Source organism: Achroia grisella, unplaced genomic scaffold, assembly GCF_030625045.1.
Source record: "Achroia grisella isolate CSIRO2021 unplaced genomic scaffold, CSIRO_AGI_Agris_v1 utg1062, whole genome shotgun sequence".
In the NCBI taxonomy this organism is placed as follows: domain Eukaryota; kingdom Metazoa; phylum Arthropoda; class Insecta; order Lepidoptera; family Pyralidae; genus Achroia; species Achroia grisella.
This window is the reverse complement of record NW_026712566.1, coordinates 169-61116: the sequence shown is the minus strand read 5'-3', so window position 1 is coordinate 61116 and position 60948 is coordinate 169. Positions and strand designations below refer to the sequence as shown.

Here is a 60948-nt window from a genome sequence, read left to right as displayed (position 1 = left end):
ACCCCAGGTTGGAGGATGGTTAGGCCTATTCAAAGCTCACCAGGATGCATTAGGGTTATTTAAAAATAAAAGTCTGCATAGTTTCACATATTTAATTTAAATACTCTATAAGTAGGTATAATAATTACATTAATATATTATACGCTTATACAATACTGAACAAAACAATAAAATTTACATAATCATAAACTTCGGTACATACGAAATTTTAATAAATTACTAAAATTCTCTTTCCCTCTCGTCACGGTAACAAATTTTGGCAAATTAAAATTATATTTACAAAAATAAAATAACTTCATGTATCACTTCGTAAAATATTTAAAAGTAATAATAATAGTAATGAGAACTCATTAGAGAAAGTCAGTTACAATGTAAATTTATCGAAAATTTTATCTACTTGTTATTACAAATGTTATAAAAAAATTCAATATCCACTTGTTGGTAGCCCGTCGTGTCAATTCCTATATATAGTGATTATTGTTTGAATATAATAAAAATTTGTCAATTCATAACATTTTACAAAAGTTCTTGTAGTGCTTTGTGTGACAAGACATTTGAAGATATGTAAAAAGTTTGCACTGATTGAAATATACTTAAATTGGACCGTCGTTACATTACATTTTTGACACAATTATCATTATTATCATTCCTTAAATTCCGGCACCTTTAGAGGTATTATTGAAACTAATCTTAAACTTAAAAAAAAATTAAAATATCAACTGTAAGGACGGTCAAACAAATTCTACTGATTACAATAACTCTAATGAAAAATCAGTAACTACTCTATGGTTACTCAAATCACACATCGCTTATCAGTACATTCTATATCATTAGGTCTATGGAATAATATGCCAGTCTTTGACTTCATCAGTCGATAGCCAAAGGCCAAATTGTCAAAAATTAAAAATAATCCGAAAATCTTACATATTTAGGCACCAGATTTGTGTTTTTTTTTAAGAATATGTTGTATAGTTAAAGGAACAGGTACCTAAATAATGGCCGCGGATATTCGTTGTTGTCTTAATTCAATTTTATGACACAATATTATTGGTGTTGAAAATTTTTGTAAACTAGTCACCATGCTTACTACATGTAAAACTATGGCTCATATAAACCATTTTAAATATCTACAATATAATTACTAATTTCTTTCGAGTAATATTTATTTCCTATTTTTATTAAAGATATATTATCATCAACAAACTAGTGACTGGTTTGAAACTAGAACCCACTCATTATAGTCGATATGAGCTGAGAATTTTATTTGATTTATAAAAGTTTTATTTTTGACAAATAAAACAACATGTATCTCTTATTTTACTTTCTGTGTTCTGTTTTATCTTAGTCATGGCTCATCGTAGCAACCCAGTCGTCAGTTCCCTTACGGTGGTCAATAGATATCGATAACGTGTGGTATCCTTACAGAATAGCCATATAAATTGCCATACATTGTTCCACAAGATTCCTACTCACACAATACTCGTATATAATCTCAATATTTGTGACTCAAAAGTCTTATCACGTTCAAAAATTCAAAATGTCAAAAAACGAAATATATCACGTATTGAAATTACTCTACGGCTGTAGGCTTACAGTTTAATTAAATATAATATTCAAGTGTTGATTGCACAACCTTTCGCTTAAGCCGAATCTTCAATTCTTTTGTCTTTCTCTAGAGTCCTCCCTGCAGACCCCTCGCGGTGGCGAATCCCGTCCTTTATGATTGGCTTTGGAAGTTTTTCGAGATCTTTTGAACTTAGCTACGTCGTCTCCAAACACGTCCCCGGTTCTTAAGGCCGAGATGAGGTCATCGAACTCACCTTTCTGACCATTTGTGAGGGTGCCGTCGCGAGATGTGTCTCCGTTGGCATGGCCGTTACAGTCTGCAGATCCATTTGATTTGCCTAGCGACTTTCCCACAGAACTAAGCAGGCTTGAGGCTTGTTTGCGTTCTAAAGTGCGTTTTTTAAGCTGTAATAAAAAATTAAAATATAATGAAATATATCTATAATAGCTTTAAGGACTAATATGAATAGGTATACTTTTAAGGCATGTAGGTATATTTCTATCGATTGGCAATATATTTTTCATTCATTCATTAACTCTCATTTCTTCATTCTATATTCAACATATTTAATTGTAACAAAATCTTTGCTAAGCATAACCATAACTTTCCAATTCTAAATTAAAGTATAAATGTATTAATAAATAAATAATAAATTAATAAATTTCACTATGTGTATATGTTTTCGGTAATTTATAGATACAATACTTAGATCATCAACAGGGATGATATCGTAGATCAGATTATTTTTATACCGTGTATATATGCGTACCAAGTACATATAAAAAATGCAATATTTTCAATTAATTGCGTTTAAAAGGATCAACGTCTATCTAATAGTGGTCATTATATAAGGCAATTGTACTGAAATTATAGGACAAGTCACACTTTAGTCCTTCGGAATGGCAACGCATGAGTGGTATCGCGGTAATCATGAAAATAAGGACGGTTACTACTTACCATAAGGTGGCTTGTTTACCATACTTAGAGAACAAAAATACGAATTCAAACGAGAGAGGGAGAGACAGAGAAAGAGAGAATGAGAGAGAGAGAGAGAGTCACCTCCTGCTCGTGCCGCGTGCGTCGCTGCTCTTCGTCGCGGCGTCGCCTGGCCGCATCACACTCTGCGCGTGCGTCGGCCAGCTGCTGCAGGAAGGCGTCCAGTGCACCGAACAGCTGCTCGGGCGACGCGCTTGCTTCCTCGCCGAACGTGTGTGCGCACTTCTCCAATCGACTTTTCATGTCCTAATAATAGTAATAATAATAGGTAATAATATTAGCCGATAGAACCAATTCATTAAATCGCAATATAAGAGTCGGTGGAGCTCTTGTTACTTTCCACGGTCTTCCATCATGTACTTTTAATGTTAATACGACACTCCAATTTTGTCCTTAAGATAAACCTACACTTGTTCGGTCGGTAGCTGTAAATAAACAAAATTAAATAAGACAATGGTGACCTGGAAGAGATCCTCGAGTTGCGTGAAGGTGCAGACGGCGTGCGCGTGGAAGTCTCGCATGACTGGCAGGAAGGCGTCGTGGTCGGTGGGCGCGGGCAGCGCGGCGTGGTAGTCGAGCTCGCGCGCCACCTCGCGCAGCCCGCCGCGCAGCGCGCCCACGTCCTTCTCGAGCTGCTCCACGCACACCTTGGCGGCCGCGCGCACGTGCGGCACGTCCTCCTCCAGCAGCAGGATGTCCTTGAACTTAACACGAAACACACTGTGATATACCATACACGTGTATTTACGTAAAGAGTAAATTGATTTGACTATATTTGTCAAATTTTCTCTACCTGTTAGTGAGAAATATTTGAGGCAATAAGATTTCTGTTGTTCTAAAGACGACATTATGATATGACTATGTTTCGATATTTTAAACATCATATGTTATACATATTTAGACGAGTCACCTGTGTGTCAAGCATTTCTACGAGGTAATGTAGCAAGGTAGTATTCCGCGAGACGCTGGACTTCGTATCAGCAAGTTTATTGAGCGACGTCAATCGGAACCCGGAAGCGTTGCCGCGAGCACCCCTAGTAAAAAATAAAGTATATTAATACAAGTAAAACGTATTTTTCACATTATATTGCATCTATCACAATTGAGCTAAGCCAGATTTTACTTAATTACATTACTCGGCTATTTAAAAAGGTGTACAGACCTGTTCATGTAGTTGCCGAGCGCGAGCACGACCTCGAGCAGCGCTCGCAGGCGGCGCGAGCGCGTCATCTCGCGGGCGGCGCGCAGCACGGTGGAGGGTGGGGGAGGTGTACAGACCTGTTCATGTAGTTGCCGAGCGCGAGCACGACCTCGAGCAGCGCTCGCAGGCGGCGCGAGCGCGTCATCTCGCGGGCGGCGCGCAGCACGGTGGAGGGTGGGGGAGGTGTACAGACCTGTTCATGTAGTTGCCGAGCGCGAGCACGACCTCGAGCAGCGCTCGCAGGCGGCGCGAGCGCGTCATCTCGCGGGCGGCGCGCAGCACGGTGGAGGGTGGGGGAGGTGTACAGACCTGTTCATGTAGTTGCCGAGCGCGAGCACGACCTCGAGCAGCGCTCGCAGGCGGCGCGAGCGCGTCATCTCGCGGGCGGCGCGCAGCACGGTGGAGGGTGGGGGAGGTGTACAGACCTGTTCATGTAGTTGCCGAGCGCGAGCACGACCTCGAGCAGCGCTCGCAGGCGGCGCGAGCGCGTCATCTCGCGGGCGGCGCGCAGCACGGTGGAAGCGCGCGCCTGCGCTTCAGCAGCCGCTACTGAGAATTTCTTCTTAAACAGCAGCGTGCGTACGCGCTGCGAGTAGTGCGGGATTCTAGACCGACAAAACAATATTGTATAGAATTCGCACCTTACATTAGTCCTGTAGAACGAACTAAATTAAAAAGCTAGTTTAGACTGGAACTCTATATTTATTAATGCCCAAACTTTATTAATTTTGCATTAATGCACTTAAAATAAACACTCACATATTATTTGAGTGTAACCTACAAAAATCGGTAATTAATATTAATTTTCGATTGTGCCACAACGCTATCGATAGAACGATAAAATCGAAAAAAGCTGGTAATATAAGTACTTAATGTCAATTGTTGTTTCAGAAAAAACAGACTATAGTGTATCATCATTCTCGGATACTCACTTAGAGATCTCGTATAGGAACCGATCAGCTCTCGCCATGCTGTCAAGCTCGTCCTGGTGTTCTTCTAGCAATGCAGCTTCCTCGGCACTGGGTGTGAACTTGAGCAACTGTTCCACCATGTCGATGGGTAGTTGTTCATTGCTATCCATCCGTAATATCGCTCTGATAAATAACATCAATTAATAATTAGTTTAATAACCATACGAATAAAACAAATATGAAGGTATGTAGTTCAATGGTCATGGTAAGTTTGATGAAATTACATATTTAGGAATGAAAATTTCAGGACATGCGAAAAGCAGTCAGATGATAGAATTACAATAAAAAATATGCGGAAGATGCAAGCTTCTAAATCTTTTCTTCTAGAGCATTCTAGATCTGTTCTCATATAAAAATATTCATCATAATTAAATGATGAAGGTCTAGATAGACCTATAACGATCAAATAGTTAATATGCTATCCATAACCGTCCAGTGTCGTATATGATACAGGACTTAAAGGTATCAGAGTGTATACATGAAAAGAATGAGAACGAAAAGAGAAGTATATGAAGAGTGTGAGACGTACAACGTATAAAACTCAATATATATATATATATTCCTATGCCTATTCCATCTATTTTATTATAATAAGAGGAAATCGAACTAAAAATATATTAATATTTTGATATCCAAAATACATACCGACATATTTCTTCGTCCGACATCTTAAGCTTGGAAAGCAAGATAGTACAGTTCTGTGCACGACGTCCGTCTATGACAGACAAGATTTTAGTTCGAGGCTTAGATCCCAACTGCCGTAAGTCTTCCACGGAACCCTCATTCTGAAATAGGTTTTATTTTTTCTTCTCAATAAAATTCGATAAAAATTATACTTGATTGGTATACAACGAAGGCATTCCTTAAAAATATGGTACATACATTTATTTTTACTTATGTGACGGTAATTTCAAACTCTCTTTGAGCTCATAAAAATAATAAATATATGGTAATTCCTCAGCTAAACAAGTTCAAGTTTGGAAATTAATTTCACAAAAATATAGTTTACCGACCTGCACACCATTCTTCTGATACGCGCAAAACATTTTATCGATAGTATGCAGATCCATAGCGTTGTACAACTTGGTGTCATCGAGCTCCTGCCAGATGGTGCCGTGGAGCTTGGCGTCGGGCAGCTTGCTCCAGTTGAAGCTCTTGAGCGGGTTCCCGGGGGTGGGCACGTTCTTCTTGGGCTTGGGGAGGGAGGGCGCGGGCGGCGCAAGCGGCGCGGGGGGCGGCGCGGCGGGCGGCGCGCCCGGCGCCAGCGGCGGCTGCGGCGCCGGCGGCGGCGGCGGCGGCGGCGCCGCGCAGCTCTCTATCACTGCGCTCTTCAGGTTGCTCACCTGCGTTTCCGATAATCTTGTTTAGATTTTGTCGTTTGAGTCCTTATCTTACTAATATAGTCCTTATCTTCAACACTCACAAACCTTCACGTTTAATATAGTCGTATCTTACTAATATATTAAACGTGGCGGTTTGAGAGTGTTGAAGATAGGACGGATGGATGTTTCTTACTCTCACGCAAGAACAACTGATTCTGAATCACATAGGCTATAAATTGCCCTCGGTTTAACGGGCACAGTTATTAGACGTATTGTTCTTGGATAAACATCATAATGCTCCAGATACCGCCCTGCGCCCTAGACACATTTTTTATGGACAAATTTCAGTAATCACTCTCTGGTCCTAAATGTATCTCAGGTCATTTATTTGAAGTAGGTCAATTAGTTGGTAACTCGCAACCCATCAGACTAAATATTTGTGTTTTCAATAAATTAACAAAATTTTAAAGAAAGTCCAGTCTAAAACGTTTGGTAGGTGGGATGAAACGCATGATGTACAAGTTTGTGTATCTCAAACATAAAATATATTTGCAAATGGACCAAACCAAGTGTTTTCTCTCGTAGTGCAATAATAGCACTTTAACTATTTGGGCTTCATAAGAAACAATTAGTGGAAATATAAATTACCTTGGCGTCATCAGGTATACTTCCTTCACTGACTAGTTTCTCGAATCTGACTCTTTCAGATCGTTCTTGATTTAACTGAAATGCAAAAAGATATATTCAATTTTTACAAGTAAATAAATACACACAAAAATGTATCAATTAAGTCAAAATAATTACTGCTGCTACCCGTGATTGCTAGTCCAGCTGTAGCCCTTTAAGTACTCGTTGCTCAAGCTATAGCTATATCGTTTCCCACCCCACACACCTCTATATTGCTCAATCTTTAATCATCTTTTTCTCTATACCATACCAACTGTTTTTAATACAGTTAACCGTTTCCCCCGCTAAGTACCCGTTAATCGTTAGTAGTAACACCTCGTTACTCCAATAAGAACCCGTTACTCGAGCTGTAACACCCCGTTTCCCCACTAAGTACCCGTTACTCGAGCTGTAGCACTCCGTACTCCCACTAAGTACCCGTAACTCCAGCTGTATCACCCCGTTCCCCAGCCAAGTACCCGCTCCTCGAACGGTAGTATCCTGTTCCCCACTAAGTACCCGTTCCTCGAGCTGTAGCATCCTTTTCCCCCCAAACCTGCTGTTCGAGCTGCAGCGCCCTGGTGGCAGCAGCACGTGCCCTCTCGCCACTCTCCATGTGCGCAGCGGTCTCGCGCTCAAGTCGCTCCTTGAGTCTTGACACCACATCCTCCAGTTCTTCGCGCTCCTGGGACTGCTGGTCAACTTGCTTCTCCTGTTAGTGCGTTAGCGAGGGTTAGCATGCGGTGCTGGTGACCATTAATACTTTTCACCTTAATAGCTAAATTATTCATGAATATAATACCTACATTGTGATCATTTCATTAGAAATCGCTTACCATGCATATTGAAGCAACCGATTAAAGTTACTATTAGTTTATTATCTCTTATAGCACAACGTTAACCTTTTTTTTATAAATAAAATTGATGATTATGTGTCCATATTGAATTAGTATAATCATGTATTGTACCTAGATTATGAAAATTAATCTTTCCACATGGCTATTCTTGTCATAAAAAGAATGTAACCATAATCTAATAAAATACTGACTTTTGACAAATTCGACCAGCATGTTTTTGTAATTTCCTCAAAGATACAGATATAGACAGAATACAGACGAGGTTGATAAAGATATTTTACTATTTATACTATAAAGCGTAACACAACATTTTAGTGTAATTACAGTTTGAATTGATGATCATGTTGTATCGTATCATATATGGTCGATAAGACAATTTAACATCGTTTCATTGAATTTCGATGCGATCTCGTTCAAAAATCAGCTTGATTAATGCAAATCGTAAGTACCAAAACCTAATAGATCCTTCACATTTTTAAAAATTAATAATCTTTTACACCAATGTCAGAATTTAACATTCAATGTTTTCGTTTAGTTACGATTATGATTTCCATCACCGTTTTTAAAATTTAGAAAAGTATACCTTTTTGGCAAGTTCCGTAGCCAAATCGATATTTTCTCGTTCTAAATTCTCGGCTTTTGATCTGGCAGCAACGAGTTCTTCTTCTTTGGCTAAAAGGTGCACTATTTCTCCTACATTAATTTCAAGGGGAGCGACGTCAGGGTCATAGATCTGAAAATTAAATGGACCATTAAATTATTTTTAACAAATATGTACTTTTACTAAACTACATATATATATTTCCAAACAAAGCACAGCTTATGTTATGGGTACCAGACAAATCATAGAATAATAATTAATATACTGTTTTTTTTTAAATACATACATAATATACATAGAAGACACACAGATCAATACAATCATTCATATTCGTAGATACAAAGTTTTGCCAGGAAGTCGGATTGTATCTATTAGGCGGGGCCCAAGGCTAACTGCCTTCAGTCGCTCCAGGCCTGAAGGCAAAAGCCAACAGCAGCCAATAGTATTACAGTAGTCCAATAAAAAAAATCGTGCGAGAAATCGAAACTGCAACCATCAGAAGTAAGACACCTTGCTAAAGCCGTAAATATTAACCAAATTATTTTATCTATGTAAAATTTGTTCACACCGAAAGATAATATCAAAAATTCTGATACATTAATTTCTTCGTTCAACGTTTAAAATGATCACCTTGGCCGGGTCTGTGTTGACATCTGGCAGGCTGCCCTGCTCGCTGTTGGCGCGGCTGCCGGCGCCGGGCTGCTGCAGCACCACCTGCTGCACCACGCGGTCCACCAGCAACCAGTGCTGCGAGTGAGGATTGTATTCCACTGGAAACACACACAAAACAACAACAATTAAAAACGACAAACAAATTTTAAATATTACACTAAATAGTTTCTTATTTACAACTAAAAAAAATATATCAAAAGAAAAAGACAAAACAGTTAGCAAGAAGCTAAAATTATTAAAATAAATTTATTATAGGTTTAGTTAGCATTCATATAAATAGAGGGCTGTAAAAGCAATAATGTTGATAAGTTGAACTTAACAAAATATAATGAAAAGTATAATTCCAAGTGACTGGCTCGGTGGTCTAGCAGTATACCACACCGCTTTACTTCCGATGGTCGCGGGTTCGATTCCTCGTATGGTGTAAACATTTGTATTCATGATTATATTGTTTGTATTAGGTGTTTTTTGTATATTATATATGTATTTAAAATATATATCTAAGTATTTATATCAGTTTTCTAGTACCCATAACACAAAGTTTGCTTACTAGACGCGCTATGTTAATTGTCCAGGGTTATTTATTATTATTATTATTAGGTGCATTAAGCATTTGAGTAGAAAATGTTATATTCATTTAATGATAATATACTTTTAAAGTTTTAATGTAAAATTTATATTATATACCTACATAATATAAATATCACAACTTACATGGCAACAGAAGTAGATGTTTCAACAATGACAACATGTGTGGATAGGCAGCGGTGTGACTAAGCTTCCTTCTCAGGATCTCGAACATCGACGCCGCACTCTTGGTGTCCACGTGCTCTTTGTCAAATCTCCTGGCAAGTTCTTTTTCGTCTTCGTTCCGAACCATCTCGAAAAACTCGATGTGTCGGTCCAAAGTTTCGTTCTCATATTTCCTTAGTTTTTCGATTACTGCGAAAAGAAAGCGTCGCGATTACCGAAAGGATTCTTATGAAAAAATAGTGTATTTGCAATGCAAAATTTGTTTTTATACCGTTATATTTACCGTAGAGATTTACGTACGAAATTATCAGTAAAAAAACTTCACAGGAATTTCGCAGAGCAGATAAGTTACATAGTATCTTTTTCTACGGCTGGTAGCTATGTACCTATATATTTGTTAGAATTTCTTAAAGAGTCCTTTAATTTTCTAGTTCCGATATCTTTGGCAAGCTTTGCTATATACAAAATGAAGTAAGATAAATTTGAAATTATAATATTTAATTTTGAGTTTTGAGAAATATTTGAGCAAAAATTTACTAAAATTACATATTAGATGGAATTCTTTGATACCTGGTTGTATCCCCAACATGAGCAACTCATATCTCAGATGCAGTCTGAACTCCAGACTGTCCTCTCCAGGTCCGTAATTTAAGACGGCATTGATGAATGACATGATGGCAGTCTTCACCCCGAGGTCATCACGGTAAGCCCCCGTACTGCGGTCAAGTTCGTTCACTATCCCTTGAAACCGGGCTCGCTCGCCGGCATACTTTTGATAGTGAATCATGGCCTCTAGTACCTAAGAATTATTTTAGTACATTAGAAGCCATTCTATTCTTATGATAAGGGTACATACCTCAAAACTTATGTAGGTAGATAATTATATGAAGGTTTGTATTTATTGGTATTTATTTGGAGGAAGACTATTTCAATATTAACAATTATCTTTTATGAAAAAAAAAAGAATAATATTTCGTTGTAATTTACCAAAAAAGGATGTAATTAAAGTATATAAAATATAATTGATGTATACAGAACATATATAGTCTATGAACATCAACATTTTAATCAAAATTCCTGTTGTCCAGTTTGGCCATCCAGTAATTTTTTTTTATTTCTAATTTTTATTAATATTATCAACCTCAATAGTAAAGGAAAGGTTACCTTCTTGTGTCCTCCCGGCACCAAACATACAGCACCGAGTATTTCCAATGCGGCTACTTTTGTCTTCACATTCTCTGTATCTAGCGACTGTGCAATCAGGTCTATACTGGTGGGATGCGCTAAAACATGGGCACGGCCAGTCTGTAAAAAATATATATTACCTACAATATATACAAAGGACGAGAATATATAGAAGTAGTAATGGGTATAACCCGTATGCCACAAATATGCAATATCATCCATATTTTGATTCCCGACTAGACGCTACTTAAAGCTAGGTAAAATACTGCAACGCTTTCTTCAAGAAACGACTAGGATAATAGAAAAAAAATACATACTATAGGTATATTAACATTAATTATTAACTTTCTATTTATAACTCTCTATTTTATTCTTATTCTTATTGAATAATTTTTAAAGCTATTATTTTCTGAAAGTTCTTCAGTTTAGATTATGGATTAAATTTGAATAATTGAAATCAAATTGTATATAATCCATACACGATACCTAAATCATGGTACATAAAACACTACAGTCAATTTTAAACAAACAAGCAGATGTCACGATTTTATATTAAAAGAAAATATGTAAAGAAAAGGTTTCAAAGTATCTCCAATGTCAGTCTGATGATTTTCTTTAACAGGCCATGTTTGGAAAATGAAATAAATTCATACGTCTTTAGTATGTAGGAATGTGACCCAGGACATTAGTCCAATGACTAATGTCCATCGGCTCATTGATTGTTTACTTTGAATCCCAATGGATTCAAAGTAAAAAATCAATGAGCCGGATATATCATAAAGTGTTGGCATTCAACCAAATACATACGAGTAGTTATCGAATGCGGACATTAACCAATATTGTTTGCTTGAATGATCACAAATGCTACTGTATTACTAATAAAAAGAACGTCACGGTCTAGCGGTCTACCACCAGCACATATAAGACCTCAATGGAATTATGACTGTTGTAAAAAAGACTGTAAACGTTAATTTCCGACAATCTCTTCGGAGATAGAAAATATAGTTATATTAAAATATATGTGTACAATACTATTATTAATCGGGCGTTGTGGTTATTTGATTATGAATTTAGAACGACGGGTTGAATGGTCTGTCTTTATTTCCTTTCCTCCTCCTTCTCAACCACAGCAAAATATATACTCTCAAGTCTCACTATGTTTTTGTCAAAAATATTTACTTGGAAGCTTTAACTGTCATTTAATTTAATAATTGAAGTAGATTCTAAAGCCAAAATTTTAAATTATGAAAAAGGATATAACATACGATCCTCACAGCGTCGTCATAAGTCTGCCTTTTTTAATTCAGAAGAAAGCAAAGACGCTGACAGCGGATCAAATGCTAAGTGGCAATCAATACATACATGAACAGCACTGCGGACATTATAACGTCATCATATACCCTTATCTGTTGTGATTCCAGAGGACTAGAGTATCCTGTAATTTATAGGTGAGGTATCCACCTATACCTATATACCTACTCTTTAACAGAAGTTACTTACCAAACCAAATGGATTGCGTCAGAAATATACGACTATTTTATAATTATAAATAACTTACCGAGTTATTCATCAAAGCCTTTATGGCTGCGATGAGATTATGTCTAGTGAGTGCATCGTCCCTTGATGCACGTTGCAACACGCTCAGAAGGGCCCCAAGCCGCCTTGCTTGACAAAGTGAAGTACGAAGCTATGTGCTCGGGTTCGAAGTGCAGTTTTTAATCCATCTACTAAGGCGCAAGCTTCCGGTGGTGGTACACCTTCCGATGAAATAAAGGCCTGAAAATTATTATTATTAATGTTGTCTTATATAAGTGAAATGACAAACAAGTCATCAGCGCACCTAATGGAAAGTAGTAATCGTCATATATGTGATCCTTCAAATAGGAATACAGCTTATAAACTAAGGTCAGCAGCAAACATTGAGGTGCATTGAGACATTGACGCAGATGTCGAGGAATAGACATGTATACTAGAGGTACACGCAAACGAGTGTATAAAGTCGAAGTCAGTAAATTTGAAAATTACGAGTAATGAAAAAATCCTTTGATATGTATACCTCCTGACATAACATATTCTGTAGATTCAAGAATGTAAATTATAGCGTAAAAATAACGTTTGACTTTTATCAATTACCTTGTTATACAAAATATTAATATGACTCTAGTCTGTAAAGATGACGTCTAGTAAGTTATTTATAACTTAAGTAAATGTACACCGTAGTGCAATAAAAATTAATTATTTTTTAAATTGTGTAGCGAGTGCATTTCCTTTGCGTAACCACGCAACTGATACATCCAAAACGTGTAAAGATTATTCAAAAGTTATTTATTATCCCAATATCTTTTAACACGTATGCACATGTAATTATTACCACACAATATGATTAATAAGACTCAAGATTACCACTACTTTCTTTAATAATAAATCATGTTATCATCATTGCCTTGCCTTCATAATACTATAATACTGGTGTCTGGGTAATCTGTCATCTTCTTTCATTGATCCCTATCGTAAGTCATATCTGAGCTCCTTTTATTCATAATCATCTTCCACAGAATCCATCCATCTTTTCCTCGTCTTCTTCCTTTACATCCATCCGCATCATATAAAGTACTATCTTTAAGACATCGTCCTCGCTCCTCGTTTATTAGATGCCCATACCTAGAAAATCTCTTTCCTCGCAACAACAGTGGACCTTATATTATTTCAAACTTGAAATATAAAAATTTTAACTTCTGCATAAGTCATATTAAACTCACATCAGAGATTTCATTCAGTGCCTTGATGTACTCCTCAACTTGAGGTGCGGTAGCCAGAGGTGGGGCTTGACCTGGAGGCGGTCGTCGGCTGCAGTATATTTGCCATTTCTTTGCAGCGGGTAACTCCATCATTGCTGCTTTATTGACTGCTGTTAAGTCCAGCTCCTCCTGCAAAGAAAACGACATTGATTATTGGAAATTTTGATCATATATACTTATTGATCTTATTCCCGTACATTATCACCCATCGCTTCCGCTGTCTATTCGCTTAGATTTTTTAAACTACGCCACGAGTGTTAATACAGATTTTAGCAGTAAATAGAGGTAATTCAATAGGAAAGTTTATATGTATAATACATGTACACCTGTGCGAAGCCGGGGCATTCTAATTCTAGAAATGAAGATCACATACAAAACAACACCAAAAGTAAATTTTGGAAATTTTATAACATCTGTGCCTTAGGTCATTATATTTATTATCTACCGCTAACTAAACCCAGCTAATTTAGCGGTAAAATTTCCAAAATTTACTTTTGGTATTGTTTTCAATGTGATCTTCATTTCTAGAATTTCTGTTTTATTTAATTTATTAAGTTAACGTCAAAATAGGTTGTTAAAAAAGAATTTGCTCGATGTTATGAATTAAGAAAACTATTTTTTAAACTATATAGTCATTTTTTAATTATTCTATACATCGCAAGGACCATAAATTTTAAATAACTAAGCAGGTATCTAAGTTAAGTGTGCAAGTTAAATACAATTCCTAAATAGCGTTGCAAATTTGATGGATATCCTTGACGACATTCACATGAAATTTTACGACTGCATTTTTATAGCAACTAAACGCTCAAAATTAAGCACACTTGCGACATAAATAAACAAGCCCATGTGTCTAATTGCATTCCATAACCGAACGAAAAACTGGACTTCCTAAAATGTACAAGACTGTGAATCTTGTCTATTACTGGTACGCGGTAGGAAATGTGATCAAGTAATAGATTATTTACTATAATTGAAACTTCGGGTTGAAAAAATCTAGCCAAGACCGAAAGAATATTGTGAGTCAAATTATATTTGACATTTTTGTAATTGAAACGCCGATAATAAATCAAATTAATCCGAAAGGCGTGGTAGGCTCGATCTTTGATATATTAGATAGTACCTATACCCAGCGAAATGTGCGCATTTAAAGTGCTACATCGACGGCTAATAACGTGTCTGATGCCTTAATAACATTTCATACATGATAGTATCCATGATTAAAATAACTAGATTACATAAAAAACGACAATTTTATTCAAACAATTGCAACCATTTCACTGTAGATATGTATGTAAATGGTACAAAACTTCATTATTCACTAAACATTAAAGATGTCTGCAAAATAAACGCTACAGTTACTTCGCAATAGGTCTAGACAAATTAGGCATATATAATTGCTCTCAGGTATTTGTATCGCCTCGAGTAAGGCTAACGACTAACTAGACACGCCTTACTGTGTTGTTACCGCGGAAGTAGCCGTTACGTATGTAGGTTCCGAGATTGTAATTATCCTCATAGAATAGCAACGTCATTTGAAATCTCACTTATTGTCATCTTGTATGGATCACGAAGTATATATAAATTATAAGAGAAACCTTTTATATAGATATATTTTACTGTACAAAAGTAATTTGGTGACGGCATGTGGCTCACTTTCATAATAATTAGTTTTAAAAACGAGTCATCGGTAGTAGTATTTACCACAACATACCACACAGCTGTACTACTGACATAGGTCAAATTTTCCAAATTATTGGAGTTAAAAACTTTAAAGCTAAAATGCTGCATAAGAGTACATTAACAGATGACAATTATCATATGATGCTCGTGTTGTAATATCTTCTTGTAATCAAAATATTAATACGTGCCGTAAAATCTTTGTACTCCTTTTTACTAAAAGTGCCAGAGGTGTATGATAATTCGCACACTTATAGTTTATATAGAGTAGCAGTGCAGAATGCTAACATTTTTTTAAACTTATGAACTAAAATCAAATGGATTTTTGTACGTTTAAAAAAAATGTTAGCAATAAAATAAACTTTACACCACCTTGTATGACACACGTAAGTTATAATCTTTGTCAATAGAACCATAATGTTCAAACTTATAATTTAAATGAATTATGGTATATTTTCGACCAATGGGCGTCCACTAGTCTCAATAATAATGCCATATCCACCCTACAAACGAGTCACAGTTTCACACACAAGCACGACTCAAAAAAGAAACTAATTTGTAGAAAATCTACTCAGTATATTGTATTTTTATAATAATAAAATGTAACCAAATTTGTGTACCTAAAAGAAAGCGGGCTGACAGCTCAATCAGTCAACACTTTAACAGCTTGATGAGCTATTAACGACGAGACGGTCGGGGTTTTATTATAGGAAACAACTCGTGTGATGTGTTGACATTTTAAGTCATTACTATATATATATATATATGTCACATATTTTTATTTAGTTATATGCGGTGTACACCACGCATGGCCCGAGCGGCAAGCACCGCGATTTTTTCAAGTCAAATATTAACTTATTAAGCAATTTGTTTTTTAAATAATAAAACAAAATTAATGAATAAATAATCTTCAATTAATAATATCTCCTAATCATTTTGACGACCTTGATGATCTCGCGTAGTTTAAACACCGACTTACTTCCGATTATATTATACGGTAGGTACCAACATTTATCTTCATATGAGTATGATTGTTATTAGTATTGTGTATTTACTATGAATATTATGTATGTATTTAAAAAAAAAGTATTTATATCAATAGTGTAGTACCCATAACACAAACTCTGCTAAGCTTGGGACTACATGACGCCATGTGAATTGTCCTCAGGTTATTATTATTATAATTAATAAATAGTGGGGGACGGCGATTTCGGTAACCCTCAGGCGGGGAAATAGCACGTTACCTCATTATACATTATGTGCTTTAATTTTGTTAATTTGAGGAAACGTGTGTCATATATGTTTAAGTATTTGACATCTATGTCATCTATATATATATATATAAATATATATGTCATATATATATATATATATAATATATATGTCGGCAAGTTCTAGTTCCGGGTCAATACATTTCTATTTCAATCATTTGACGGGTAGGGCATGATAAGTATTCGCCACTTGTCCTACATGACGTCACAGTTTTGACCGCAATATGTTCTACTTATTGAATATACATAAGTGGGTACTTACAAAGAATAAATACAATATATACCTACAAATTACATTAATTATTGCTACGACTTTATCCGTCAGATTTAGAAAGGTATAAAGAGCCACAGAATTTCTGTGGCTTGTCATACCTTTCATATAACAAAATCGAAATATCTTTATTCGTGTAGGTCTATTACAGACTCTTATGATATGTCAAATCTACCATCAGTTCGGATGAGAAGAACTGACAATAAACTCAGCTCGTATTCTTTTCAAATATCGTTTACAATAATATAGATTCATTATTAAATTCTTCTTCTTCAAATATGAGAGAACAGAGCGACCATCAGCATATGCTACTGCAGTTTGTCAAAAGCATTATGATTGAAATTAAATGGATTATACACATTGAAATCCTTCATCCAATCATCTTCACAAATATTGAGTAAGCAAGCGAGTGATAAACACACAAACATGTAGACAAACTGTTCGACTACGGCGAAGCAAAAAGGAGTGTTATGAAAATAAAATACGGCTAATGATACTCGCTAATAATATAGCTTTTTAAGTGTGAAATATTTTTTTAAATATTCAATATATTTTTACCTGTAGGTATTCATTACAAACAAAAAATGAACTTTCTCCTCTTTCTAACACTAGTTTGGATAAAACAATATGACACAATGTATAATATAATAGATGTTTCCTCATTATCCCCCATTTATGGTATACCACCGCTCTCATGAACTTTTTCAGAGTCAATTGAAACCAAGATCAAACAATGGTATGTAAACAAGTGCACTGCTGTAATTATTAACTTAACGCGACATAGTTCACAAGCAAATAAGTAATCCAAATTACACACATTTTATGCCAAGGAGGCGAGGGTTATTTAAAGTAATTGCTGGAGTAATGTGTGGAATATTTATAATACTTTAGACATTGTCGTCTCCGCTTTCCAGTAGGTAATCGGTCCTACATAGAATCGAGAGAATAATCCGCATTTCTGTGCAATGCTTGGAGCAATTGGCGTAATTAGCTGCCAGGTATCAAGGCATAATTAGCATGCTCTCAGGTCGGCGGCCTTTGTTCAACATTGTATTTTTGTGGACCATTATGTAGCAGTGTCTGATAATTGAATAGTTAGAATGTAAGTAAAAATAAATATTCAGATTATTCCTTAATTTTAAAATTATTTATAAATTAGTAATTATTTTATTATGGTTTATCACCAAAGAGTACTACTATTAGTTACTACATAAAAAAAATTATGATGACCAACAATCCATCACTATACAGAAATGGCGGAATGGATTTTTTTAAAATATCTACCTTTTATAGCCTCTAGAATGACACTACCATGAAGGAATCGCCAATAGCAAACTAAAACTTAATCCGAAAGACGACGATAGGCTCGCCACGTTGGATTCCAAACATACCGAGCTGCATTAAATTATATTTAATTTATGACTTGTCCAAATGTGGGTTTGTTATAAATTAAATACCTTCGATTTAATTTTAAATTAATTAAATTATTTGCATTATCTACTCTACACATTTATAATTTGCATAACCTTCTTCTATGGTCCTCATTTACATATATAAATAACAACACACTGAAACTCCAGACTTTTAAGTTCTAAAAAATAATTTAACATACTGTGATCAAAATCGATTGGAAATTTAACATAATCTTTACATAGTAGAAAATTATGTCGCCGCCACTGTGTGCACGCTTAGATCTTTTAAATTGCTTTTTTTTAATAAAACTGTTTTCAGCAATACATTATAATAGTTATTCAAAAGAAGTTTTATAAGTATTATTAGAAGGATAGAGGCTATGTTAAATTATGTTTCATTTGTAGAAAGTTCTCATATGTCCAACAAGGATACTAAATTTGATAGTCCTTTAAACTTTCACCAAACGAGTTTAGATAACGAAATAACCTTACGGCGAGACAACTAACGAGCCGATAACACAGAAACGACAAGTTTAAGTAACTGCATATGTACAAGATACATCTTAGGGCTTATACCATCTAAATGAATACCATCAGCCTTATATGTATAGCAATAGGGTAATTTTATATTATAAACGCGAAAGTGTGTCTGTCTGCTACCTTTTAACGAATAAACGGCTAGACCAATCATAATAAAATCCGTCATGAAAATAGACTGAAGTATGAGGACAGATACAACACTATCTTTAAGCACAAAAATAATACATAATAAAGAGAAGTAAGTGATGAAACTTTGTGCAGACATAGACGCGTGTAAGATATGTTTTATGTACTTATACTGGATATAGTTAAAGACACTAGGGTATACATACTTGTATTACTATTACAAAAGCGTGTCTAGAGGTATAACTTTTTGTGATAGAGCAAATAAACGTAAATACAAATGTAGTAGAGAAAGGTACTCGAAATCCGGTAGATAATTAATTAAACTTTACCGTTATCTCTTTGTAAATACAGACTAAACAACATAAGGGAGGCTTTATAAACCGGTCACAATAATAAACGTAATTAAGTACAGGGTCAATGACGATTAATCAACAACTTAATTCAATTCAATTAATGAATGCAGAATTCATGAGAATGTTGGGTTTAGGTCGGCACGTGACCTTTGTTGCGTCCTACTGCTCTTTAGATAGTTACGATGGATTTAAATTCTACCATTTTAATAATCTATCTTCAACTGATTATACCACTAAGTATTATTAATGTAAATGTGTTTGAATATTTATTGATCAACACCTGAATACAGACTGATGGTGTACTAGATACGCGTAGATACTTAAAGAGACAGTTGACCTTATCTTAATACATAGATCTTTAAAAAACTCTATTTTAAATACATGTTATTAATAAGGGCACTAAACTTTTATATTTGTATTTTCTTTTACTAGAAATGTAACAGTCAACAGTATGCCTAAGTAACACTACGAATGTCAAGAACTGCATTGTGACTGCCCTATTATCTCCTATTATCCATTATCCATTCCTCAGGTCTAAGCCCTTATTAAGAGTATATCGTATTCTGTAATATCACTGCCATATCTCATCATTTAACCAGAACACAGCTTGCAAATCAAGTTGCTAGCAACATAGCATAATATAGAAAATGTCAAAATATACACATTAATAGCAAAATTATATTAAGGAAATACTCAAATAGCTGGTCTCAAGTATATAAGTTGATATGCAAATCTTGTTTAACAGTAGGAATTAACACGGCAATATTTTAGACTACAACTAATAAGGAACTTCAAGTGGTTTCATTTATGTTATTTTATCTGTTATTTTACTAGAAAACTCTTAAAAACACGTTTACATGCAAATAGTAAATTGACCCGTCACTGTAGCGTAGGACCAATAAATAAGACAGCTTGAACCTGCTGCATAAATAATGCACCCAATTGACTTTCTGACTAAACATGCAACTTAGGGCAACTAGAAAGTTCTGCCAGGTATACACATTAATGAAACTCTCAGATGTTAATACCACATTGAGCATGAACTTAGCTTTCAAACAAACTAGAAATTATTTCACACCAACGGTATATTTACTACTACACAAACAGAAATCAATCTTACACGAATTGTAATAATACAGAACGATGTATAATTTATATAACATCTTAATAATAAATGTATATAAACATACATATAATATATACATAGACGGTCAAAGCAAACCAAAACGACTTATTGACAAGAAGATAATGAGGCGCATCGGTGTCAAACGTCTTAATAGGTAAGTAAATAGCATCACATCGTCTTCGATCTATCGTTAGACGATAATTTAGTAATTAGAATCATTTAAACAAGAACGGTAAGATTCCTGACTTCTATTAAATTATGAAATATGTATTAATATAGTATAACAGTTTGTAGGTAGAATATTAAAATATGCATTTATTTGCTTACCGCTTTTTTCTTCTGCGGTAAAGATTCCATAATAGTACTATATATACGCTGAATTGTTTTGCGTCATTACTACAGGACGAATTTGTAATTATAATATCCTTTTACATACTTTTGGATGTACACTAGATTTTGTTTATACACTAGACTATATATTTAATTACTCTATAAAATAGATAATTACCAATATTGATATTCTTGATATTTTAAGAATGCTGTGAATGCATAATCTCCAAAAGATTAATATTTTGGGTTAAAAGGAAGAAGTTCATTAAGAATAACAAAGAAAACAGTCTAACAAATCAAAGTTAAAAAATTAAATAAAAAACATGTAACAATATATATTAATATTTCATTAACAGTTGTTTATTGTTGTGTCTTTAATTTGCACGGTACAATAATTATAAAAGTTGATTCTAAGCCGGCCACCTTTATATGAAATAGGGCTTCTCGTGACTACCTGAAGGTTAATGAATAAATTAATTCATTAACCACTGCTCAATGATCTGGAAAATACAACTACTTCTCTAATGAGATCACTATTGAAAGGCAAATGTGTATTATGCTAAGAATTATTTTTATAATATGTAAATAGAATCTGTCTAGCTATCAAACCTTATAGTATTGCCTGTATCTAAAAGAAAATCTGATTGTTTTGCCTTTTTATGTATTAGAAACGTCTTATCGTCCGCTAGAGACTGGTAGTTGTTACCTATGAACATTAATAGCAGCATCATATTACAAATTGATGTCATTATGACCTTTATTCATTACTCAAAGCCTCTTAATAACAGAAAATTTATAAGATAAAAGAAACTGTATTTTGCTCTTTCTTACAGACAACAAAAGACGGGTTAATATTAGTAGGGCAATAATTAAATCGAAACATAATAATTACAGTGAAGGTAATAATAAATAGAAAAATGCAAGACGATGGTACAGATCCAGGCGAGTCACACAAAATTCTAGAAATTACTGCAATTACTCGCTCAATACTGTCAGTAAAGTGACGACCACTACAACTATCTTGAGGTATTACTGTAGCCAATGGGTTATACAATTATTATACAAACTTCTCAGTTTATACAAAGTTGCAATTCACGCCGCAGGCGCAGGAAGTAAATTTGAAATCTTAAAATTACATCATAGTTACCTGCATAAACAAATATCGTAAACTGCGCATATTAAACATTGCCATAATATATTTATGTGCCAAAATTTAATGTTTATTTCTTGGTAAACAAACAAAAAAATATATAAGAAACAGTAAAGCCTAATCAGCAGAGAAACGTCTTCACAACGTTTGATGGCAGTGTGAAAATCGTTACGTATTGACGTTTATCGACACGCAGACGATAATGATTACACTGTTCATTTGGCAGATAAGTTTGTAACACTCGTGCCAATCATGACACCAGCACTCAACGATCACAGTTGGGGGGCTGGAGAAAGTGCAAACAATGGTCATTTTTGTGTAACGTCAAATCGTTTAAAAAGAAAAATCATGATCGATGACCACGCATTACGATACAAGATAATTGATATGTAGTTCTTCCTTTTATTTATTTTGCTCATTTACATACGTTCTATCTATTGCTGTGACAACTTAACGCTTATGGTATCCAATAAGTTACTGACATCAAACTTTTGACATTACTGTTGAAAGACCTACAAACTGTGAAATTTTATGAATCATTACAATTATGAATTTATATTCAATTACGTAATGTATTAAACCAATAGTTATGCAAATTGTCTAAAGCTCAGTATTGAAACTACGGAAGAAGCGAAGTCGTTGACCTATCAAAATCCACAAGTAGAAACCAATTCGTAATCTTATCAGACGGCCGTTCGTCACGGCAATAATAGTGGACACTATAACACTATGGTCATTGACATTCGACAGTCGTCTACTGCATCATTACCAGTCTGGAGATCGTATAGTCCACTAATCTGTCATTGAGTCGTCATTTAAGTGAAAGTCTAGCGATTGTTACATCATGAAGCACCATGCGGGGTAATTGTTGTGTCTGTTGTTTTATTTCTTCGTCTACTTCAGTTGAATCAGCTTTACATTCAAGACTGGTGATTATGACACCATTTGCGTGATGTCATTGCATATCCTATCAAGATAGTATTATCTCACTCCCCTCTGACAGTCTAGTGGATTCGCAAGACATAAAGTCTCTCTACTTAGACTTTATTAATTTCAACAATGTGGTATCAAAAATAGTAACTAATAGGAGAATATCAGATAATGAGGTTACACATAATTATTTGGTACTCTAATTGTAACTGTAGTGAAAATATTTTTTTTACTAAGTAAATAACCATGAATATATAGTGTTTTGTTTATAGTTGGACGTTAAAATTACGTTAAAGATATGCACCATGCCGTCACTATTATTCTTCTGTGTATTATAATATCTATATACATAACCCCTACGCATAAAAGATTCCCCACAATAAAAACATGTATAGAAATACGAGCTTGAAAATATTATGAATATGATCTTTGGATCTATTATTCTGCCAATTTTCACCCATCATACAAATTGTATAAGGAACATAGTTCACGTAATGCTCTGTGGTTAGTACAGGCAATGGATTAAGTTCCGCATTATTAGGTATACGAGTAAGATGATTAGAAGTTATTACTTAGGTGGGCGGTTGACCGCAACCAGAACTAGTTTCAATGCAAGTGAAATTTCCTTTTATCTCAAAGTTTATCACCATTAACTTTTGATTGGCCGGTTAATTAAATACTGTTGGGCTATATAAACCTTTTATGAGTTGATAAGTTAATATCTTAATCAAGTAAAATGAAAATTAATAAAGTCGAACCATTGCTACTAGAAATCTTGTTAATACTACGAAATAACAGTAAAAATCCTATTTATTAGATGCATAAAGCATTTATTTATAATGCAGTATATAGTAGACTAAGTAGCACGGCCTAATCGGTGACCCTTACGTAACAATGACTATCTCATGAAAAAATAGGAAGGTAATTCAAGAGTACAGATTCGATAGCTGAAAAAACTTATTACAGACAGGCACGAAATTTCAGAGACTATTTTGCCTTAGTACGAGTATCTTATTGTAAATAAAAAAATGCTAGTTTATAACTAAAATAGGTGAGATGATAATTATTACCCAGTAATGGATATAAGTAGAGACAGTTACAAACTTTATTAGTATTAAAATGATAATGACAGGTAATAGTAATTTACTTTGCACTTAATGACCAATTTGTAAACTATTTGATTAATGATAACAGAAGTTAATCGATTTTGTCTTTTAATAATACGTTACAAGTCATAATCTAATCTATAATTATAATGAAGCTTGTAATCAATAAACGTGAAAGTGAATGTCTCATCGTTGGTCCTGTTCTAGATAATATTTGACAAAGAAAATCCTAAAAGTTAAAGCCTCAGAACATTCAGTTGTAACGTCCTTATATGGTTCATGTAGATAAAATATCAGGCATCAACTAGTTACATTACAAAAATAATAACGATATATAAGATATCTTTAAAATTATAGTATTTATAGATTGTCCATTTATGATTACAAACCATAAATACGATGAAATTACTTATATACATTTCGAAGTAACGAGAATGTAATTTCAGAGCCAGCGGCGAGTACTAAATCAAATTAAACGTCACTTGCCAATTGTATTCGATACTTGTTATCTGGTACTCACCTCAGGTAAGATTACAAGTCTGACGAAATTTAACAAAACTAATTGTTCACAAAAATAATACAAATAACAGTATTATTTCTGTATATTTTACTACTTCAACAACAAATTCTAAAAACAAAAAATAATTAACTGTAAACGAAATAAATTCACTGTATCATAATCTGCTTCTTTCTTGTTCATTCATTTGGGGTCAGCGTAACATGTTCATATTACGAGAGTGAAATACTCTCGTAATATGAACTCTTTGTTGTGACTTCTCTGGTTTTTGAACGAATTAATGAATTCACTATTAATATAAATATTATAGTTATATAATATTAATATTTTATTTTTCATTCATATTTATTTTTTTCTCATAATTATTGCAATTTCCTAAATATCCTCGAGACGCGAATTTAGATATAGAATTGATTTGTTTTATTGTCTTTTCATTAATGCACGGATGAGAATGATAATAAATATTGAGAACCAGACTTTATTTAGACATATTATGGTTCCATAAAATACAACGTAATTAAGTTATATAATTTTTATATCATGATGTATAATAAATTTACATATTGTCATAAATTTAACTATTAATAATAAACAGGATAGATACATTTACGTAACCATCCATGCTCTTAATTAATCTTTAAGAAATACCTACTTATTTGCATTTCACATCTAATTACATAATTGTTATTTAAGGAAGATTAATAACATTATAAACAGGATAGAAGTATTGTATAAAAATTAAATTTAAATAATTAATGCTGCCTTATTCTCGTTGCAAGGTCAGTCCATAAAATACATTACCGTCAGTAGGTACTTTAAAAAAGTTATATAGTATAGTTTTCTTAGATTTTATTAGATCTATTTTGGCAAATCGGTTTTGGTCAAACTATCGTTTATGTGTGTGTAGAAAAATAGCGCATTATGCCTAAATATAAAAAGGAGAATGAATTTTCTATGCTCTCGTTTCTCTTATGAAAACAAAAAATGAATGATTTATCAGTATATATCTTCAATTAAATTCAGTCTATATGTATAATCTTTTTTATATGTCTTTGATCTTAACTTTCGTTTTCTGATTATGAGTATTACGAGTGATCATACAGAGATTATACATTTCAATTAAATAGAACAATATTACCACGTAATACGATAATTATATGAATTTATCTATTTTATAAATATAGTTCCGTTAATTTTATACGCAAATAGTCCTTATTTGCGTATAAAACTAACGGAATAATAATTAATTATAATTTTGGGATATTCTTTTAGGTATTATAAATATTTCACAACAGTATATTGGCAGCCCTATCCGCATAGCACGTTGCGGATAGGGCGGCCAAAATACTACTGTGAAAGTAGTCTATAAATTCAAATGTTATATTCAAGATAAATGTAAGTACATGTGACTAAACAGTACCCTCGGATAGATTGTAAAGATTTTTAAAAGTAGATGTTAAAAATCCGAAATTTAATAATTTCAGTAATTAGTACACATTGATAATCTCTTTCAGAGATAAGCCCAACTTAATCACATTTTTTATGAATGTTATATTTTTTTATTACAAAAGAGTATTATAAAAATTAGTATACGTTAATATTAAATATTAGTAGATACAGAAATGTGGTACTTAAATAGTAGGTACTACTTCCATATAGTGTTTTGAGAAAATCATAGAAGACTTAAAATTAGAATTTCTCTTATCTCGAGCTCACTCACAGTTAGAAAACTAAATAAAAATAACTACTTAGTTATCATGATCATCATTTCAGTCCGCAAGAGTTTCACTGCTGAACAAAGGCCTCCCCCAAAGATCTCCACGATGATGCTCGCAATTTAGCTAACTAATAAACATTATCTAAATCAGGTTATTTTCAATTAATTTAATAACTCACTAAAGGTGTACAATATTAATTAAAACAAAATATCGAAATTATAGAAGACTATACTTTAAATATCTATGTAAGATTTGAATGCATATTTTATCTAAATGTAGTACTACTCATTATAAGCAAAACATGTAAACGTTGAGATTAAAGCATTCTTTTGTGAGATAATAGTAACAGATTAAAGTAGTTAGTTGTGTAACAAAACAGAAATGCACTTCGTACAACAATGATGAAATTACGTCGCTACACTACGAGTGAATGATGGGAACGCAGACTAGCGTTTAACTACCAGATCAGAATATCATGAAAGCTGGTCGTTTTATGTTTTGAGATGTCCATTACTTATTTAGTTATTTCAAATGATTACTATGAACCATTACTTCGCATATTATAAATACGAAGCCTACTAATAATATAAATAAGAGCGTGTTTAACTGTCTGTCTGCCTGTTACGTTTTCACAACTAAAGGATTTCAACCTTATGAAATTTGCCCATCTTGCAGAAGCTATCTTGTATCTCAATAATATAGTTACATATTGTATTGAAGTTATAGTACCTATTACTATATTTTTTATTTGAACATGACAAATAAATAAAAACAGAATACAAACAAAATATTTTTAACAACAATCCCTACCCTAAGTTTATATATTATTCTGGTTAGTATTTTCAAACATGTAATCAGTTAATCATAGAATGCATATCTCCAATAAATTGGTATTATATTTTGTTACAAATAAATATGAATACATTATTGATTGCAATATAAGATAATGACTGTCATAATTCATTATAACTTCGCTGCGGATGAAACGATAAAACAGAGAGTTTATCAAGTTCATTGACGCCAAACCGATCGCACCCGTAATTCACTTTCGTCGTAACAATGTTTACGTACACTATCACACGTAACTCATCCATCCACTTATGTACAGTTTACATGAAAAGTCCGCAAAACGAATGGCATTTAACGCAATAATAACAACCCAGGAAAAGCCGCACAGCGCCATCTTGTTAATATACATAGAAGACAGATAGAGCAATATAGACAAACATACTTATGACTACAAATGTTTGCGTAGTGCGAGGAATCGAACCCGCCACCAGCGTTGCGGTAAACTACTAAAGCACCGTCAAGAAACAAAATAAGATCCAGTATTCCCACCCACACACGGTTCTTCTTGGTAAAGTAGTAATTGTTATACATAGGCTCTCTCATTGTAATAATTAAAATGCATCTCCCACAGGTCTCGAGGTTTCAAGACACGGACATAAATAGGCACTAGGAACAACTCTACTCGTATATTTGCTTTTAAAACGTTACATCAGAACGATATAGTCCAGAAGTATAATGAAAAAGTATTAAATATCTTTTTAAATTAGTCCACATCCATATTAAAGAAACATTAATATTTTAATAAGTTCTTAGTAAATTGGTATTGAAATTTACAAACTGAATCTGCAATTCGTACTTATTATTTCAATAAGTGGATAAGTACGCTCATTATTCAAGTAAGCTAGCTATCAAAGTTGAGTTCTTAAGCTTTCGTCAGTACGTAATCAATACAAATAAATAAAATTGTTGTATCCGTTTGTAATATCAAATTAACAGCTTTTCACTAAATACGTCAAAAATTTTATTAATAAAATGTTTGCCGACTGTTTCAGTTTGTTGTTGCTAATCTCTGAAACGGCTGAACCGATTTTGACGAAACTTTCATTCTCAGATAGCAAATGTTATAGGAGTAACTTATGCTACTTTTATCAAAGAAACTTTATCTACTTTCATTTAAAAAGTTAAATTTCACGACGGGACGAAGGCGCGGGCAGGTAACACGGATCAATCATACGGAAAATAAATAGATATAAAAATCTCCATACACATAAAGAGAAGATTCGGTTTAAATTTATATATGTTAGCATACGTTTGCGGTTGCAGGATGGGCAGTTAGTATACGAGTACATATAATTCGCACACACTACGTAATTACTCATAGTAGGTCACCTAAACAAAAAATTAAGGGTCAAATTGAGTCCCGTGCTCTCCTGTTTTAAGACGCGCCTTCTCTACGTACTACAAAGTTCAATGACACTTACCACCAGCTCGGCAAACTTAGCGTCCAACTCCTCTTGTGGGGGCATGGGGTGCGTGGGTGTGACGGCCTGCAGTGCCAGACCACCATCGCCGCCCACCACGCAGTATGTAATCTCCGGCGGCTCATCATTCTAGAACAAGATTTTTTTAAATTAATCAAATGTATCTAGCTCTGAGATAGTAACGTTGTAAAGATATATAGACAAGAAACAACTTGAACAAGTTTTTCATGGAGATAAGATCATTTTAATACAAAAATCTTTTATATACGAATCCAAATAAATGTCGATTCGTCAACTTATTAGTAAGACCTTAATTCTAATTTAAATAGAAATCAATTTCAGATATTTATATCAAATATCTAAATTAGGTTTCTGCTTTTTTTAAAATAATAACCTATCTCCTGTCTTAACACCCAACTTAGTTAAAATCCATTCCATTGTCTAAAAAGTTAACAAACAGACACATAGACACGCTTCCGCGTTTATAATATTAACATATAAAAAATATATTATTCAACACACTTGATAATAAATAATGTATATTAAACTACGCAAAAACACAGTTCATGTACCTGCGGAAAAAATCCGAAAGTTCGAAACCGGACCTCTCAATTTAAATACATTGACAATGCTAAAAATAAACGAGGAAGAAAGCAATGAGTGACTTCCAAAAATAGTAAAGCAAATGTAACCCAATATGGCAACAAGCAATCGAATAATGTCAGACAGACGAATATTCATTATGTACAATGGATATAATAAGTAATTGAACATCAACGTAACATTTTATCTCGTTGGTATAATTAACAATAATGTTGTATATGTATTCATACAAATTCAATTAACTATATGACTTTATTTTCGGCAATCAGAAAGTAAACGAACATGTGAAACTTGAAATAATTTTAAAATGCAGTTAATAAGATACTGTACACATAAAATTTATTTATTTTATGAGTTATCTTAAAAAATTCATTTCATAATTATTTATGTAGTAAAAAATATTAAATTTATGAAAAGTGACAGTAATCTCTGAAATCCGTAATCCGCTCTGTCATATAGATACACGGATAGATAGATAGATAAAACTTTTATTTGCGTTCATAAGTTATTTTATCTTAATAAAGAATTTCATTTTATCTTATTTTTATATGTACTAAGACAATAGGCACAAATGTACCAAAGCCTATAAAAATCATTTCCAATTTAATATTTGGAGGTTATAAACCATATTAACCTCTCAGGGAATATTAACGCCCATAAACATAATTGTATAGAAATTTAAGACGAATATGATTATCTGTCAGAGTCAACGACAGCACAAATTAACTAGTTGCACAGATAAAAGAATATACCTACATATTCTTTATTTAAAGTGTTCATTATTCAATATTGCATTAAAAAGCAATTCAATGTATATTAATATTTAAATATCAGATTACGTAAAAAACTGGAGTACTGATCGTAATTAAATTTGGTATTAGATACATTGTATCAAGGAGACACATACAAGCTATCTGTTATCCAAAAAAAGCAGACAAAGACGCGTGTAACTCTATATATTATATTACATTAAACAATGATAGTTGTCAGTGTCACATAAGAGATAAATATTAAATAAACCACTTGTGAGTCATTGCACAATTTCAACCTTTGGGCGGCTCCTCACACAATTCTTCGAACTGTCAACATGTCTCCTCGCTCAGGGTTGACTAGTAAAGACATCTCAAATAAACACGAGCTGTATGTTACAATTTATATTATTAGCTGATCAGACAGACAATGACTATCTTAACTATAAATATTGAATTCTAATTGGATGTTAATTTGTAAAAAAACTTCTTCAGGGTGAGTGCTGCGTGATTGTTACAGCGCCTCAGCTCAAACTGAATAGTATTAAATTCCCATACAGCTTACATGAATGTTATTTTACGGTTTCACTCTTAAAATGTTTCCATAGGGTGTTTTCCGAGGAAAAGCGCAAAGCATTGGATAAGTATATTATACATAGTTGTGTTTCACAGGAAACTACGATAACTATGTATATGCAATCAATCATTATTTATGCCTGAAAATATACTGATTTATCTGCATTTGATTCTAAAATACTACGCCTTACCCATTTCCACACCATATAATCTTATATCTAAGGCATCACGACAGATTTTTACAAAAAATTGTGATTTGCAAATACATATTTCGTATTAAATCTTTTCTATACGTTTAAGATTAAGTACAGATACAGAATATGTAATAGTAGAAGAGCATCTTCAAAAATTCTGTAATATAACATTTTGATATTCTTTAAACTTGTTATCAATATTATAATGCACAATGTTTCTTACAGTATGAATATATAAAGAAATCCCAATATTCGACTGTTTTATTATTTTAAACAAATTATTGTAAGTGTTAACCCTCAAGTCCTTAAAACACTAATAAGGAGCTCATAAGGAGCATTATTTCCGTCGATGACTTCACTGCAGTGGACGTCTCGGGCGCCAGTACAATTATATTTATGAACATAAAGACATTGCCTTTATTAATAACCCTAACATCTACGATATTTAACACTAAACTCGGCTGTTTTGTACCATTATATTATCTCGCGATTAATATTGCATTGCATAATTTTGATATTGCAATTCCTAAACGTCATTTATCAAATATTTGTAAAAGATATATCACTGTATACGTTACAGTTAACAATAGTTATGATAAAAATAAATGATGAACTTTGAAAAATAATACGACAGAAAAATACTGTACAATATTTCGTCAGTATTAACCGTTTCAGAAAACAATACATCTCTGTAAATACATCATACCTACGAGTAGGTATATATACGATATCTATACAAATAAATTGATAAGGATAAATATCTATCTATTTAGTTAATTAGGTATGTTAGACACTTACGCTAGCTGCTAAATCCTTTTTGCGTAGCGAGAAATGAAATCTTTTACTATCTTTCTTTTTCGTACTAGCACGTTTCATGTCGTTTCATCTACAATTAACAAACAACACTCAATATTGCAATCAATAAGACACTTCAACTGTAGTAAACGGCGTGTAAATACTAATTAAATAGAGCGAGTGCATAACGCTAGCACGTAAGACAATATGTCACAATCGAGACGACCACTTACTGTCTGTCATCGTTAACTACTTCCGTCCATTTATGGAGACGTATTCTCCCGCTCTAATTCGATCAACAATTAAATATCGTTTAATTATATAACAAAAGGGCTCGTAAACTTTATCTTGTGACGTTCTTTCTGTCGATACTGGAAGGTTGGACAAACCTTTGACCTTGTTACATATGTGTATCCGTCTAAAATTGGGAAATTTGTATCCCCATATAGATAGATAGATATTTTTTTATTTACGTTTAAGGCATACACATGCACAAAGCACAGTAATATTAACAACAAAACTAAAATTAAATACACAAACACATCAGTCAGTCAACAAAATACAATACTCTCGATTCAATCTCTGAATGTATAAAATTTGACATTAAAAGTCTTATTGGAAACAATTTCTTCATTCACCCCTAACTATAAGTGATAAGATGCCAGTCCAACGTCATGAGTACTTAGATCATCTATAGGAAGAAGCACTTCCAAACTGACTATCTTCTTTTACCATAGATTACAAAGTATGATAATCATCCCAATATTTCAAACAAAATTGAGTTCTCACTCGCAGAACAAGTTTCGTATTCTATTGGTATTGTAAGGACTATATTGATAAATTGGTTCACTAGGTATCACGATGTTAGTCACCGCATGGCTGGTAATTTCACACTTTAGAACCTAAATGGTAGCACAATACTGGTTCAGAATAGGTTCCTCTCGCGAACGCCCAATTGTGGAATGACACAGCGCACTAACTGGTTTGATCATGACTGATATTTCTATTTGATCAGCAGTATAATGGATATTTAATTAGCTTTATTTTTTATACAGTAAAATTTTTGATACCCTATGACCTTATCAAAATGCCACACTACCTTTTCAAAAGAGCTTAACATTGCTCAAGGTGTGTTGCAATGTTTCCAAATCTCAAAGCAGTCTTAACTGCCCTCATTGTTATATTTTGATGTATCTCGATTGAACTATTGTGCGTTTCAATTGCTGTTGACCCAACATTGTTAACTTGTGATGATTTCAAGGGGCCAATCAAACAATAACGTTTGAACTCTAATGTAAATACTTAGCCAGTAGTTTACTATTTCATGGGCATATGTTCGAAACAGACAGGAAATTTTTATTTATGCGACTCAATATTGTTGGAATTATAATTTAATTAACAAAATTTTAACTGACGGCAGTATCTTTAACTATAGGTATTGTGGTACCGATGCATTTATGTAAAATACTAGAGAAAAACTATATAAAAGGTACTGTTTTAGTATGGGCTATTCACCAATATACATACTCAGTATTCAAACTTGAGTTTATCGTTTTTATAAAAATAAATATAACAATATTAATATTATCTATGAAATCTTTAAATAATTGATAGTGGATCAAAACGTGTATGCAACTGCTTCTATTTTATTAGGTTTCATTATCCCAAATATAATAAATACATTTTACAAAAATGTATATGATTTATTAATGAAATGCATATATTTACAATTTAAATCAAATATGTTATCTCATAAATCACGATAGACGAATATAGGTACCAAAACAAATCTAGAAGAAGTCGGTATGCAATAAAACTTTTCTGTTATTTTTATATCAACGAAAAGAAAGTTATACAATATCAGAATTACATAAAAAACGTATCTCATCAAACACTATGTAAGTACACCTAGAATTTTAGAGAAAACAAGTGAATAATTTCGCGAATCGTACACGTGGTCCGAAAACGCTCATCTCTCTGGTAAATTATGTATCGCATGACCGACATCACTACGCTTTCCATTCGTACAAAACTAGTTTCAGCAATGATAGGGCTGACCCTACATCTGCAATCACTGATTATTTTCTAACTGGAATGGCCAACCAGCTGACGGGCAGCTTGGTGACGTGGTAACGTCGCCTATTATATACAGTATAAACATCACGTTCATACCCGAATCAATGTGACGCCTGAAACGGGGACCTGAGGATTAAGATATCATGCTTCCATACCTTCCTCTCCACCTCCATTTCAATGCCCTATAATGCATTTTTGTACTATTTCTATTTGGCTGACAGTCTTAGAATAACAATAACTTAGAAATAAAATAATATAATAAAATTATTGTTTATTTATTTATTTACTCATTGTTACACCAGAAGTAAATTACAAAGAACATAAACAGTAGTAATAAGGTACAAAAGGCGGTCTTATCGCATAAGCAATCACTTCCAGACAACCTTTGGTTAGAGAAGACATAATGTGGTAGATAGCGCTAGAATGAACTAGAGAAATAAAAAAAGGCGTAGAAATAAATAAATATTATATTATCTGTGGCAATACTAAACACGAATAAAAATAATTTACATATACTACTTATAAAACGTCTATTTGCATAGTAAACATTAATATAAAAATAGTAAATCTTAATATAAAAAGACATCACAATGTTAAAAATAAATTTAGTACAAAGGCAGACTCATTACAAAGGAAGGAGAGGAATGACATGACATAATACTAAATGAGGAATTTCTTCCTGAACCTTTGAATGACTGAGAGGCATTGTTGGGTGGTGGAAATAAAAGCTTATAATGATACTACAGTACAATAAATTAAATAATATTAAAAGCCGTTATTTATATAAGTATCTATTAAAGTGACTACTAGCACTTTCCATTAGTTCCGACGCCTTGTTTAAAACACCACACCCAACAGCTTATAGAACCACTAATGTGAATGCCATTAATTTAAAGTGGGATATATATTTTATTCTCACTATTCAGTATCAATCAATAGTATATTAAGCAAGAGTCTATTATTATCGACGGCCTCGGTGGCAAATAGATTTAGTACATTGTCTTTCTTCGCATTGTCGCGAGTTCGATTCTCGCAGGATACAAATATTTGGGTGTTTACTACGTATGCCTCAGTGGTGTAATGATTCAGTAGACTCCCAAATTTTTCTAACCATTGCGGAAATACAAATACTTATGTTCATTACAATATATGTTTGCATCAGTATTGTTCTTTATTTACTGAGTTCGCTGCGAATAAAGATATGTATATAAATTTCTCATGTAAATTCTCCACAGTATATAGTCAATATAACTAAATCTTATACAATTTATACTCTAAATTTATATTTTTAGCCCTAGTGTTAGGCTAGGCTGTGCGCTTATTGACAATATGCAATTTTAGTACGAGTGCAATAAGACAGAAGGCACCTGATAAAACATAATCTTTGTGATTTTAGCACTAGTCTAGTTCTATATATAGGTGCTATATGTATAGCTGATTTGGTGGCCAAACTTTGTTTCTGAATTGCACTGACCGGATCTTAAAAAATATTATTAATATTATATTATTGTACTGAACAAGATACTCATTGGTACAATATAGTGGTTACTAAAGTTTTCTGAATCTGTACTGATTTTTTATTCCGCTAAATAATTTTTGGCATAATATTACAATATTTTGTTTTTAAAACCAAGCACGTTGTCTATACAAAATTGTTAAACATGGTTGATTCGTATATATGTTTTTTTTTACAGTTTTATGCATTGCTTTTGACAGTATATAGAGATTTAGATAATCTAGAGCTAACTCTGTAGGCAACACTCAGTTTTAATATGCAAAAGTTATTAGGTATACCATTATATAATATGATGGTAATATTTTTTTTTCAAGCTATTGTAATGAGTCCTTACATTATGGATGAATTACACTGAACTTATGAATTGCAATGAGACTGTAACTGAATGTAATAATAGAACTAGTTGTGAGAATGTAACTCGAAATTATCGTAAAGAACTTGATCAATCTATTTACTTAATAGTTTTAGTCGTTTCGTTTGTTACCGTGTATATCATGTCAAATTCATAGGTGCTATAATTTAATATTATATAACTCAACAATTGTCGTTGTATAATTTGAAGAGGAAATCATAGTTATTTATCAGTCACAAAGAGCAAGTCAGGGACTACTTCTAGTGTATAGTTAATACAAATAACAACACATACAAATACTTCCATATCTAACAAATAACGATTCTATTCCGACTGATTGTCTCATCGCCAATGAGTCGAAAACATCTTCAGCTGTACACTTGAAGACTTTTGCAATTGACTAGCTTATATTATGAGGGAATAAGGAGACATAGTCAACACTGTCCTACATTTTGAAATTCATGTAGTGAAAAAATAAACTTTTTTATTTATTACGTTTTATGGCTCTGGATACAACTCCTTTTTAGGACCTACCTTGACAAGTACATTAAACTCATAAGCAGTTTTACAGAAGGTTAAAGTTAATACCTAACAAATGTTTTTATTTGTAGTTAGTAGTGTATTTTGTTTTTTGTCTTGTCTGTCAATGCCTGTCAATCCTATTATTTGTACATTTTTAACACTATGTCAACAGTATCATATGTATATTAAATACAAACTTCCTTATAAATTTCTGATTCTGGTAATGGATTTCATTTTATTTTATTCATAATTGATCGAGCGTAAGGTAAATTCTATCTACTGATCCATAGTCGTTTCCATATTTCAAATGAAACTCCATTCACTGCAGTTATATTATTACCCAACAATTCTACAATGTACATTATAAATAGGTCGCTACCATACTACTAACCAGTCTAGAATGGTTTATAGCAACATAAATCAAAGCCCTTACCACGTACAGTGGGATGGTGAAAGTGGCGCACCAACTAATGCCAGATCGGATGGAACTCGATATTTTGTATCGATTTACTCGATCACTGTTACTCGATACGTTCCGTAACGATACACATTGTGTTATTGACGAATATATCTATATAGTCTGAATGTGATTAATGCTATGCTATACAATAAATATCACAAAAATGTTACTTTTCTAATAAAAAAATATTAAATTACTTCTTGGATTATTTAACTTGGACTTTATAAACAAAAAATAATATAATATTTCTATCTATACTTATTTCATAACGGTGAAGAGTATGTTTGATTAAATACGCTAATCTCAAGAACTCCTGGGTCGAAATTAAAATATCTTTAGAGTTGGATAGCCCATTTATCAAGAAAGGATTTAGGCTACTACATTACATCACGCTACGTCTAATATGAGCAGAGTTTCAATGAAAAATGAAAATAAAAATCCAAATCCAATCCAAATCCAAGGCCAAAATCAGGAAAATGTGACGCAGACGAAGGTGACTAATAATTATAATAATAATACATTAATATTATTACAATAGATAAAATAAAAATTATGGTTCAACTACACCATCCTTTTATTATTGACTGTCCAGTACTGCCTTATCGTCGTATATCATTTAGCATTGATCATAGCACATCATTATACCACTTAAAAACTGACCATTTTTTTTAACGTGCCCTTGTCACGGCCACAAACTAACCTTACAGTTATGCAACTACAGCCTTGACCCATCAGGGAATTTTTTTGCTGACTAAAGCTGATCTACCAGGTATATATTAATCCACTTCTACTTTTTACCTTCGTTAAAATGTGTAGGTTGCAAACTAGGTGAGTAATATGTTTTGATTTACCTTTTCTTATGTGACCGCAGTTCAGCCATTCGCTAGCAAGCAACAGCCCACCTGATCCTAAGTGGCTAATTCACATAAACAGTATTAAGGATATCACGTTATCATTTGTGATGATTGTGATTGTAGTGAATGTAATGAAACGCCTCGAGTGTGAACAACAACTACTTTATTACTGTAGTACCCACATATATATTTACTTTATAATTACCCACGACATCTCCCCCCAAATTATATAAAACAAACAATGTACTCAAGTTCTAAAGAATATAACAAAAGGGTACGCTTCCTCTCCTTAAATATACTGTATTATATTTTAATTGTACAATACTTCTTATACACTAACTTGTATAAATAACCCATCACCTTATTTACCCGTTATAAGAAAAATAAAAAATATTTATGTATATAATATGAAAAGTATTTTATGATAATAGTATTTTATTTTTACAATTTTTTCCGTAGGCGTTGAATAGCTACTGCTTTAGCTTTGCGGATGAGCTGTTCACTATTAGGATTCGAAGCCTCGTCACTGCTAGTACATGAATACTCACACGCATCGCTATACTGCTCATCTTTAACATCGTCGCTATGCATTGATTGTGGATCACTTTCACACCTAATCAAGTGACGGCGATTTCGCCTATACCTGGCACCGACACTATTTTTAACAATGTAAGAACGAGGAGTGTTAGCGCGCCCCACTATCTTTCCTCTGCTCCTAACCTTTCCATCTATACAGATTACTGAGTCACCGTCTCTTAACATAGGAAGAGTTTTACTGTGTTGATCATAGTACATTTTATTGTTATTTTGTTTATGTAACATAGTTCGGTACTCAGAAGGATCGACAGGTTTTGGTTTTAATAGGTTTTCATGTACTGGCAATTGACAACGCAACCTGCGACCCATCAGCAACTGCGCAGGAGAACTCAACCCATCCCTAGGTGTATTTCTATAGTTAAGAAGAGCTAAATCAAAATCTCCGTTACTTTTGATAGACTTCTTTAAAATCATTTTAATAGTTTGAACAGCGCGTTCACTTTTACCATTCGCCTGCGGGTAATTTGGCGAGGACGTCACGTGATTGAAACCCCAAACATTAACAAAATTTTTGAACTCTCGGCTAGTGTACTGAGTCCCGTTATCACTTATCAGTACTTTGGGTATACCATGACGTGAAAAAATATTTTTTATGTTTTGTATGACTAAGTTAGAAGTTAAATTGTTTAATTTACATACTTCTATATAATTAGAATAATAATCAACAATAATTAGAAAATATTTATGATTAAATTCAAATATGCCGGAGCCGACCTTTTCCCACGGCAGAGCTGGAATCTCCATAGGAAGCATTGGCTCTTTAGCAGGTCTGTTTGAGTGCTCCTGACAGGTGTGACATCGCTTCACAAACTGTTCTATGTCACGTGACATACTCGGCCAAAACATAACTTGCCTCGCGCGCCGCTTGCACCGATCTATACCTAAATGCCCTTCGTGAACTAATTTTAACAGGTCTCCTCTTAATTCTTTAGGTATAAGTACCTGATCCTGTTTAAATATAACATTGTCGACTATCAAAAGCTCATCTTTTATCGACCAATATAACTTTGCTTCATTTGCAACGTTATATTTGTGTTTAGGCCATCCGTAATTTATATCATTTATTAATATATTAAGTTCATGATCGTTTTTAGTTTTTCTCTTTATTAATGTGAGTTTATCATTTGAAATAGGAATGTTTTGAATAATCATTTGCACCTGGTAAGTTATATTAGAATGCATTTCTTCACTATATAGATCGGGAAGCGCCGCACGAGACAACATATCAGCTATAAACATATATTTTCCTGGCACGTATGTTACTGTCAAATCGTAACACTGTAACTTCAGTAACATACGTTGCAGACGCGCTGGGACAGACGCTAGAGGTTTTTTAAATATTCCTTCTAACGGTTTGTGATCCGATTCCACAATGACGCCCTTTTGCCCATATATGTACTGATGGAATCGTTCACAACCAAAAACAATAGCTAACATCTCTTTTTCCACCTGTGCATACCGGGTTTGCGCATCTGTAAGCGTACGGGAAGCGTATTCAACGGGGCGACCGCCTTGCATCAAAACTGCGCCCAACGCGTTTCGCGACGCGTCCACAGACAACCGCACTGGCTGCGTCGGGTTGTACAGCGCCAGCACGCCCGCACCACACACACACTCCTTGAGTTGATCGAACGCGCTTTGCTCGCTGTCCTCCCACCGCCAGTAATTATCTTTTCGCAATAGACTTGTTAACGGAATAGCTACTTCTGAGTAATTTGGAATAAATTTTGATAAGTAATTTACTGCCCCTAAGAACCGCTCGAGATCTTTCTTATCTTTTGGTATTTGCATTTCTTTAATGGCTTTAATTTTATTATAATCCGGTCTCATTCCCTTAGAATCAAACACATGACCCAGATAAGTCACTTCCTGAACTCCAATTTTACATTTCTGTTTATTAAATTTTAAGTTTATTTCCTTCGCTCTATTTAATAACGCACTCAATCTCATATCGTGAATCTGCCGAGTTTCCCCCCATACTATTACATCGTCAACATAATTATCTACACCCTCCAGGTCTTCCAGGTGTTGACGTAGTTTGGCGTGAAAAACTTCTGATGCGCAATTAATACCAAACGGTAGACGTAAAAATTGGTACCGTCCAAAGGGCGTGCTGAAAGTGCATAAGTCCGCGCTCTCATCATCCAGAACCACGGCCCAGAAGCCTGCATTTGCGTCAAGAACTGAAAAGTAACGAGCTCCGTGTAAGCGAGACGCTAATTCCGACACAGTCGGCAACTGGAAGTGAGCACGCTGAATAGCTCTGTTCAGTTCCCGTGGATCCAAGCACACCCTGATTCCATTATCCTTTTCGCCACCAACACCAGAGGATGTACCCACTGAGTTGGATGACTCACCTTCCTAATGACCCCTAAATTTACCATTTTATTAAGTTCCTGTGCTAAGCGATCGCGCAACCCATGAGGAATTTTCCTCGACGCACATATGACAGGTGGAACCGAGTTATCAGTTACTATGTGATACTTTCCGGGCAAACGTCCTAAACCTTTAAATAAGTCATTATAGTTGGATAGTTCAATAGACATTATACGCTTGATTAGCCCTAACTCCTCGCAAGAGTTCCGTCCCAGCACGCTGCTACATTCCATGTCCGCTACAGCAAATTTAAGATTATAAATAATATTTTTATAATACCAAGGTATAGTACAGATTCCTTTTAATGGAATCATATCATGCGTGTATGATATTAAAGATAGTTTCTTTTTTACAATTATATTCGGATCGAAACCTAATTTCAAAAATGTACTAAAGGATATTATATTAAAATCGGCCCCCGAGTCCAATTTAAAATTTTCATATCCATTTTCGCACGTTAATATTTGAAACCAGCCCCCTGAATCGTCACTGCAGTCGACGGACGAAATATAAAAAATATCATCTTCCGGTTCACTACTCACATCACATTCCACTCCATATACTCGCCCGGCCCGACCGCGGCCGGCGTTATGAAAAGAATGATTTGACTTACACATGCGCGCGAAGTGTCCATGATTACCGCAAACGTAACAGCTTACTCGTTGCGCGGGGCACTCGCCGTCGCTGCACCGCGCGGACCCACAAGCGCGGCACGGAGACCGCGCGGTCCGCTGCGCAAGCGCAGCCGCGGCCGGCCCCCACGGCCGCTCCGCGCGCCGCGCCGCTAGCCGCCCGCCGCGGCCAGCCGCGCGCCGCCACTCGCCCGCGGCCGCGCGCCGACACCGCGTCCACGCGTGCCGCGTCGCCACTCGATCCTATCTGACGGCAGCTCTCCTGGGACACCTCCTCCGCTTGGCAAATTTTTATGACCTTATCTAGGTCGAGATCATCGCACCGCAACAGTCTGTCCCTGACAGTGGAATGTCGAATTCCACAGACGATTCTATCCCTGATCAACTCCTCTTCCAGGGTGGTGAACTCGCATGTTTTGCTCAGAAGACGCAGTGCGGTGACGTATTGTTGTATAGATTCCCCTTCATCTTGGTTACGCGTAAAAAACTTATATCTCATCAATGTTACATTCGGCTTTGTTCCAAAATAATTATCAAATTTCTTCATCAATACCGCGACGTCATCTCGCTCCTTGTCTTCGTCGAATGTGAACGTTTGATAAACATCGAAGCCATCCGGGCCGATGAGATTCACCATTAGACTAGCTTGGACACTCGAGGGCTCCGAGGCTACACCAGAAGCCTTCAAAAATAAGATGAATTGTTGTTTCCATTTCTTCCAAGCGTCGGCCCGGCTCACGGGACCGCCGTCCATATTTAATTCTGCAGGCGGACGCGCGTGCTCCATTATTACACTTTTATACTGCACCACACCAACACAATGACACAAATATATTTCTAATACTATTATTTACTGTTATGTACTGATTTATAATACTTATGTACGCGTTAAGGATTCGTAATCTTTTATACCGCTGTCACCATGTAGTGAATGTAATGAAACGCCTCGAGTGTGAACAACAACTACTTTATTACTGTAGTACCCACATATATATTTACTTTATAATTACCCACGACAGTGATGTTCAAGCATTGCCATTCTAAAGGGCTATGTCATGCCCCCTTATCATGTAATTTTACCGCAATTTGTCACCCAATTAAAAGTGAAATAGTATCTACACCGATGACTTCATACAAAGTCTAACTAAAGTTAATACAGTAAAAATAACCTCTTTAAATTAAATACAAATAGTTCCCAAACTCAAGAATAGCTGATATAATTACTTATACAGTTTACGCGAATAACAGTTGATACTATTATATGAACACATAACAAGAAAAGATCTAATCTTATGAGATCTAACCGATTATATTCAAGTTTAAAAAATAACGTGCAGACAATGCAAATTTCGTGATAACATTTAAGTCAATGACAAAGTTCAATCAACTGGTTATCAACATGAATAGACTATTCCGCTTATTAAATTAAAATTAATAAGTAAATATTTTAGTAACAATATTATTTGAGTTTCAGGAAACATAGAAATTTAACGATAACGATTTGCCTGTATAGGAAATCCATTTTAATATTATAAATGTTAAATGATGTCTGTCTGTCAACTTTTCACGACTCCTCACTTCTCCTCCTTTCGACTCCTTTCACTCCTTTCACGACGAAAGGATCCTAATGAAATTTAATATAAAGATTGACGGTTTTACAAGGATGGTCTTATATTTTAAATAAAGGAGAAATATAAATGTTTTTGTACAGGAAATTGTGGTTTACAGTTGCGGTAAACATGTTCACAAAAATTTCATTTATCAGTTCCCATGTCATATACTTTACGTTCACATAACAACATATTCCTTGAAAACTTCATCCTACTTCCACCAGACATTTTTACGTGAAACCTTAACAAAGATAAACACAGTCTCCTAATCACAAAGTTGATGATTTTATTAAATACAAAGATTACTTACTTGAAAGCAGGGGCACAAGGGCCACCTTCGGCGGAGCGCGTGCGGCATCTTCTTGCGAGGAGGGTCGGGCTCCTCGGGAGGATCACCGCACGCCCAGCGCACGAGGCGCGAGCGTGCTGCCTCGGCCGCCTCCAGACCGCGCGAAAACGACGGAAGGCCCTGGAGACAAAAAAAAATCTATTACTACTATCATTTGACACAAATCTAAACTAGTGTTATAAACTGGACAAATGGTATATGCCTATTATTTGCATGGACAAAAAATTAACCATTTTAAAAATCGTATACTATGAAAGCTACATATTACAGAGTAATATTGGTTAATTCTGTTTAAAGAACAGAAAGATCTCCAAAATAATAATCACCCTTGAAAAGCCTGCAAAGTCTTCAATTGACAATAAACTTCAAATACTACACGTAACGTTTAAATTACTAAGTTTGTTTCTCATCTATGATACTAGATGGCGCTAGTGGAAAAATTGAAACGCGCTAAGGTTTGACTTTTGTCCCAACCCATGTACTGGAATTGTATTAATTTTTTTTGGGTCGCTTTTTTGGTCACGGCGGTGACGAATATACGCAGTGTAAATAGTTGTGTGTTTTATTGTAGTGCCCTCTATAGTAAATTGTGTTAAACAAAACTGGTGCCGAAACCCGGGAAAAGTTGAAAAGTCGTAAGTGGCGGTGGTGAGTGCTATGGATTGTGAAATTGGACCTTAAAACTGTGAGTAAAATAACTTAGTAAAAATAAAGTGAAATATTAACTTTGAATTATTTAGTAGTAAATTTGGACTTGTAAAATTTTAAAGTAAATTCATAGACTTAATTTAGTGAAAAAGTGATCAGACGAGGACTCCATGTCGAAAATATTCAAAGTGTTTAAATAGTTTAAAGACTTAGTTTCTGGCGGCTTACATCAACATAGAAAAATTTCAAAGTGTTAGAACATTTTAAGGACTTAGTTTCTGGTGGTTACAACAACTTAGAATATTTTCTTGTATCATTGACAGTATCTTGTGGACTACTTATACACGGAACATTGACTTTGAAATATTTTTGCCTTTATATTAACTTAGGCAAATATAATTGTGATACACGTTGGACAATTTAATGAGATAAATTAATGCACAGATATTCTACTAGTGTACAACATTAATTGTTTGGATTAATTTAAAGATAAAATTTGAATACATTATTAACAATGGAGGGTTTACTGAATATACAAGAGGATAGATATCAAAGGTTATGCAAATCAGAATTAAATCATAAGAAAAGTCCAAAGGATAGAATAACCAACAGTTACTTGAATACGAGACTAGATACATTGGAAAAGCTTTGGAAAGATTTTCAAGATACTCATCAAGAAATTGTCACTGTAATTACAACTGAGAAGCGCAACGTCATTGGGTACTTTAAGAATGATATCTATGACAAATTTGAAGAAAATTACATTAATTATAAAAGTTCCTTACAAGAGGTTCTTCAAACAAAAAACCCTGTTGTTGCACATTCTATGCCAGTAGCGCCTACTACCAGTGACGTAAAATTACCGTGCATACAATTACCCACGTTCAGCGGAAAATATAACGATTGGCAAAGCTTCTTTGATATGTTCTCATCAGTCGTACACAATAACAAGAGTTTATCATCAGTCCAAAAGTTACATTATTTAAAAGGGAGTCTGTCGGGCGAAGCAGAAGGCTTACTTCGAAATTTACCTACTACAGAACTCAACTACGAAATCGCATGGACAACACTTACTAAACGTTATAATAATAAAAGATACAATTGTAATGCAATATTAAAGGCCTTATTTTCACAAAAACACATCAACGTGGAGTCTGCACCTGCTATTAAAAGTTTACTTGACACAACATCGGCATGTCTAATTTCATTAAATAATTTGGGCATTGCTACTAGTTCTTGGGACGCCATGGTGGTTTATTTGGTGACTTCTAGACTGGATCACGAATCACTTCGTCAATGGGAGACAAGGGTCAGTGTAATATCATCTGACACATTACCAACCTGGAAGGATTTAATGGAATTTCTTGAGTCGAGGTTTAGAACTTTAGAAATTATAGATACCAATAAACACGCCACGAGAGCGCCACAGCAGAATATTAAACAAATGGAGAAATTTAAGTCATTTGCAGCTGTTCAAGATAAAAAATTAACTACGAAGCAATCATGCGTTATGTGTGCAGGTGATCACCTAATTTTTCAATGCAAGTCGTTTGGACATTTACTACCACGAGAAAGACAAGATCTTGCTCAATCAAAGGGATTATGTTTTAATTGTCTCGCACCCACTCATACTGTAAGAAAATGTCGTCAGTCAACATGCTGCCGTAGATGTGGAAGGAGACATCACTCACTGCTGCACCTCGAAAAAGAAAATAATCAAGGGCCTATAAATAATTTAGAGAATACAAACACTGATTCAGGGCGACCCACATTAGAGAACACAAATGCAACTCCTGATAGTGAAGTGAGAGTTGTTGCCAATTTTGCTAAAGAGAATGAGATAGGAACGTACAGTGTGTTATTGGCAACGGCAGTTGTTAGAGCTTATTCGCGAAACGGTCAATCGAATTTACTTAGGGTGTTAATTGATCAAGGATCACAAGCGTCGTTTGTGACCGAAGAGACGGTTCAATTGCTAGGGCTTAAACGTACTCCAGTAAATGGTTGTGTGTCAGGTCTGGGAGATGGTCAATTAATAATTAAACATATGGTCTCTTTTCGTATAGAATCACAGAGAAATTCAAACAATTCAATTCAGATTACCGCTTATGTATTAAAATCACTTACTTCACGTATTCCATGTACTAATGTAAACATTCCTGATTGGCTAGACATCGAGAAATTATCACTAGCTGATGCAGGGTATACATCACCTGGTAGAATAGACGTTCTTCTTGGAGCTGAAGTTTATAGTGAAATTTTATTGAGTGACATGTTGAAACATCCACAAGGACATATGTTAGCACAAAACACTATTTTTGGGTGGGTTATTTCAGGAAGAGTGTCACAATCAACTTCGGTAAATTAGAAATTAATAAGTTTACATATACAGATAAGGGAAGATACTTTATTGAAACAATTTTGGGAATTGGAAAATGAGCCAAATACAATTAAAAAGAAGTTAACCAAGACAGAAGAAAAATGCGAAGAAATTTATGAGTTAACTACACGTAGAAACGATGAAGGGAGGTTCGTAGTGAAATTACCATTAAACAGAGAGAAACCAGAATGTGAAAATGGAAAATTAAAGGATATTGCACAGAAAAGATTTCATTTCCTTGAAAGAAAATTTCAGAAGAATCCTGCATTTAAAGAAGAATACAATAAAGTCATTCTGGAATATTTAGATTTAAATCATATGGTACGCGTTAGTGATGATTCCGATAACTGTAAGGCTGTTTATTTCCCCCATCATGCAGTGGTGAGGGAGGACAAGGAAACAACAAAGCTACGCGTTGTTTTTGATGCGTCATGTAAAGGTGTCAATGGCGTATCTCTTAATGACAATCTTCTTGTTGGACCCAAACTTCAACAGGATTTAAGGCACATTTTAATGAGATGGCGAAAGCATAGGATATGTATTGTAGCGGACATTATCAAAATGTACAGACAGGTTCGTGTACGTGCTGAAGATACGCGATACCAAAGAATAGTTTGGCGATCAAATCCAGATGAACCTATCGGTCATTACGAATTACTTACCTTAACATTCGGTACAGCCTGTGCTCCGTACTTGGCTGTAAAATCACTGCAACGATTAGCAGATGAAGAACAACATAATTTTCCTATTGCAGCAGAAATAACAAAGCGAGACTTTTATGTTGATGACCTTATGACGGGCTGTGAAACTGAAGACAAAGCTGAAGAAATTTATAAACAATTGAATCAATTACTAAATTCAGGTGGTTTCCAGCTTCAAAAGTGGAACAGTAATAGTAACAGTTTTCTGCAATTTATTGGCCAAAACAATCAAGATGACGCTCAATCAGTAACGGTAAAATCAAACTCTATAATCAAGGTTTTAGGGATTCGATGGCATAGAGATTCGGATAAATTTCAGTACATTGTGAAGTTACCAGAGTTGAGCTTACCAGTTACAAAGAGGAAGGTACTTTCTACTATCGCAAGTTTATATGATCCTATGGGATGGATTGCGCCTGTAGTGATTGTTGCTAAAATATTCATTCAAAAGTTGTGGAAGTCTGGATTGCCATGGGATAATGAATTAACGGAAGAATTGTTAACTGAGTGGTTGATATACAGGGAAGAGCTAATTAATTTAGAGGAGATATTGATACCGAGATGGTTACAGTATACGCATAACTGTAAAACAGAGCTGCATGCTTTCGCTGATGCGTCGCAGTCTGCCTATGCAGCCGTAGTATATCTACGTGTAATAGATAATGACGGTCGGGTTTATGTCCATTTAGTGACGGCAAAAACAAAAGTTGCCCCAATAGAAAAACAACTGTCAATTCCGAGGCTGGAACTTTGTGGTGCAGCATTAGCTGCAAAGCTGTTATTTGAAGTGTCGCAAATAATGGAGGTTCCTAAAGAGAATTTGTATGCATGGTCAGATTCGACTGTCGTTTTGGCGTGGTTACGAGGTTTGCCGTCACGATGGACCACTATCGTCAGTAATCGTGTATCTGAGATTTTAAATATTATAGACAGCGATCAGTATAGGCATGTCGATACAAAATTGAATCCTGCTGACTGCGCTTCTAGAGGCTTGCAACCATCTGAGTTGAAAACTCATACACTTTGGTGGAATGGACCGATATGGCTGCATGAGCCAATTGTTGATTTACCGATATTTGAGTTCACCACTAAAGAAGAGGAAAAGGTTAGCAAGGTAATAGAAGTAAAGTCTTTAGTCACAATAAACAGAAAAGAAATCAACAGACAATTAATAGAGGAAGAAAGTAATTTCATTTGGAGTAAATATTCATCATTAAAGAAAGTGTTGAGAATAATTTCATATATTAGAAGATTTTTAAATATAAAAGTAAATAAACATAAATATCCTAAATTTATAACAGTTCAAGAATCTGAAGAGGCATTAATGATATGTATTAAGCAAGTGCAACATTTGTATTTCAGTGATGAAATGAAACAACTACAGAAAGGTAGTGTATTCAAAAGAAGCGAAGTTTATTCTCTTAATCCTTTTTTGGATGAGAAAGGAATTTTGAGAGTAGGTGGTCGCATACATTTGGCGAAGTTGAACTATAATGAAAGACATCCCATCATAATGCCTGAGATAAGTCATCTTACCCAGGTCATTATAATGGACGCACATAATTCAACAATGCACAGTGGACCTCAAACAATGCTTAACTACATTAGAAGTCGATTTTTCATAATACGTGCTAGAAAATTAGTGAAAAAACATTTCAGACAATGCATCACTTGTTTGAGATACGCCCAAAGAAAAAATACTCCGTTAATGGGTCAGTTGCCTGAAGTTCGTTTGCAACCAAGTAAACCATTCAAATCAGCTGGGGTTGACTACGCAGGACCCATCAACATCAAATTTTCTCCAGGAAGAGGAGCTAAGTCATACAAAGGTTATGTTTGCCTCTTTATTTGTATGGTGACTCGTGCTATACATTTAGAAGCTGTTTCAGACTTAACTGCAAAAGGCTTTATTGCTGCGTTCCGAAGGTTTGTTGGTCGACGTGGATTTTGTATGGATCTCTATAGTGATAATGGCACCAACTTTGTTGGTGCCGATAAAGAACTGAGACAGATGTTCGATGAAGCAAAATCAAGAGTTCCTCAGGAAATTGCAGAATTACTTGCTCTACAAAAAACTACATGGCATTACATCCCTCCCTACAGTCCTAATTTTGGAGGACTTTGGGAAGCCGCGGTACGCTCAACCAAACTAATTTTGAGAAAGGTGATCGGTGAAAGTACGCTCACATATGAAGAATTGTCTACGGTCTTGATCCAAATTGAAGCGTGTCTGAATTCGCGTCCATTGAGTCAATTAAGTGATGACCCTTCTGACCCTCTTCCATTGACACCCGGTCATTTTCTGGTAGGAGAACCCATCATAAGTGTAGTTGATAATTTTCATTATAATCAAATTAGTAATGTAACTGGTTTAGAACGGTGGAGATTAGTTCAAAAAATGATAAACGATTTCTGGAATCGGTGGTCTAAAGACTATTTATTGCATTTAGATAAGAGATATAAGTGGAGTATAAAAAGATCTGAGCCAGATATTGATGATATTGTAATAGTCCGAGAAGAAAATTTACCACCCACGAAGTGGATACTTGGTAGAATTGTAGAAAAGCATGCCGGTAAAGACAATATAACTCGTGTTGTTACTCTTAAATGCAAGGACAAATTGTTAAAACGTCCTGTTAATAAATTTTGTTTTTTGCCTAAAAAGTAGTATCTACATTAGTGCAACATTGTTTTTGTATTTTTTGGTGTGTGTTAATAGCAGTAAGAGATCTGTTAATTTTGTTACTTTAAGTTTAATTTTATATTGTCATGGTGGGCGGCTGCATTTGTCATATTGATTATTATTTGTTCAGTTACATATAATTAAGGTAGGCGGCATCATTGCTTGTAAACTAAATTGAATATTGTTTTTTTTTTTATTATTTTGGCCTATTTGTTGTATGTAATAATATGTTAAGTTTTCTATTGTCAAATTATTATTTGTAAGGACAAGTCCTTGGTGGGCGGGATGTTTAAATTACTAAGTTTGTTTCTCATCTATGATACTAGATGGCGCTAGTGGAAAAATTGAAACGCGCTAAGGTTTGACTTTTGTCCCAACCCATGTACTGGAATTGTATTAATTTTTTTTGGTCGCTTTTTTGGTCACGGCGGTGACGAATATACGCAGTGTAAATAGTTGTGTGTTTTATTGTAGTGCCCTCTATAGTAAATTGTGTTAAACAAAGCTATTTTGTTTTAAAGCTTCGTTGTCACAAACCTTTATAAGTATCAATTTTATAATTGACATAAAAAATGAAATATTTATAAAAGTACATAGGGTTTACGTCCTACGTAATATCCATATAGAGTTCACAGAAGAAAATACACTACAATTACAAGTATAATAGTATCAATTCAATAAATCAGATAACATAAAAAAATGTAATTTTAGATTAGTTTTTACTAACATTACATTTAGGGCATGTAATATCGATAAATAATTAGTAGTAATGCATACAATAATTAATTGGTCTAATAATATTATACTAAAAGGTAAAGGTATAATATTATTAGACCAATTAATTAATTAATGCATTAATACGTAAAATCAATGTCAATAATATCGAATATATATTCTCGATTCATCAGACATGCATTACAAGAATTTTAATCAAATTAATCCGCATACAATTGCTTCAATTAAACTCAGTCAAGGACATACAAAACATTGCATGCAATTGAACGCGAAACACATGATGTAATGTAATGAACGGAAGCCACTGTACCGCATCTTTGGTAGCGGTAAACGACGGCAAGAGTGAAATGATCTCACATAGTAGCATAGATTTAAACACGCAGTAATATAAAAGCGAAACCTTTTGCAATTTACTTTCTTTCCACTGATTTAAATGATGCAACAGTTGAAATAGGAAAGGTGGATGAGATTACAAAACTACCTATTTACTATCACAGTAATAAAATAAAAATTATAACTTTTAATCACTAAAAGAAAAATTATAACTATAAATCACTAAAAGAAAAAAATTGTTGTGTCCCAATTTGGTAATTATTAAAAAAACGGTTTGATTTATTGATTTAAAAAAAAAGTGTTAGAAAGAGCTGGTCCAGGCCAACTTATCTTGATCAGTTGTTGTAGTTGTCGAAAGTCAAGAAAGAAGAAGAATGTATGTACACGCATGCGAGATGTATGTACCTATGAGATAAATGCAAATGAAGCAAGACTTGTATTTAAGAAGAGAAGTCTGTAGGTATCCGTTTTTTTTTGTCTACTCCAGAACATATATGGTGTGAAAATAGAAATATTAGAATAACTTGCAAAAGTAGAAACAAGGTTAGTATAATATTAATAATAATCAGTTCAAGATAGCAGAAATTAGATAACTATCAACATACCGACGTATTTCCATTATAAAACTTAATTACTTATGATTTATTAAATTGCAAGTTTTAACGAACGTTAAGATCGGACGCCTAGATTATATATTAATATTTTCTGAGAAACTTCTGATCTAACGCAATATTTCAATTATAGAGTTGACATTATTGAAAGACGCAGTAATAAAGGTAATTGAATCAAATGACAGGCACAACGCGGTCACGATCGGTCAATTGACTTGATGCTATCAGAACAATTAGACTGGACCTATTAGTCTTTTCAAAAGATTCAAAGCAAACTTATAGAATTTTACACATTATACTAAGCGGATATTTACTATATGAATGTCATTCAAAAGTGCTTCAATGTAAGTTTATTTGAATAAATGATTTTCTATTTTATTTTATTCTGTTCTATTCATTAAAGAACTCCCGATATTTACCGAAAATGTTACCAGATTTCAGTACTCCTATCGAGTAATTAGTGCTAATCTCTCGCTCCATTTCGACACTTAACAAGAACTTATGTCTGACTATTGTTCACTTGAACTTTGAGTTTGACATTTATTGAACTGTTGCCAATTGATATTGGTATACGATATACCAAATTTCTGATACTTTCAATATAAACAATATTGTGATGAAAGCAATTTAATTTCAATTTAATATAGATATATTTTGTGCTTTTAAATATTACATTTCATTTTTGAGCTAACTCATAGTTATAAAGCTGTCTAAAAACCCTTAAGGTAATTGCATATTGACATAATATAAATTAATTCCATTCTTCTGCTTATGTTTAAACCTCCGTTTCGTTATATATTTGCTGATAAGAAAGATCAGATATAACATAATAGCGATATGTCAATAAGTTCCTATAGTCTGTTTTTTTCATTAATATTTTCATATTCTATAGATATACATACACATATATATAAATAATGTTTTATTAACAAGGCTCGTTTACATCGCTAGAAGACATATTACCTACAATTAACTAATATAAATTTGCTTTTGTCGAAAATCCAATATCATAATTATATTCGTCGTAAATAAAGAAAACGTGATTTGTTTACAAAATAATCTTTAATGCAATTAAATTTTATTATATGCGTGCCACAAACCATATCACACCTTAAAATAATCATATTTTAAACTAAACAATAGACTGAAAGCAAAACAAAAGTGTAACGAATCCAACAATAGCGGCAAAGTCGAGCATGAAGACTCGTGTGACCGTGAACGAACATGGCAGTGGGCCACTATGCCGTCATCATCATGAGCCTCACGTAGTATTGGTGATGAGACTAGGATGTACGAGTGAAAGTGAACTCACTTAATGTGGAGTGAAGTATTTCAAACAGATGCCATTTACATATCTTGACTAGCTTTGAAATATATCTACATGATTATTACCCTGTCAACAATAAAAGAAAAATATTTAAAATAAAAAAATATATAATTGAGAAACAACATGCTGTGGTATTTAATTTTAATATTAATATAAGCGAAATAATTGTTTCTGATATAAAAAAAACTTAGCTCTATAAATAATGTGGAAATGAAATTATAGCAACTGATGATGGCATATCATACTGATCTACACTTTCCATATTCACTATGAAAGATTTTTAGAAATACCCATGAAAATATCGAATATTTCACAATGAAGACAAGTAATTTTGTTTTCATCTATAACAATATTCCTTACGTAAAGGAATACATACAGCTGCAATAAATATTTTAGTATATTGGTGCTAGTATAACAGTGAAATGTCAAAAGTAAACGAGATTTTGGAATTTCGGTCCGATCCGTTAATCATAACTGTTTTGATCAAGGTATTAAAACAATCGAACAAAATAGCTGCTTTTAGATTTAAATTTATTGTTGGCTCTTCGTCAATTTATTGACCAGAAAATATGTTTAATGAGTATTCGTAAATATTTTCTCCAATAAACTGTTTACGTATCTTAATGATATTTGTTTAAAATGGCTATTTTTCATAATTAGAAGTATCCTCTCTATATGTTCAGTACATGAAAAAAAGGTTTAACGAAAATTTGATATTACAGATATTTTTCGCAAGTAGACAATAAAAATTTGTTTGTCTGGGTCTTTATTATATTTCTGTCTTATTTACTTTGTCCGCCAAGTACTTTCTTTGTAAGATATTTTCGGTTTAAGGATGGCATACGGCAGTAAAAATAATGATAAAAAAGGCCAGAAAAGCAGCAAATCTTAGTTATTTTTAGAACGGCAACGCATGAGTACTTCAGGCCAGTATTATGATAACACGATGCCCGTAATGATATTCATGTATATAGGGGTCCACAGCTGATAAGTATTTTCAATTACATACAAAAAATACAGTGAGAAAATAGAAAAATATCGTTACCGAAACTAACTATGAACTGAGAGATCAAAAGTCTTTGAAACTAATATTTAAGATGAGAAGACACTTCTTACTTTATCTTACACAACTCATAGATGGCTATGACACTAGACTCCTTCTGTCTAACTGGCTTGAAGACCGACAGTTGTAAAGACAATAAGCCAGTATGATACTTTATACATAATTGTCATAATCACATATTATTTTTTTGCTTTTAAATATTTCATAAAACACCTGACCGCCACAAACGAGTACGTAATATACGACGCCCTCGGTGGACCCCTCCGATCGATCCCCCGTCCAATTCAAACGGGGATCGAAATTACGACGGCCTGAGCCGAGGTTCGAACCCCTAGTGGTGCCCTCAGACTAAAGTCGTATCCGTCAGGCAGGAGTTGGCCTTCATCCGCTCCACCGCGGGTTTGGAGTGCCAGCTGCGGCCAACAATATTAGTGTAGTCCGAAAAAAAAGCCCTCGGTGGTCTAGCGGTTTAGCACACTGCCTTACTTCCGACAGTCGCGGATTTAATTTCTCGCACAGTGCAAACACTTTATTCATGAGTATGACTGTTCGGTTTGGTCTGGGTGTTTGTTAAGTATATTATGTATATAATAATAAAAAATATATTGAAGTATTGTCAGTTGCCTAGTAGCCATAAAACAAGCCCTGCTTAGCTTGAGACTATATGCCTTTGTGTAAATTGTCATGGATTATTATTATTATATAAGTACGTATATTCTATTGTATACCACGGCTGTATACAGAAGTCTTGGAGAGGAAACTGCTGAGCCGATCTTAATTCGTTAATAGGATAGTGTAGTACAACATCCAAGACGCGACATTGTAAATATTACTAATTAATAGTAATTAATATTGGATGATATAAATTAAATCAAGACTAAAATGTATAAAATATATATTTACATAGTATAAAACAAAAGCGCCGCCGCTGTCTTATATCTTTTAAATTACGCAACGGACTAATAAGCTAAGAAATTCAAAGATTTGAAATGCATCCGTGGGTACCGGGGACCGATTGCTAGTATATAATATACAAATATAATGAACAAAAAACATATTATCGTAAGCGACATCATTTATTCGTGATTATACTTATGTTATGTAACAATAAATTTTGATAAGCCTAAATTTCTTACCTTAATTACAACTAATTAACCATAGACATCTTGGCAAATAAATCTAAGATTGGAAAACAATTTTATATCTCTAATGATTAATTAGATATGACATCCTTTTATTAGATAGATAGCTATACCATTATATCATTGTGTCAGTTTGTGTACTATTTATATTACGCAAATTTTTATTGTCTCCACCGTAGACCGGAACTAGATCACAATAAATTAATTTCTAAGAAAATAAATTACAAAAAGCCTCAAGATCCGTGACACAAATAGTGCAGTAGAGCAAAAGAAACCAAGTGATAAATTGAAACTGCCAGTCAGAATGAAAACTCCCACTGGATACGAAATGATGCCACTTTATAAATTATTCATGCTAGCAATGCGACAAACATACTCCCAGTAGTAGAAAAGTTACAATCCAATAAAAGTGCACTGTGCACTATAAATACAATAGAAACTCGCAAATGTTTAGCGTATATGTGAATTATAAAGCATTTTAACAAACCGTAACAAGTTGGTATTTAAATGTAAGAAACAGTTTACTAAATTAGATAAATTAATAATAAATTTACTGACCCTGGACAACTCACACAACGTACTTTAATTGCAAATAAATCAGAACTTGTATCAGGAATACTTGACAACTAATAAATCTAATACTTATTTGTAAATATATAAAGAACACCTAGTTTGTACAGTCCGGAGATAGAAATCCATCAGAAGATAGCAGTGTATTCAAGCGCGAGACCATCAAGGCAGTTGATATATGTACTTAATCGTTTTAAAAAAAACAACAACAAATAATATTAAGTAACACATACAACCAACCCATGATTCATTAAAAATTATCGAGACAATTTATCAAAACATAAAATGAATTCGAGTTCTGAACAGATCGGAAACTGGTGCCGGATCTAAGGCGATACGTTACATCACCACACTTACCCTGACCTCTTATTATGTAATTAAAACAGCAGCGGTTATAATGCACCTCCTCATCTACTAAGCAGATAGGCTGTATAGTGGAAATGTTGCAGAAACAATTACGTAATAATTACTACCTACTACCTACCCTACACCACAATACATATACAGTAATCAAAATAACACATAGTTTACGGGTTACCCTGCTTTTTTGTTGAACCCATGAAGTTTCATTACCGGTTTATAAACCGAACCCCATAAGTACGGTTACGGAAAATTCTAATCACTAAAAACTATATTTTTTATTAATAAATATGGGTTTTGAAATATAAAATGGAATAGTGCCAAATGACAGTTCTAATGGTTACTTTATACTACTTCTCAGTCATGCAATCTCGTATCACATACGTTATGAATAATAATCTAATTTGTTCAGGAAATTCAATCAAGTCTACAGTAAAATTTTATCAAGTGACGACAAAGATAAAATTAAAGGATACTTAAAGGCAGGGTCATTACACTACGACATTTTGACTTCTGGGACGATTATCGATATTTTTTCAGATAATACTTTTCTGATTTAGTATAAATATGAATTATTTTCAATTAAATATTAGTCAATATTCTGATTTCTTATTAAATAGTCAAATATTAAAACCAGCATAATGAAATCCATAATTTTCGCCCTTTTTATTGGAATATTTGCACATGATCGTACAACAGGTAAATTATAATTTCATTTAGTTGTATTATTATTTTAAAGTTCTTTTAACTTATTATAGAGTTAAATTGAGTACTACAAGTGATTTAATGAAGAGTATCTTATTTATATTATTTACGTATATATTACGCGATCTAAAACCAATGTGAGCCAATTTTAGTGACTACCGTATATACTCGTAAAATATTTCCCATTTTGCAATTTAGTTCAATTTAAAGTCTATGTTTTTTTTAAACAAAAATTTGAAGCATATAAACTTAACATTACAAAAATTTCAGCTACACCTGTTCAAGCTCCCGAAACAAGTGCCTTATCAGGCCGTATTGTTGGGGTGAAGATGCACCTAAAAACTACGCCCTCATATGGCAGCTTTAGTGGTTGGCGAAGTTGTAACTCACCTCGTATGTGGAGGATCCATTGTGAGCTTAAGACACATCCTTACTGCCGCCCATTGTATCGATCCTTTTGTGTCTTGGCAAGGAGAATTGTCAGAGTAAGTAATTTTGTATAATATTCGAACCTTATTTAAATTTGTTAAAAAGTGAAGCGATCTCTCCAAATTTAGACAAGATTGTCTACAATGATTATGTTGTGCCTGTAGCAATTATGCTATTGATCTAGTACTTGAAGCATACTTCATACCAATAACTCTTTCTTAACCTAATAATGTATTTTATAATAGTAAGAAAAATATCGCAGTAACATGGAATTTACAATATTCTACTTATTCCATATTTTTAACAAAATAATTTAGAACGTTAAAATCAAATTATAGAAATGAAATAAAAAGTTTTAATGAAACCTATTTCACTGCTCAAACATTTCTAAACCTCTTAGATAACCATTCATTTGTCTACAATCGAAGCCCCTTGTTAATTGCATTAAAATTAAAATTATATATTACGTATACGTTAAAAAATTATATTAGTTGTGTTAATGTTAAAGTAATGTTGATTAACACAATGTTTTTTTTTATTTGATAGCACTTTTCGCGGAGCTGTTGGCACAAACCAATGGGAAACACCGAGATACTATCTAGACTTTTCGCACTTCATCAATCATCCTCAATGGGACTCAAGATTAATTAAAAATGACGTAGGAGTACTATTTCTTGTTGAAGAGTTAAAGCTCAGTGACAACGTTGCAGTGATATCTCTTAACTTCGATTGGGTGGATGGAAAAGAAAACAGTTATGTCACGGGCTGGGGAAGAATTTGGGTAAGATTCGAAATAAATAACATACCTTCACGGCTGATATCAGTACTATCGATAGCATAGTTGTCGTAACATTTCCCTAAACATATTTAAATTGAACGCGTCAGTGAACATATAGCAATTAGTAATTTTGATTTTTTCTAATATTCAACAACTGAATAGTCAAACAAATATGTAAATTTACGTACATAAATTTGTATGAACCAGGTTTGAACTTACGACCTATAGGGTGTTATATATAGTTGTGGTAGAAAGTCCTAAAAAACAGAAAAACTTTATTTATTCATCAATTTACATTACAATATAATATATTTTGTACTGGATAAATGTATACTTTTACATAATATATCTGCGCTGAATATGGTTGAAGATGTGTATCACATACTGCGTGTACTTATGAAATATAACACAATTTATCTGAAGTGTTGCTATCGAGCAACAATCCGTCAACTAACAATACTATTTAAATATGTAAAATATGCTACTGCACAGACGGATTTCCTCTTCACTTCACCTATTTCATTGTTCACGTCTGGAGCCGCTAATAAAGCTGAGATAATACAGAGTACATGTGCATGTATTTGTATACACCAATCGTATTGAACGCCTGGGCTATATGGAAACGGATGTTCCATTACTCTACATGTTTTTACCATGCGTTGTTATTATTACCTATGTGTAATTAATTATATTGTTGAGTATATATTGCAGCTAAAGAAAATGTTCAAACTTTTTGAGATATATTATTTTATATTCGACAGGCCTGGGGACCAATACCTGATGAGCTACAACTTTTGTACGTGGATACAATTTCTGGACAGGACTGCATAGACAAAATTGATGAAGCATCACTCCAATGGGGCTGGGCTCCTCCAATTGATCCGAATGTGGAAATCTGCACTTTGCATTCTCCTGGATACGGCATGTGTAATGTAAGTCATCTTGTTTTCCTTATGCAATATAATTTAAGGTCAATGTACGAAGCTATAGTCTCATTCGTTTGAAGTCACATCGTTATTTTTAATCTCGCTATTTTCTATGCCAGAATCGATTCTGTCTAATTAATTTCTTTTAGATTTTTCTCTGCCATTAAAATAATCGACATATACATATATACTTAATAGTTTTCTAAAAATATTTTCTTTACGATTATAATTATTATATCTGACATTGGCACTACTTTCAAACTACTTATGATATACAAATCCTTCATCTTTTCTATCTTTGTCACACCTACATTCATATTTAACATTTGCATCTCGATTGTATGCAATAGGTTTATACCTGTCATCTTTGCAAGTAATAAATTTAATATTCTCTGGCATTTCAAACTTAATGTTTAGAAAAGGATTTAAAAACTTCTAGTTGTCCAATATTTAAAAATTAATATTTGCTATCATTCTTACTAACCTGGTGACAGTTAGTTTACCTTCATATCACGTTACCTTCAAGAGATGTCCAAGATCACGCAACATTGTTAGCACTGTCAACTTATTAGAATGATATTCTACTTACACATACATGTAATAGACAGTAATTATTATCAATTAAAAATCACCATATTATTAAATCTTGGACACCATTATCTGTCTTGTTTAAGGAAATGTTTTAATTTGTAATTGAGGGCTTCGTGACCCAGCGGTTTACTACACGGACTATGAATTCTGTAACTTCAAGGGTCTTGGGAACAAATGAAAAACTTTGTGTCAATATCAATTTTAATTTCATAATATTTCTCGTATAATGACAAACTCGGATGATAAACTAAATTAATACGACAGTAGGTGCGCCCCTTGCCACATCAAATTCAAATATTCTCAGCAAAATATCGACGTATCAACTGTTACAATAACGTCGACAGTTGACAATGCCTCTCACCTACCTGATACTATTATAATAGCAAGGTCTAATATTCAAAATGGATAATATTGGAATCTAGTCGAATATTTTAGATTCAGTGACTTGAATTATAAAAGCGAGAATCTTTTGACAGAAACAACTTTTGAATCTTCTATAAATAATAGTGCACATTCTTTTTCCACAGGGTGACTCTGGAAGTGCTCTGGTATCCGTTGAGACTGGTAAACAATCTGGAATAGTGTCGTGGGGCTTCGCATGCGCCTTAGGAGCACCAGACGTTTTCACCCGTATCAGTGGCGTAAAGGATTTCCTAGAACCCATTCTCGGCGAGTAAAACTTTTTATTACTCTTCATTATAATTAAACATAATTGAAGATAAACATGTGTGATTAATAGCCATTGTATAATGTAACAGTACCTAATAAAGTCATATTCATAATCTATTAAAATTGTCATTCATTACTTTCTTCCTCCCTTTCCGTAGGTAGATAGTACATAGGTGATAAATAATGGAAGTACTTAATTTTGCAATAATATCATTAGACTGATGTACTGAAGAACTGTGAAACCCTTTGTAATATATAAAATTATAAAAATAAGCTGTTTTAAAATTTACAAAAGTAGTAATTTTACTGTCCCCAAGAGATTAATGCAACAAAAACATAAGACAATTTATCAGTCTTTAATTAATGATTTGTTCAGAGATACTTATACATATATATTAAAGTATCTATAAACAGTAAAATATACATTGATAATTAATTTATCCTTACTAATATTATAAATGCGAAAGTAACTCTGTCTGTCTGTCTGTCTGTCTGTCTCGCTTTCACGCCAAAACTATTGAACTGATTTAAATGAAATTTGGTACCCATATAGTCTAGACGCCGAGGAAGGACATAGGTTACTTTTTAATGCGAAAAAAGGGTTGTAAAGGGTTGAAAATGGTAATGCAAGGTTATCTTTATGCGGTTGAATACACACTTATTATAATAATGGCTTAACTAAAAAATTTGATATTTTGGAAAGTCTACTTTATAATTGTGTTATTAAGTCTATTTTGAAAAATTTTTAATTTCTGAATTACACCAGTATTGTACTAGATATGCGACTTAGTAACACTCATATGTCATAAATAAACATATATGTCATTTGTATAAGTTGCGCGCGCAACTGATTATTGTCAATCCGTTGTCTCCTTATGAATTTAAATGAATAAACGTTTGCTCTGCAATTTTATTTTATAAATACATAAATATAATCCTGGTATAGCCTATAACTGATGACCCTGCTCTTGGACAAGAGCGTAAGAACATATTATTAATATTTTTGAAGAATAAAACAACATATAATATTAAAAATGTTGTCAATACATATGAACAACATTTCCTTGGAAGAAACAACATCTACCGTTCCATCCGAGCTATTCAGGTTCGGAATACGCGTTTCTCCATTCTGGCCAGTAGAGTCAGAGATATGGTTCGCGCAAGTAGAGGGATAGTTTGCAATTTAGAATATCACATCTATTATTTTGATTTAACAAAATTTTATTATGTTATTGGCCAACTGGACCACCAATTTTCAAAAGAATTTAAAGAAATGTTTAAACTGTTTATTAAATATAAATAAATATGACATTTAAATTTGTAAATATCACATTGTCACCATTCAAGGGGTAAAATAAAACAGCAGATAAAAGTTTTTATGGAAATTCGTCATATTTGAAGCTAGAACGATGAAGCTTTTTTCTTACGCTTTTTTGGGTCAGTTTATTTAATAAATACCTTACTAATATTATGAAAGTGAAAGTGACTCTGCCTGTCTGTCTTAAAAGCCAAAACTTCTGAACTGATTTAAATGAAATTTAAAGTCTAGATCTTGAGATCGGTTACATTAGGTTACTTTTTAATGCTAAAAAGGGTCATAAGAGACTGAAAGAGGAATTTTTAAAAGTTTAAGCTTCAATCTTATTT

At 33.7% G+C, this 60948-nt stretch overlaps 3 protein-coding genes across 3 annotated transcripts; 1 reads left to right on the top strand and 2 right to left on the bottom strand.

Moving 5' to 3' along the window:
- Positions 1 to 654: 654 nt before the first annotated feature.
- Positions 655 to 31453, bottom strand: LOC131855227 (disheveled-associated activator of morphogenesis 1-like). Its single transcript, XM_059206474.1, is given in 20 exon segments — positions 655 to 1971; positions 2627 to 2809; positions 3025 to 3267; positions 3474 to 3597; positions 4190 to 4369; positions 4697 to 4858; positions 5381 to 5520; positions 5749 to 6078; positions 6706 to 6780; positions 7280 to 7435; positions 8164 to 8313; positions 8812 to 8951; positions 9568 to 9795; positions 10177 to 10405; positions 10771 to 10911; positions 12350 to 12441; positions 12444 to 12567; positions 13551 to 13718; positions 28390 to 28518; positions 31310 to 31453. Coding segments are annotated over 20 exon segments (3390 nt in total). The 5' UTR covers positions 31388 to 31453; the 3' UTR covers positions 655 to 1653.
- Positions 31454 to 37527: 6074 nt separating this feature from the next.
- LOC131854428 (uncharacterized) lies at positions 37528 to 40676 on the bottom strand. The gene is made up of 2 exons (XM_059205548.1): positions 40222 to 40676; positions 37528 to 38149 (listed from the first exon to the last, which is right to left on the bottom strand). Exons 1-2 carry the CDS (start codon positions 40674 to 40676, stop codon positions 37528 to 37530), a joined length of 1077 nt encoding a protein of 358 aa, XP_059061531.1.
- A 15168-nt stretch (positions 40677 to 55844) lies between these two features.
- Positions 55845 to 59309, top strand: LOC131855697 (chymotrypsin-2-like). The gene is given in 7 exon segments (XM_059207000.1): positions 55845 to 55902; positions 56179 to 56226; positions 56229 to 56252; positions 56255 to 56393; positions 56884 to 57118; positions 57877 to 58047; positions 59160 to 59309. Coding segments are annotated over 7 exon segments (825 nt in total).
- Positions 59310 to 60948: the final 1639 nt, after the last annotated feature.

Coding starts and splice junctions, on each gene's coding strand:
- LOC131854428 (XM_059205548.1), bottom strand. CDS start 40,676: ATGTGTAAGTCAAATCATTCTTTTCATAACGCCGGCCGCGGTCGGGCC. Junction 38,150..40,221: donor ATCAAGCGTATAATGTCTAT/TGAACTATCCAA, acceptor GACGTCCTCGCC/AAATTACCCGCAGGCGAATG.